Below are 61,008 nucleotides of genomic sequence, written 5' to 3'. Positions count from 1 at the left end.
ACTGAAACATTTTATAAAAAATACTTAAAATTTGACTTTGATGGCAAAAAATGTGTTCCAAACTGAATATTTACATTCACATCTCCTAAATGTAATACATGAACATGTGTAGAGTTCACATATGTCCAATATTCATATGTTCACATAAATAAATCCACATAATCACTAAAACTGTATTAACTAGATATCTGCTTATGAAATAAAAGGCAATAAGAGAGAAAGTGTGTTCTTAGATAGTTCTGCATAGAGAAGGGTTAAAAACATGATTATTGGTTGATATTATCCCTTCTCAAAATGTAGTAACATATAAAGTGAATATTTCCATTATCTGTGAGGTGCAGCAGCTCCTGTGTGCAGCAAACTCTGATGGCTAAGAATCTGGAGGGGGGCGCACGTCAGAGAGCTGTATCTCTGGCTCTGTGACACATAGAACCTCACTTCTTTTTTTCCTATGAAAGAAGAGAGTCTCCTCTTTTATATGAATCTAAATTTATGTTTCTAAATGTCAGGAAAACTGAGATATTAACTGTTAAACTGCCGTCTGGAGTAATTTTTATATATAAAAATGGCACCTGATATTCTCACTTTAAACCTGAATATCTTTGGATCCATGGCACCTAGAAACAAAATTCAAGAAGAGATTGTTTCCTTTTCTTTCCTTTGCCTACCCATAGCGCCGGCCCTGAGCTTCAGGATCGGGCTACCAGCAGTGCAGAGCTTGCTCAGGGATGGCAGCAGGCAGGTGTGAGTGCATCTGCACGCACTGTGAGGTGGCGACTCTTGGAGCAAGACCTGGTGTGAAGGAGGGCAGCAAAGAAGCCACTTCTCTCCAGAAAAACCATCAGGGACAGACTGATATTCTGCAAAAGGTACAGGGAGGGGACTGCTGAGGACTGGGGTAAAGTCATTTTCTCTGATGAATCCCCTTTGCGATTGTTTGGAACATCTGGAAAACAGCTTGTTCGGAGAGGACAAGGTGAGCGATACCACCAGTCTTGTCTCATGCCAACTGTAAAGCATCCTGCAACCATTCATGTGTTGGGCGGCTTCTCAGCCAAGGGAATCGTCTCTCACAGTCTTACCTAAAAAACACATCCATGAATAAAGAATGGGACAAGAATGTCCTCCAAGAGCAGTTTGGTGAACAACAATGCCTTTTCCAGCATGATGGAGCAGCTTGCCATAAAGCAAAGGTGATAACTAAATGGCTCAGGGAACAAAACATAGAGATTTGGGGTCCATGGCCTGGAAACTCCCCAGATCTTAATCCCATTGAGAACTTGTGATCAATCATCAAGAGACGGGTGGATAAACAAAAACCAACAAATTGTGACAAAATGCAAGTATTGATTGTGCAAGAATGGACGGCTATCAGTCAGGATTTGGTCCAGAAGTTGATTGAGAGCTGCCAGGGAGAATTTCAGAGGTCCTGAAGAAGAACACTGCAAATCAACACTGCAAATATTGACTTGCTGCAGTAACTCACTCTGTCAATAAAAGCTTTTGTTACTCACAATATGATTGCACTTGTATTTCTGTATGTGATAAAAACATCTGACAAACACATAAAAACCAGAGGGCAACAGATCATGTGAAAATGTAATGTTTGTGTCATTCTCAAAACTTATGGCCATGACTGTAGTCACCTCTGTAGCGAAGTGTATAGAATGGAGCTGCCTCCTCACTGGTGAATGGTCTAGAATGGAGTTGCTGGAGTAAGGACTTTGCTGTTATCAGGGCGCTCTCCATCTTGCCGGTGATAACGCTTCCCCCTCCTCCTCCTCTTCCTCAGTGGCTCGGGGCCGGGGCCGTGTCTTGGGGGGGCGGGTGTTTACACCACACGTGGGGGCAGCGCCTCCTCCTTCTCACTGTAGTGCTAGCGCTAGGAGCAGCAGCATGGCGGAGGAGGACAGAGCTGCCATCACCCCCCGCAGCACCTCGGTGTCCCGGCTCTCCAAGGCCTTGTCACACACCCACCTGGACCTGCTGGAGCAGGATGCCATGCTGGCATCACCCCCGCAGCCCCCGGCACTGCCCCCTCGGGTACCCGGACCCCCCAGCACCCGCAAGAGAAAGCTGTCCAAGAGCCAGAGCCTCTCCGGGTCCCTGGACAGCCTGACTGGCATCGTGAGCGAGGCCCGGGTGCTGGTGGTCAACACGGGGGGGACCATCGGCATGATGTACCAGAATGAAGGTATATTGGGGAGATGGGACACTACAACTCCCAGCATGCACTGGGAGTTCTCTGCAGGGGATGGTGGGGGTTGTAGTCTTGTAAGCTGATAAGAGACAGGCTGTACAGTGCATATTATGGGGTTAAGCCTTTCTGAAAATGATGAAATCCTTGTAAGGCTAACTTCAAACTTCTGCAGATTCCTTGTATTTCTTATCTTTTTTTCCCTGCTGTTAATAATGGACACCTAATTTAAAGCCTGACAGTATAATGGAAGCACAGATGCAGGTGTGAACTGCGCCTAACTTTCCAATATCTAGATCATATGTGTGAAAACTAATGTTTTATATTGTGAACGCAAAATATGACCAATGCTGTGCCAGTACAGATGCAATAGATGCAGATGTTATAGCAACTACTTCTTACTGATGCAATGGGTATTTTGGATTTCATCAGAAACCCCTACAGATCACAGCTGATCACTGGGGTCTTTCTGATCAGCTCATTGTCAAGGAGTAGGGATTGCCCATGGCTGAGAACTCCTCTAGATGTTTTGTGGCCATTGTTGGTGTCAGTGGGATATTTCCATCGGTTATATCTCATCACTGCATTACAATAGTATTTCCTATTGTGCGGTTGGTCCACAGGAAGACCTGAAATCCTGTTTATATCCATTGAGGTACACTGAACACCAGTGTAACGCTACTTACTGCTTTAGCCAGTTAAAAAAAACACAAGTGTATGGACCATCTATACTGTGTAATAGAAACCTTCTCATGTTCCTGGGGTGGTGTTGTCAATAAGGCAAACCTGGATGACTCCTCAATGTCCCTGACTCCACCAAAACTGTCACCGACTGACTCCACAGACCTGTTTTCCAGGTCACTCAATCAGTCCTCAGATGAGTAAATGACCGAGGGCCGAGAGGTAAGTACTTGGCAGCTGTACTGTACTGCTGCTCCACTCGGTGTCCTGACATTGGTTGAATGTGCTGGTGTCAGGAGCAGTAGAGGACCCAGGAGTGGTGAGTACTTGTCAGCTGTACTGTACTGCTCTCGGATCCTCTCCTGCTGCTCCACTCGGTGTCCTGACGTTGGTTGAATGTGCTTTTGTCAGGAGCAGTAGAGGACCCAGGAGTGGTGAGTACTTGTCAGCTGTACTGCTCCCGAGTCCTCTCCTGCTGCTCCACTCGGTGTCCTGACAATGGTTGAATGTGCTGGTGTCAGGAGCAGTAGAGGACTTAGGAGTGGTGAGTATTTGTCAGCTGTACTGCACTCTGCTCCTGGGTCCTCTCCTGCTGCTCCACTTTATGATCTGACATTGGGTGAATATGCTGGTTTCAGGAGCAGTAGAGGACCCAGGAGTGGTAAGTACTTGTCAGCTGTACAGTACTGCTCCCGGGTCCTCTCCTGCTGCTGGTACAGTTCTGCTCTGGGTCCTGATGCCAATGCATACAACCAGCATGGGACATAGAGAAGAGGCTGTAGTGTAATATATGGAGAAGAGGAGCCAGGTCAGGAGAGATTTTTTTTCCCCTCTTCTCTCTGCTCTGGGGTTCCACAGTATTATTGTTTGCTCTGGGGGTCTCCAATATAATTGCTGTAGGGTACTGGTTACTGAATAGTCCAGCGGTATGATCGGAGATGTTCCCCCGTACAGTGATGTATCTCTGCATCTGACTTCTGTGGTGTTGAGCCAAAACTGTGGTTAATCAGTATAAACTGTTATTGTAGAAGCGCTGGACTTGCCACGTTCTTATCGGTTTCGTGATAAGATTTTGCACAATGTTTGTATAGGTCTTGTATGTCGCCACCTCATGATTTTTATTTATTTTATTTTTTTTGGCATCACACGACTGAAATTAATTTGTTGTAGCTTCTGCCCAAAAAACACCAGGCACATTGTGCCTACTGATTTTATGTCTCTGTACCCAAACATGATGTACGGTAGAAGCTTGGTGTGAATACCACACAAGTAGTGTTAGGTTAGGCTTCCTCTGATTGGCAGATTATTTAGGCCCACTGTGCCGCTAGGCAAGAAACCTCGCCAATTTGGTGTGGAGGTGGTGAATGGTGGAAATAATTAAAATTTCTGGCAGTTTTCAAGGAATTGCTATTAATTTGGGGGTTGTACTACAAAAAAACTGGCTTATAAGTCCTGGTAAATGTTTCCCGTTGCCATTGAATTGCAGCATTTATTAGCAAACACATCAGAAGTGGTGATCATGAGGGCAGGCTCTAGTATCGGTGGTAGAGATATGGTAAGGCTTCCCACCCAGAAGCCAAAGCCCTGTGGTTAGCTTAGAAGTCCCCAATACCATGTCCTAACACGCATCTTGGGCTACTGGGGATAAAGTTTTCTTGTTGAGTCCTTTGTTTACAGTCAGATCAGTAACTGTGTTAGAATATAGCAAATACCGTATTTTCCGGGCCGTTAGGCGCACCGGACTATAAGGCGCATTAGTAGAAAACGCCTTATATATGGAAAAATTCCATATATAAGGCGCACCGGACTATAAGGCGCAGGGTGGCCGGGGGCGTGGCGAAGGTCCGGCAGCGTGACAGAAAACGGAGCGGAGGTGAGAGCGGCAAGAGGTGAGCGGTCTCCGGGGAAGGGGGTCCGTTCAGGTGGAGGAGGGCAGCGAACCCTACTTACATAGATCCCCTCTACCGGAGACAGCAGATCTCCAGTGGGAACTGCAGACCGACGCGGCAGAAGTTGTTCGTGCCGCGTGGTCTGCAGTTCCCGCTGGAGATCTGCTGTCTCCGGTAGCGGGGACCTATGTAAGTAGGGTCCGCTGCCCTCCTCCATACATAGGGCGCACCGGACTATAAGGCGCACTTTGGATTTCTAAGGAAATCCTAGGCTTTTATGTGCGCCTTATAGTCCGGAAAATACGGTATATTTCCTATACATAATATGCTAGAATATAGCTAGACATAAACTTGTCACCCAACTTTCTTACAAACAGAATTATGAGGACTTAGGGGCACAAGGGTTTGTGCTTTCTATGTATGTGCAGTCACGTTTCTCCAGTCCAGTTTATGACCGGATTATACTGCAGTGTTTATATGACGGGTAGTGAAGGTTATGTGTGTGCACGCGCGGTCACAGTACAGTGTAACTCTATACATTACTGCTGTACCATGTGATCACTACACGGATTATGTAACACAACCTGGACACGAAACAAACAAAACCTGGAGCGCAGCACTGACATAGGAACCTGAAGCCAAATCTACAGTATCCAGGATTATCCACTTATGTGGTTTGGCAAAGAACATTGTACAAAATCAACAGCTTACAAGCTCCATCTATGTGTCATGTAACTTACTAGAACAACTAGTGCAGAGAAAATAGTATTCCCTATAGCAGTGGTGGCGATCCTTTTAGAGACCAAGTGCCCAAATTACAACCAAACCCACTTATTTAAATGCAAAGTGCCAACATGGCAGCTTTTAATTGTATCTGTGTCCTAAGGACACCAATACAGTTGAATGAAATAGGAGAAATTCCGATTATCATTGGAGCTTCCTTCCAGGGGCCCCTGAACAGTAAGAATTCGGGTGCTCAGAGAAGGAGCTCCAATAATAATGTAGCCTTGTCTGCACCTCCTTGCTCCTCCTATAGTCCCAGGCACCTAAGGATGTGTAGCTTTAAAATAGCATTGATCACAGCACATCCTGGGTGGCCAGGGACTGCAGGTGGAGGTTTTGAGACCTTGCAAACTCTGTGCTGGGGTGATGGTCTGGGTGCCCACAGTGAGTGCTCCGAGTGCCAGCTCTGGCACCCATGCCATAGGTTCGCCACCACTGCCCTATAGGCTACTTTCACACTACTATATGTTAGCCCAGGTTCGCACAGCTCATCCCTCCCCTCTCCGCGGTAGCCCGGGGCCAATGGCAATTGAAACCACCCAGCAAATTTTATAGTTAGAAGGGCTTTCACCATGAAATCTTTGTACATCTGCTCCTGCTCTCAATTCCCCTTTATACACAATAGCCAATTTGGGACCTTCAAAGGTCCTGAGACCCAGATTGAAAGCAGGCAGAAGGGACACATCCTCCTTTCCCCAAGCTTGATTCTAGTACCATATGGAGGCATTGAATTCCAGACATATTCTAAGGCAGTGATGGCGAACCTTTCAGATACCGAGTGCCCAAACTACAACCAAAATCTACTTATTTACCATGAAGTGCCAACATGGCCACCAATACAGTTGAAAGATGGTGGGTCATCATTGTAGCTTCTCTCCAGGAAGAATGGTGGGTCCAGCAGGATGACCTCCAAAGACAATGCAGTTCAGTCAACACCTTCTCACTTTTCCTGCAGTTTCAAACAGCCAGTGAAGTGTTGCTTTAAAGGGAACCTACCACCACGAATCTACCTATAAAGGTAGATCGGGTGGTAGGTGGATGTAAGGGACGTGAGGAGAGCTCTTTTTAGAGCTAATCCTCACGTCCCCGCTAACTTTTGGGAAACTTTATTAACCTAATATGTAAATTTAGTTATGCGGCTACTGGGGCGTGGAGTAGCCGGCACGAGGCTACACAGCGCGGCTACTCCACGCCCCAGTAGCCACATTACTCCTCCTACCCTGTTGTGTCCGGCGCACAGCTCCTCGTAGCTGCGCGCCCTCGTCCGATATGATGGCGTTCTGCGCATGCGCGGAACGCTGGCTGAGCAGTCCCAGCTCCGAGGCCGGAGCTACTGCGCATGCGTAGTAGCCGGCTTGTCAGACGAGGGCGCGCAGCTACGAGGAGCTGCGCGGCGGACACAACAGGGTAGGAGGAGTAATGTGGCTACTGGGGCGTGGAGTAGCCGCATAACTAAATTTACATATTAGGTTAATAAAGTTTCCCAAAAGTTAGCGGGGACGTGAGGATTAGCTCTAAAAAGAGCTCTCCTCACGTCCCTTACATCCACCTACCACCCGATCTACCTTTATAGGTAGCTTCGTGGTGGTAGGTTCTCTTTAAAATGGCACTGAGAGCAGCATCTCTTAAGTTGCTTAGGAATGCAGGAAGATTTGGTGGATGTGGTCCTGTTTGGTGAAATTGGGGCGATGGCCTGAGTGCCCACAGGATGGGCTGCGTGCCATAGGTTCGCCACCACTGTTCTAAGGGATATAATAATATTCATACAGCCCAGTCTTCGTCCGCCTCTGCCTATAATCAATTACATATCTGGCGCATCTTCTCCATCTTCTCGTCTGCACAAGTGTATGGGTCCTTACGGTACATTCCCCTTTAATACCTTCCATGGAGGATAAGTTGGGAAAGGGCCAGAGTATGCGTTGGAATTTCCAGCATAATATATAATAATCTTTCTTTATATAGCACCATCCTATTCTGCAGCGGTTTGCAGATCATCGGTCACATAGATAAAAAAAATTCTTGTATGATCATGATCACATAAAACAGTAGGAGTGAGAGCTCACAGTCTGTAAAATGAAGTGTTTTGGCTGTGTGATCTGATGCAATGTGTCTGCAAGGTTTTTTAGTAGGACATATTACTCACTGCCCTGAATGAGTAGAGGGTGACACATTCAGCTGCAGAGTACAGCAGGGAAGGTTGTGAAGAATGAATACGTTTTCTCATTCACTTTGAAGGGTCCCTAAGAAGATGTATTTTATTGTATGTGCTGTCCTGTTTGTGTGAATTGTTATGTTTTGGGGAAGACGATCATTTACTATTCTAGCAGGATCAGGAGAGGTGCCTGCTTCTTTTTTAAATTATTCTCTACTTTGGTTTTTCAGAATTATTAAAATATAAAAATATATTGGTGATATATCCAACTGCAGAGAACCCCTAGCAATCATCTGTATTGTCCTTTTGCGTACATGTCCCCCACAAAAGGAAAAAAACACACAATTTGCCTGTCTGATTTACTAATAGAATTAGTAGTTATTGTGCTGGAATTAGATTGTAATAAAGTGAAGACTGGGATATCTGGGACAGGACAACCTACCGTCTCCAGCCCCCAATAAATAGATTGTGGGGGGGTTGTAATTCTACTTTATGCAAAGTGAATGTAAATAAAGTTATTGAATTCAAAAGAAGTAAACAATGACATGGTAATTCTTGGATTGCTTGGAGCAGATAAACCTGTTAATGATTTTTTTTTTCTTATTTGCATTTCTGTCCCTTTAGTGTTGGCTCCTCAGGCAAATGCATTTGCCAAGGCTCTGAAAAAGCTCCCAATCCTACACGATGAGCAGTATGCCCAGCAAACCAAGCTCTACGACTTCCACGATTTCCCTGAAAACACTCTGGTTCTCCCGTAAGTGTTCATGTATCACTCATTTTATATTGGCCTAACTTTAACATAAAGTTAGGCCTGATATAATGACATTCATCTTTATATATAATGTATATGTTAGTGCGGCAGTGTTCATCCCATAGGAGTGACAAACGTGCTTGGCACACAGGCAGATGGTTTGTAGATTGTGCAAATATGTTTTCCAGGATTGGACAAGGAGGCCATGGATAACAAATATAAGCTGATTACTGTAGTCAAAGTTCTTGGACCTATGAGTAAGGGTTTCTGGTTTATTCTGCTGATGGTAGATTACTTATAAGGCAGCTCCCTTAAAGGAAATCAAAAGGCACACTCTGGTCAGACTACTTCCGCCCCCCTGGCGTGCCCACCAGTCCACTCCTGCCGCGCCTAATAAGCAGGGAAACTAATGCTGTATCAGGTGGGCAGAAGTGGTCGGACTGGAGCACTTCCCTCTGTAAACAAACAACAAACAGCACTGATGGGTGGCAGTGCGGGTTCGCTGGACAAGGTTTTTTTTCTTTCCACAGCTGGACAACCCCTTTTAAGTAAGTGTTGGGGTCCTCCTCTGGGAAGGCTTTTTTAAAAAATTTGGAGAGGATCCGACTTGAATTATGTGTGGAAGGAAGGAAGAGTGTAAAGGGGCACTGTTATTGTACGTTAGATGGATGGTCATATATATGTCCCAGATGAGGGACTGGGCTGGAACTGGGTCTGCAGTAGTTCTACTACCTCTGCATTCTGTAACCATTGTCCACTGCCCCATAAGGCTCTTCTCACACTGGAGTGTTGAAGGGAGGGATAATATAGTACTTTACCTGGAGTACTGAACCTGGAGCAGCATGTACCACCAGATACATTTTTCTTTTCGGTGCTTTGTGCCTTATTTATACTTATCCCATAGGTTTAGTTACATTGCTTGTCCATAATTTCCTAAAACAAGCAGACCACATTATATTAAAATATTAGAAAAAATCATGCAATTCGAAAGGGCTCACTTTATCTTACAACTATATGCAGGAACAGGAGAGGCATGTCTCTTAACGGTGAATCTTATAGTCTTCCATATATAGAAACCTCACTCCTATGGGGCTTGTGCCATTCAGGGTCTCCCCTGTTATTTTTAGCGTGTGGCACCTGGCAGCCACAAACTGCCTACATGGGTTTGTAGCAAAAATCGCCATATATATTGGTACCCGCTGCACGATGTTGCAGTAAAACAGCATTTCTGACTGTGCGACCTTCCCTCTAGCTATTGGAGTTTGTCATTCAGAATCTGTTGCCTGATACAACAGTTACATTGAATAATTTAATAATATAGGGAACATGCCAGGGAGTCTGAAATGTTACATTTTGAGCATTTTTTCTGATCCCCTAAATAAAGTTAATAATAAATTATGTAAATAAATTGAGATTTGCATACAGGGACTGTATAAATTAATTCCATACCAAGGTTAATTTTGTCATTACATGAGCAGGAAGATAATTGTGTTTGCTCATAAAGGAATTATGGGAAGAGCAGCTCTTGGTCCTCAGACTTCGGGGGCCTGTTAATGATACAGCTGTGCCAAGCATCACCCGACCTCTGAGGGTTACACGAGGCCTCTCGACCTTGAAAGTCGGGGGAATGTATTCAGATGTGAAGCTCAATTAATTACTGGCAGATCTTGGGGGATGAAAGTGCGAGGATCGTTCAGATACCAATTGATGCGCTTCATTCAGAGGTGGTAATGATTCTGCTTAGAGGGATAACTCATTAGCATATGCCAATTAGTAAGCTTCCTTCATTATACATTGTGTTATTGTTTGGGAAGAAGGGAATACACTGTGGTTTCTTAAGGCTCACACCAAGTTTAGTGAATACTCTGTTATTGCTGCATTCTTTTGTACAGTATATTCTGTGTTTAACATCATTGAATAGATCATTAACCCCTTTCCGACGCGCACCGTACTAGTACGGCTCGCGCCGGGTCCCGTTGCATGGAGAGGGCTCGCGGGCCGAGCCCCCTTCATAGCCGGTAAGTCTTTGCTGCATATTGCAGCAAAGGCTTACTGGTAACGCGATCGGTGCTAGCGGGTGTTTTTACCTCGATCATGGGCGACGCCATCTTGCCGCGGATCGTCGCTCCCCGATGACGTCACGAGGAGCGGCGATCCGTCGTCATGGTAGCCTCGGGTGTTCCGAATACCCGGGGCTACTTCGTTTTAACCCATTCATGACAATGTGCTAATTGCACATTGTTATGAATGGGGAGTAAAATCCCCATATACTGCCATACTGTAGTATGTGAACTCACTATAGATATATGGTTCACGTTCTATGAATTAAATGATTTATCTGCCTAACTAGAACGTTTAAAAAACAAAACTTTATTATATAACAAAAGATATTAAAACCTGGGCTAAACTAAATAGCCGTGTAAATATACTGGACTTAGGCTAACCAGTGTGATACCCTTTAACCCTCTGTATGTAGTATGGTGCTAGATAGCCACCAGGGTTAGGGGATTCACACTAGACTGAAATATGCCGTCTCGGCCCTAAATCTGGCTGATTGGTGTCCAGAAATTGATAGCTGGTTGCAAGGTTCATGCATACCAGTGAATTGCCTATTCTTGTATTCCCTGCCTTACGCGTTTCAGCATTGGCCCTTATGACCAAAGCATCATCAGAGGCACCACAACATACAGGCACATTCACACATTTATATGCCGCAGAGCAGACGCCGTAACTACCACATGGTAGAGTTCAGGCAGTCACAGTCGTCTGTCTGCTTCTCCGGCACTGTAGCGGCCGTACGCGCCGCGCGACGCAGCCGGCTATTTATTTAAGAAGCCCCCCCTCCTGTGGGCGGTACTCCATCGGGTCCTCCAATCACAGCGCCCACCTTGCCTGTGACATAGACGGAGGCCCGATCACCTAGACCAATAGTATCGCTCCACCGAGGATCACATAATGCGCGAGAAACGCATCCCTTCAACTGCAGGGGTCACTCTTGCGGTTTTTTGATCTAGAAATTATACCCAATGGCTTTAGGCAAAGAAAAAAGATTCCCAAAAGAGAGCCTATAGAGTAAAGTATTCAATTAGATCACGGCATTGTAGATAAGGAAACTGTCACATAATCATTCCCCATTTCCCAGTACACGGGGTCCCTAGCACCTCTATATGGCATTATCAAGTGCTTATAGATCCACACAGAATCAGATACTCATAAATCCATTTAGAATCAATCAATAATCGCCATATAGCTACTAGGACTTATAAGAAGCAGGCATAGTTAATAGAGTCATTCAGACCCTGCGGCTTTTCGGTGTCCATCACACAGATCCAGCGGGACTCTCTTTGAGTGACCAAACGGTCAAAATCACCCCCTCTTATTGGCGGAGAAACCACCTCAATACCTTGAAATTTAATGCAGAGGGCATCACCCTCATGTTTGTCCCATACATGTCGGGATACAACTGTATCGTCTTTTCTTTCAATATTCCTAATGTGTTCCCTAATGCGTACACGGAACTCCCGTATGGTTTTACCCACATATTGGGATCCACAAATGCAGGTGAGTAAGTAGACGACCCCTCTGCTCCTGCAATTAATAAATTGTTGATTCATAAATACTTGTCCCGTGATCTTACTCACAAAGGTCCTACTCGGCAAGATGGATTGGCACGCCTTGCAGGAACCACATTTGAAAGTTCCGCATGGTGGTTTGGGAAGCCAGGTTTCCACAACATCAGGTTCCAGGTGGCTATGAACCAATTTATCTTTAAAATTCCTGCCCCTTCGATATGTTATCCTCGGAAATTCACCCACCAAATGGCCCACATCTGGGTCCATTTGTAGCAACCTCCAGAAAGTGGACAAGATTTCCTTAACCTGTCTGTGTTGCGCATCATAGGTTGCAATGATGCGTACATCTTCTGAAGATTCATCCCTACTCCGAGGGGTCAGGAGAGTTTCCCTTCTCTGGGATAGAGCATTTTGATGGGCATCTCTGAGGATGGCAGTCGGATAGCCCCTATCCTGAAATCTCTCCCTTAAGTCAGAGGCTGCTCTAATATATTCTGACATATCGGAACAATTCCTCCTAGCCCGGAGGTATTGTCCTTTTGGGATACCACGTTTGAGTGGCGTAGGATGCCAACTGTTCCATGCTAATAGGCTATTTGTAGCCGTTGGTTTCCTAAAGATCTTAGTTCTTAATCCTCCTGACAAGGTCTTCTCTATGGAGAGGTCAAGGAATGAGATCCTATCCTCATGAATCTCTGAGGTCAGAAAAAGTCCTATAGTGTTTGTATTCAAGACCTTCACAAATTCCTTGAATTCCTCTACTGTGCCATTCCACAGGATCAGCACATCATCTATAAAACGTAACCAAATCATTATGTGAGATGTAAAAAGTTCCAACTGGTCATTAAAGACCAGTTCTTTCTCCCACCAGCCCAGGAAGAGATTAGCATATGTGGGAGCACAGGGGCTCCCCATAGCCACTCCCCTGAGCTGGTGGAAGAACTTGCCATTGAATGTAAAAACATTATGTTCCAATACAAATCGTAAGAGGGAGATTACCAATTCATTATGTTTCATGAATTGCATGCCTCTAGATTGTAAAAAATAGGCGACAGCATTGCAACCAGCATCATGAGGTATCGAATTATATAAGGCTTCCACATCCAGACTGGCTAGGAAGGTGCCCTGATCTATTTGAACTCCTTCCAGCCTCTTTAAAACATCCATCGTATCTCTCACATACGATGGAAGCGTCTGGACGAAAGATCGGAGAACCTGGTCCACATACAGGCTTACATTCTGGGTGACACTATCGATCCCTGATACAATAGGGCGACCCTTAAGGGGAGTTGTCCCCTTATGGATTTTGGGGAGACTGTAAAAAGTGGCCACCCTGGGAAATTTGGGTATCAGGAATTCAGATTCAGCTAAACTGATCAATTTGTCAGAGAGTGCTTGGAGTATAATCTCCTTCAAAGTCTCCCTGAACCGTGTAGTGGGATTCTGATCCAAGGCCCTGTAACAGTCCCTATCTCTCAGGATGTTACGGCACATCAGGATGTATTGATCCCTATCCATAATGACCAAGTTCCCCCCTTTGTCAGAGGGCTTGATCACTATGGATTTGTCATCCTCCAGGTTTCTGATACATTGCCTCTCTGCTCTAGTGATATTGTATTGCACTGTTCCCGGATTAGCTTGTAGGTTTCTCAATTCATCGGTGACAAGACTTAAAAATATATCTAGTGATGTATCACTGTTGGTTGGTGGAAATTTCCTAGAGGGGGGCTTGAGTTTAGTAAAAGGGCCCTCCCCCTCCTGCTGTTGCGTTTCATCCACCAGACCCATCATTGCTTCAAAGCACTCCAGGTCTGTATCATCTAGACCTAATTCCTCACACTGTCTCCTACTGTGTTGTTTGAAAAATTTTTTCCATTTTAATTTTCTAATAAATAACTGTAAATCTTTGACCCATGTAAACATATCGAAAGGGGGTGTTGGTACAAATGATAGCCCCTTACTTAAGGTTTGTCTTTCCAAGTCTGTTATTAGTCGTTTAGAGAGGTTTATGATCTGCATCTGGTTTTTAATAGAACTAAATTTCATTTCTGTTTCCTCCTCACCATATAATCGGTGATTGGTGCTTCTCTGGCTAAAAACCCCCCCCGTTGTTTTCTCTGCGGGGCCCCTCTACCTCTATTCCCTCCTCTGGAGCTAGTGCTTTCCACACCCCCCTGGAATTGATAGGGTCTATTCGACTGTTTTCGGGGTGTATTATTTGTTCTCCGCAAGGACTCACTATCAGACAATTCACACTCTGAAGATGACGGTTCAGCTTCTGATATGCCCTCAGTTTTATCAGAGTGTGGAATATTAAAGATGTTTCCCTCTTTAAAGTCTTGTGTGTCGCGACAAAATTGATAGTGTTTACGTTCTTTTATTTGAATTGTAAATCGCTCCACAGTACGTTGTAATATTCCTTCTTTTTTCTCGAACTCACTATTGGATGAGAATTTTTTAGCACCTTCAATATGCTCTTTCAGCTTAAGTGATGTTACTTCTAGCCTGGTTTTCTCCTCCTCCAAGAGGAGTCTCATAAATCTGAGTGAAGAGTCAATTGACTCTTTCTCCCATTTTTTCAAAAAATCAGCTGATCTGATCCTAGCTGCGGGCTGGAGATGTATCCTCAGGCCCCTGGGGACAATATTATTTTTGAGATATGTCTCCAGAGACTGGGTCTCCCACCACCCCCGAATATGATCCTTGTATATCTGGGTAAGATTTTTAAAAGCTGCTGAAATGCTTATACTCTGTGAATCTACTGCCAGCTCCTTTCCGGAAAAAACCTCTCTCGCTTCATCCAGCCATTTATCAGTATTTAAATCACTAGCTAGGAAACCTGCCATCCCCTGTTCTTTTTGTATAGTCTACAATCAAGAAATATGAACTCACTATAGATATATGGTTCACGTTCTATGAATTAAATGATTTATCTGCCTAACTAGAACGTTTAAAAAACAAAACTTTATTATATAACAAAAGATATTAAAACCTGGGCTAAACTAAATAGCCGTGTAAATATACTGGACTTAGGCTAACCAGTGTGATACCCTTTAACCCTCTGTATGTAGTATGGTGCTAGATAGCCACCAGGGTTAGGGGATTCACACTAGACTGAAATATGCCGTCTCGGCCCTAAATCTGGCTGATTGGTGTCCAGAAATTGATAGCTGGTTGCAAGGTTCATGCATACCAGTGAATTGCCTATTCTTGTATTCCCTGCCTTACGCGTTTCAGCATTGGCCCTTATGACCAAAGCATCATCAGAGGCACCACAACATACAGGCACATTCACACATTTATATGCCGCAGAGCAGACGCCGTAACTACCACATGGTAGAGTTCAGGCAGTCACAGTCGTCTGTCTGCTTCTCCGGCACTGTAGCGGCCGTACGCGCCGCGCGACGCAGCCGGCTATTTATTTAAGAAGCCCCCCCTCCTGTGGGCGGTACTCCATCGGGTCCTCCAATCACAGCGCCCATACTGTAGTATGGCAGTATATGATAGGATCGATCAGACAAACTAGGGTTAGAGTACCCTAGGGAGTCTGAAAAATAGTAAAAGTTAAAAAAAAAAAAAAATTATAATAAAAAAAACCCTAAAAATTCAAATCACCCCCCTTTCCCTAGAACTGATATAAATAAACAGTAAAAATCATAAACACATTAGGTATCGCCGCGTCTGAAAATGTCCGTTCTATCAGAATATAATAACGTTTTTTCACTGCGTTTAATCCTGTAACTGAAAATAGCCTCCAAAGTCGAAAATGGCATTTTTGTGCCATTTTGAAAAATATAAAAAAATTAATAAAAAGTCATCAAAAGGTCGCACAGTCCCAAAAATTATAGCAATGAAAAGGCCATCAAAATTCGCAAAAAATGACACCACCCACAGCTCCGTACCCCAAAGTATGAAAAAGTTATTGGAGCCAGAATATGGCAAAATCCCCCAAAAAATGTTGTATTTTTTTAAATGTATGAAAACATTATAAAACCTATACAAATTTGATATCCAGGTGATCCGACCGACCCAAAGAATAAAGTAGGCCTGTCATTTGGGGCGCACAGTGAAAGCTGTAAAATCCAAGCCCACAAGAAAACATCACAAATGTGTTTTTTCACCATTTTCACTGCATTTGGAATTTTTTTTCCCGCTTCCCAGTGCACGCCATGGAATATTAAATACCGTCACTATGAAGTGCAATTTGTTACGCAGAAAATAGAGCTCAAGTAACTGACACCCTTCTTTTACCCTTACATCCCTATAAATTAACTTTGTTATATTACCTGGCATCAGAGGGGGGGGGGGGGGGGTGTCCTGCTTGGCTGTCCCCTCCCATCTACTCCTCCCCATGCCCCTTCTCAGCATGTCAGGAGACCAGTGTGATGTCATCTAAGGTCTAATGCCCTTTACATTTGCAAAATGCACCCTGTGTATGTATCTGATCACATGAAATCACAGCAGTCTCCATGAACTTCTACTCCTGCCCATCCTCCATGGAGACTGCTGTGTATTTTAGACTGTAGATAGCAGGGCCAGGTATTGCGCACAGGAGTGTCGTATTAGGAATCTTCTATTTCTATTCTATTCTGTTTTGTGTTGTAGATTTACCTAATGATTTTTCATGTATTTTTTCCTTCTTTTATAGCCTTTCCAAGCAGAATAAGCGGATTGTGTACACTGTACTGGAGTATTCCCCTCTTCTTGACTCCTGCAATATGACCACTTACGACTGGGCCAAAATTGCCACGGACATCAAGGTATAATGTGTAAATGTTCCGCTGAAAATTCTTATATATAGCCTTTCCACCTCTGTGCGCAACATATGAAAGCTTTTTAGATGAACTTGTTAATAATCAGAAAGTCTCTTTCCCCCATGGATTCTAGGATTAGTATTACAAGTAATTGTACCTTACCCTCAAAAGCTGGGATAACCAATGATCTATTGTCCACATTGGCCCTTCTGTATCCATACCTGCAGTGTCTTAACGTGGACACTAGAGGGAGCTGTGGTAGCACAGGATTTGGGGATAGTAGCAGTAGTCTAGAATGATTTCTCTGTACAAGAAGACTGGAACATGTCTATATATAGATCTCCAGCAGCAGTAGATATACATCCTGATATCTGTATTACTTGTATGTAGAGGGTCGGACTTGCTGTCTTTTTTATCCCATATTTATGTTTTTAATTTAACCCTTCTCTTCCTTCTGTTTTATCCGGAGGTTCCTAAGGGAAACTTGTAATGTCAAGGATAAAATAATAACAATTTTTCCAGACAGTTGTGACTTTTGTATTGATTTTCAGTGTGGCCTTATAACAAGGGTCTGGGGATTGTACCATTATTTGAGTACAGAAGTGTCATTCTTTCCTTTCTTTTTGTTGTCTACAGAAAAACTATGAGCATTACGATGGCTTTGTCGTTTTACATGGGACAGACACAATGGCCTACACTGCATCTGCTTTGTCCTTTATGTGTGAGAACTTGGGGAAAACCATTGTGCTGACCGGATCCCAGGTAGGTCAGAATGTTGTATTGACTTGACATCGTTGTGTATGGATCCTCCTGTTTCCAGAAGGATTGATTTGAAAGTTGGGTCCTTCAGATGCTGCCAGACATATGTATTGCAGTAGCATGCAGGTTACTCCGAGGAGTATGCGCATATTGATGTCTTGCATCTACAAGTCTTCACCTTCTGTCAATGTAATAAAGATCCAATGCCGCTGTTACATCTGCTCCAGGGAACCTGGATGATAAAGCAATATTACTCTTACTGAGCGTCTAGAGTTTAAAGGACATCAACCACCAGGATGAAAGACTGTGTATGCAAATTAACACTTGTGGAGCCTGGAGCCCCTCGGGTACATTTACATACTGTCTTTCATCCTGGTGGTAGATGCCCTTTAATGTACAACCTTTTCTCCTGTGAGGCTGGAAAGGTTGCATATTTACCATTTAGGATCCTTGAAATGGGGAGATGTAATGCTGGTCATATTGTCCTGGCCAGTGCATTACCCTAAAGTAGTGATGGGGAACCTTTTAGAGGCTGATTCCCCAAACAACAACCAAAACCCACGTATTTATTACAAAGTGCCAACACTGCAACACATGCAATAATTTATTGTTCATTGCTCTGCCGCATTTTTCAATCGCATTGGTATCCTGAGAGTATCGGTATGGTTGAAATAGGGATGGGAAATTCGGATAATCATTATAGCATCCCTTCAGAACAAGAAGAATTGCGGTGCCTGCAACAGGAGCTCCAGAGAAAATCTAGCCCAGAATGTGTCATTTTAAAATAGCACTGAGCTTGGCACATACTGTATCGTAGGGGAATGTAGGTGGATGCCTTGTTTTCTGTCAGGTGAACTATGTGCTGGAACAATGGCCTGAGTGGAAAAAAATAGTAGGGTGCTCTTACTATGAAGGGAAAAAATTGCAAGAAGTGAAGAAGGTGCAAAGAAATCAGGTTTGAGTAAGATTGACATTCACTTGTAGGAAATCTACCCTCAAAATCAAGCATGATACGCCAGTGATACTAACTCATAGATCTAGTTACTCTTATATTTGTTATCCATGGTCTCTTTCCTTCTAAAATCAACTTTTCAAATTATGCTCAGGAACCAGAATGGCTTTTTGGGTGTTACCAGAGCCTCTCTGTACTGCAGATTCACAGGCAATAACCGTGTGCAAGGAGCACCTGTGTGCTGAAACTTCATCTGCTGCAATGAGATTACATCAGGCTGTCTCAGAGGGGGAGGATGACACAGTGTAACAGCCTGTGAAGATGTAGCATGGAGGGGCTCTCATAATGGCCCCCAGAACCCTTCTGGCTCATTAGCAAAATTTTAAATTAATTTTAGATAGAAGGAGGCCATGGATAACAAATATAAGAAGATTACCACAGTCACGGTGCTAGGATCTATGAGCACGTGTCCCTGGTTTATCCTGATGGATTTTGATATTCGATGTCCTTAAAGGAAATGTCTATTAAAATCCTGACTAAAGTGAATGAACTACCATAACGTTGAAAATGGAAATTGTACATTATTTTTCTTCCAGGTTCCGATCTATGAGATGCGAAATGATGGTCGAGATAATCTGTTGGGGGCACTGATGATCGCAGGCCAGTTTGTCATTCCAGAGGTCAGATTTTTTATATTTATTTTTTAAAATTTAAATGTATTTTATTTTAACTTTTCCAATAAATGGTATCAGAGCATTTTTAGTCCTAATAGTTTGGCATCTGGCTGTGAAGGCCCTATGCCTCTCTGCGACCATGTGTTTGTACATCCCTAGTGACTTGGTAGGAGAGTCCAGGGTACAAAACATATGTAGTTAGCATGTCCCACAATTTATTTCCCATTAGTCAACAAAAAGGAAAAAAAACGCACATGTAGCTCTGTAGATAATAGGACCACAAATCCAAAACAAAAAAAAAAATTGCACTAGTTTGCTTACAAAACATTCCACTAATGGCTCCCGTGGCTCAGTATTACTGATGCGCTGCCTAGGGATGTTATGGAAGCTTCTTCTTGACTCATTAAATTAGCAAGCAGCTATTCATTTGCACTGGGGCCCCGTCCCAGTGGAATGCCATTTAGTGGATGGAGTAGAGATGTTGTCTTCCCTGTATGGAGAAGCGTTCATTTAAAGGAAACCTACCAGTTAGAATGGCAGGGGTAAGCAGTAAGTACCGAGGTTTTAACACTTTTTAAACTTTAGAGCAGAAGAGGCTTCGGTGCTGCGCGCAACATCTTCCGGCATTTCCTATGTAGGCGCGCGCACAATGCTCTAAAGGTTAAAAATTGTTAAAACCGCGATACAGCGTTTAATAACACTAACGAAAGTAAGTACCGGCACCAGCTCACCCTGAGCTGGTGCTCGGTACTTACTGCTTACCCCTGCCATTCTAACTGGTAGGTTTCCTTTTAATAAGAAATTAATTTCCATCTCTGAACACTAGAGGGCAGTTTACTCTTCAGTTTGTATCTTCCTGTGATGAGGCTCTAGGTCAGTGATGGCGAACCTTTTAGAGACCGAGTGCCCAAACTACAACCAAGACCTGCTTATTTATCGCAAAGTGCCAACACAGAAATTTCATTTGTGATTTATACTCCCTTCTCTGTCACAGTTTTCATTGATATCAGCCCCTGAGGACACCAATAAAGCAGAAAATAGAAGAAATTTGGATGATCATTGTAGCTTCCCTCCAGGGTCCCATAAACAGGAAGAATTGTCCGGGCCGGAGCAGTAGCTACAATGATAATCCAGATCTGTCCACACCTTCCCATTCCTCCAGTAGTCCCAGGTAGAGCTGTCACTTTAAAATATCGCTGTGCACAGCAAGTCCTGGACTGTCTGGGACTGCAGGAAGATACCTGGAGTTATCTCTGGTGAGGGCCTGAGTGCCCACAGAAAGGGCTCTGAGTGCCACCTCTGGCACGAGTGCCATAGGTTAGCCACCACTGCTCTAGGAGAGACGTACTACGTTAAGGAAGGGGCTATGTAGATCCAGGGGTCTCCACTTGCCGTTTATATATTCTGTAATACTATGGCTTAGTTCCTTACTTAGAAGATAAGTTTGAGGTGAGTGACAGATGCTTTCCCTGTCTGTAGTATATGTGAGTTGTATGATACATGACACAGACAAAAGCAGCCCCTAGAATGACCTCTGTTTGGTGGTTCTCCTTTTTGAATATCATGGTACTCATTGCTATGATTTTCATGCAGAGGCTGCCGGGTACAAAACATAAGCTGTAGGTTATACTTTTTTTTTTTTTTTTGTGTATTGCTTTAGTGTATCTATCTGATTTTGAAAGAATTGAATCTAGGAATTACTAGACATGTATTTAGTGGATTTGTTGAAAAGTTGTTTCCCAGAGTATTAGAAAGTTATACTATATTAAGATTTATTCTTATTCTTATTATAGTGTTGGTACTTTCTGCCTCTCCTTGCACCCTGAAGACCATCATCCAACACTTTATACTTCCCCTACATAGTATTTTATCTGTAAATCTAGCTTATTTTAGCGTCATTGTAGGGTCATACATAGGAATGAGCAGACCCCAACTTTAGGCATCTCCACCTAACCCGGACATGTTACAGAGAAGCCATCAGGAAACTTTATGCTCCAAGCAACTAAGCATGACTGTGATTGGCCAGGAGGACACCTGGTGGACAACCACAGACATGCCTAGTTGCAAGGGTAGTAAAGCTGCCTGATTAAGCAACCTGTCCAGGTTATGTGACGGACAGAAGACGTCAAACCTAAAGTTGGCTACGCTCATCTCTACCCATGTGTGTGTGTGTGTGTGTATATATGTATTTATTATACAGTATGCTATTTGATATAAGTAAAAATGGCAGCACTTTAAGAATGTTTTGTTATGTTTGTGGGTTTTTTTACCGATAAAATGGTAGCTTCACCTGAAAAACCCCCATAAACAATCCAAAATTGTCAGTCTGTGATAAAACCACATGCCGGAGAGATTTTTATCTGCATTATTGCATTATTGAAAGTAACTGGAGGTAAATATACAATATTGAATGCTTTTTATAGTATGAGAAAAAAAAAACAAGATAAAGGACATCTGTTTTACTGCCGGTAGATGTCCAGCACTTATGTGCCGGTTTCTTTATACAATAAGTGGAACTGGTTTTTTTGTGCATAATGAAACTAAGAAAAAAAATGTAAATTAGCCGTAAACGCTCAGGCTGACGTCACTTGGGAGGCTTTTGGCATTGCCGGTTTTACTGTAATTTATGTACGCCCCAGCTCTTCCGATGTCACCTGCCGGCAACTACCTCCTCGGGCAGGAGCAGGCGGTATTGTTACAGTGCTATGTGTACATTAAGAGCAAACGTTGCTCCGGTGACGCTTTTTTAAAAACACTTTTTCTTCGTAAATGTGCCATTTCTAGATGTTCTACACAAAACGGCTCCAGTGCATAAAGAAATGGTAGGTAGACAAGGGAATTGATCAAATATCATTTGCTGCTATGACATCAACATTAAAATGGTCATCAGCTTCTTAGACTAGGGCTGGTGGATTGTCTTTGTGTATCTGCACACCTTGTATTACGTGCATGTTTGCCGCGCTGCATCCCTAGATGGTAAATCCGAAATGTAATAATGTAGTATTGTGGTGTATGGACTGTGACAACCCCAGACACACACTTGGATGTATAGCTTGTCCCTCAATTCAAGGGACCGATCCCATTGGAAAGAACTAACCTTTGATCATTCCTTCCCATTTACTTGTGATTGTGTGGAGGAGTCGCACTGTGGAGGAGATGTAATGAATGCTTCGGATAGAATATCCTGTAGTTAAATGTTGCACGTACGTTGTGTTTGTTCCCTGTTAATGTGTGTACAGTATTTATATGGATTAGAGTCATAAGCAGCATTAAACGCTGTACACACAGATACAGACAAAGCCCGTCCTCTCCCGCTGCGCTCCGTATGTAAATGTCACCCTCGCTCCACAACACACGGCCTGTGATAATTGTGCTCTATGTGTACAGGCCAGCCACTGACAACCTGCCCTGTTATACCGGGAGATGGATCGCATATTGTTATGTGCCGTTTAACTTTGTCATTCTGGAATCGACGCCATCGTACAAAGAGCCATTTGTGTGAATTATCTATGTGAGATTATTTCATTTTTTTAAATGTAAAGCATTATTGATGTCAGAGTAACATTTAGAATCTATAATTGGTTTAAAGCGAGTAGAATTCAGCCCATATAGAGATGTGCAGTGCACCAGAGAAAGAATAAAACGTCACATTTACAATGGCCTCAGATTAAAAAGTGTAATCTATGTGAGGGATTACAGTTTCAGCCTTGTAGGGCCTTTCTTAAGACAGGAATAAAAGCGCTGCATATAACACAGATACAAGATTATTAAACGTTTTGGATATGTAAAAGGCCACAAAAACAGTGTATACCAAGTGTCCAGGTAAGCCGAACCAAAATTATTCATATACAGTAAGAGAAAACAGTTTTAATATATCCAGGAACACGTCCTAAGGACAATTTATATGATAAGAGCTGTTTGACAAGACTTCTAGCAACTGTCTGTATGTAAAGATATTTGCGTGCCTGCAGTCCCACCCAAGATGAAAAGAAAGGGAACATGTCACAAGATTTTATCCCACTAAACTGCTAGCACCTTCATGTAGGGGGTGAAATATCCATTCTAGAATTCTCTCTTTTATATGAAAGATCAACCATTTACCTGAAAAAATGATCGGAAAAGAGTCACTTTTAGAGGCTGGAGAGGTAGTGCCATTTCAGCTCTTATCTCTGCTTCGAAACATGTTTTTGATGTCATATTAAATACAAGAATCTAATTTTTCTTACAAATCAAGCTACAGAACCAGAGATACAGGCAGGTAAATTCTTAGCTGGAAATGCAAGCTGCAGATAAAGATCCAGTTCCGCGTTTTCAAATGCCTATTCATATACAGAATCGGAGAGCTGATTCTAGGTACTGTACGTAGGGGCGCCTGAAGTGACACTCCCCTTGCAACCTGAAACAAAATATGACTCTTCTCAGCACATTTGTAAGTGAGTTTAGAGGTGATATATATATATTTTTTTTAATAGGGAAATGGCTGAGAGGAAATTCTAGGTAGGACATTTTTACTCAGAGGGGCTAGTAGTTTACTGAGGTAAAATTTGGTCATGGAATCCCTTTAAGCCCATTCAAATCGGCCAGTTCACTGTGTATTGCAGGACCTGACAGGTTCTCCAAAGCCAGTTTTGCTCTCTATAAGGGTATGTTCATACAGTGGTACCAGGCATAGCCTCATTTTGCTACTTCTGGACAACCGCTTTTAATGTTGGTTTGGGAATTCTGAGTACAGTATTATCTACCTAGACATGAGATTTGGGAGCAGTTCTGAAATGGTGAATCGCTTGCATCAGTTATGGGTCCCGATTGTTCTTGTTTCCATCTGTCACTGTAATCTATGGGGCCTCCTGGGGTATCTATTACTATGGGCTCCTCCTGATTCCCCATATTACAGGGCAGGTCTGTCATGTCTGAACACTGGTTTTGTTCTTCTGACTTGTTTCTTTGCTCATTTTCTCAGGTGTGTCTGTATTTTCATCACAAGCTCTACAGGGGAAACCGGGTGACTAAGGTGGATGCTGGAAGTTTCAATGCGTTCACATCTCCCAACTTGCCTCCACTTGCCAACGCTGAAGTTGATATTACAGGTAAGCTGCGCAGCCATTTAATCCCTGTAATTTATCCCACATGTGAGAGTCTCTCTGTGAGCGGAAGTTGAGCAAAGTCATAAAAACTGGACAAGCCCTCTACAACACAGACCCTCTTTTTATTGATTTTACTCTTATGATAGAGGGAATTCCCTGTTCCAGAGCCCACACTGGGAATATTCATATTCTGGAACTTTTTCAAACATCAGAGGCTAATGTATTTTGGTTACTATATAAACTCTCTGTACTATCCTTGCTAGTTTTTTTTTTTTAGATATTTAGCCTCTCATTCACCTGGGACAGATATTCTGCAACAGATTGCGTAAAGGGGACCTGTCAGGGCGATTTGAGACAATACATCGCCCAAAGATCCTTATGGACCGGTGGTTTATGGTCTAAAATCGTCCCTCTGTGCCCACTATTTAAAAAAACAAACAACTAAACCCTTTATACTTGCCCGTGTGCCTCATCTGTGTTGCTTCCCGTGTTTGCACTATACCCTGGCTTCATTGCACAAACGCTGTACCAATGGCACACGTTTGGTGAAGACGGGGTGTCGTATTCACTGTGTGACTGTGCACAGACACGGGGAGCTCCAGACTGAGGTAAGGGACCACCTTATGAATTCATTGGTTTAGGTTCCCACTGGCTGGGGCTCTGGTATCTCAGCCTCCAAACTCCTATAAAGGGAAGCTGTTGGAATGATTTGGAACAATAAAGCACCCACTACTCCTTATGGACCTGTGGTTTGGTGTCATATATATATATATATATATATATATATATATATACCTTCCTCAGTCTGTAGCTCTCAGTGATTCAGTAGTACACCCCTGTTGCACTCTGCCGCATGCGCATTGAAGTTTGGGGGTACTTGACTTTTCATCCAGGCTTTAACAACACCAAAGATGAGGCTGATGCACCATATCAGACTTATTTCTTGGGAAATATAAATGTTTAAAGGAAATCTAACAAATGTTTTTATGCATTGTGAACCAAACATACCTTGAGAATGCTGTAGCTACACTGATGGAGAAACATATCCGAGTGGTTTTGCTCAAAAAACAATTATAAAATTCAGGAACTTAGGAAAACTGGGTGCCTACATAAAAGCATTACACATGGAGCTTTCTGAACTGTCCAGACACGACTAATCAACCTGAGCTGGATCCCTCATACACAGTAGCTGGGGATTGGGTGGTGGTGCAGCAATTGATTACTTCTGCCTGTCAGGGACAACAGTGATGGCGTATTCTCTGCTTATGCTGGGCAGGACAGGGCTGAAGCAGTGCATAATTCGAGTGAGGAGAGCGCTGGGGCAGCTACAGGAGCGGCAGACTCTTTATCATAATTTTATAATGTTTTTTTTCAGCAAAACCTCTCGGTTCAGGGATTAAACAAAATATGTTTCTGCATCAGTGTAGCTGCAGCATTCTTAAGGTATGTTTGGTTCACAATGCATTAAAACAAATGGTAGATTTCCTTTAAATTCAGAACCCTAGAGCGTAATGGTAGGAGGTCCCTAATCTTTAGAATATGACTGCACAGCATACTTTGGACAACGCTTTGCTAATCTAAGACATTGATATGAGACACAAGCTTCATGAAAACACCTATTGTAAAGGAGCAAAAATCATATTTTTACAAAACTTCTATGATAAACAATGAAATACTGAAGATTACCCTGTATGCTCCGGCCTGAAAATGTGAGAAGAATTCCATCAGAAGTGGAAATGCTGGTTCTGCATAGTGGATCGGCAACATGCATGTACTAAGGGCATTGCTGAGAAAGATTACAACATGGTCACAGATCCCTGCAGTATTGGGGTGTGATGTTACCCCCATACACATGAATGTGTTTATTATGGGGATAGGAAAATATGCTTCCCAAAAACAATGGCAGAGGCTTTACCTATCGAAAAGAAAAATAATTGGCCTTTGTTAAATAAAACAGCCCAATCCGTAACTGGACAAAGAATAAGTAGGTACCCATACACATTAGAAAGGGGCCTGGTCCCACAAAACAATGTTGATTGGGGCAACTAGTCTCTAGTCTACGTTAAATCTAGATCCTCATACCTCTTCTGCAAGGATCTTCTGCAATCTTGTATTCAAGTCATTGTTCCTGAAATCATTAAAGGGAAGCTGTCACCAGATTTGACCCTATTACCCTACCAGAGGGTACTCCTAGTAAAAAGATGTCTTTTTAGAATTTCCTTTTTCTTAATGTGAAAGCGTGCCAAGGTAACTTTAAAAAATAAATTCCACTACAATCTATGCAAATGAGCGTAAGAGTAATATTTGGCCAGAGATCAATCACTTTAAGAGGTTGCAGGAGGACACCTGTGTCTTTTGGTTCCATGATTCCTAGAATCATGCATTTCATGTCATATTAAAGATAAGTACTTTATCGGGTATGTTAAATAAAAGGTGGTAAATGGATCTTTATCTGTAGGTCTAATTTCGTTAACTGTTAATCTCCAGTTCAACTCCCAGAACCAAAAGCTTAAGGTGTTCTGAAAGATGAAATTCTTATCTTTAATATAACAACAACTGTGGGTACTATAGAACAATATATTAGGGCGTTTAATGTGACGCTTCCCCCTACACTCTAAAAGTGACACATCTCACGCAATAGCGAGGTAAATATGAGAGAGAGCATTGAAACATAAGTTTCAATGCTAGAAAAGATATTTCATATCCTACGTGGGAATAAGCTAGTGATGGTGTCCCTTTAAACCTGTTTTTTTTTGTGTCCTGCTTGCTTGGCCTATGATGAGCTGTCATTTAAAAGCCACCGATCTAGTCTGATTTCATAACTGAGTGGATGCGCCACTCCTTAGGGAGTTGTTATTTTAAGAATTCTTCTAACGCTGCGCAGATGAGACTTTCCTGTGGAAATATTTTTGGCTGGAAAGTGTGTCCATTAACTCCAGGTTGCGAAAAGTAACTAAAGCAATGAACAGATGCAAAACAATATGGATCCTGCTTATAAAACATTGTAAGGAGAGCAGAACGTTCTGCTTGTAAACTGCTTTAATAGATGCATTTTATCCATCAAAGCCTCTGACTGTATCCATCACCTAGGCTGAAGCTGAGCTGTAAGCGTAGGAGGGTTTGATGTTTTGGTAATATATGTGGGCGATGGTAATTTTGCTTTTTTATAATGGATTCCATCTTCTAGGGAGTAACTGTGACAGCCTATAGGGAGTGTAACTGAGATATGCACATAAGCCGTATCAGGTTACATGTTGTATGTCATTAGACGAAAATGATAAAGATGTAGCAGAGCTGAGATTGTTTGTTGGTGATTGGAAAAAATCTAAAACCCACTGCCTTTGCTTTGTTTTTTGCAACATCTAATTTTTGTATCTACTATTATTTTCTTTTCACATTCCAGTTTATACTGTTTCTTACGATTTATGACATGACATCTTATTTTACCCATAATAGCAATCAATATGGGCCCTATATTTCACATCATGGTGGATGTGTACAGCTCTGTCATGTACATAACGAGACATTAAAACCTGTAAAGCTTTCCCTTTTTAGTATGGTTATATAATAGCGTTGTACTTCTACGACCAGTTAGGCCTCTTGCATATCACGCAGCTCTTTGTACTATGTATAGTTGTGTCTATTGTACTTTGGGTAAGTATATGAGCAGCTGGCTAGAACACAAAGGCTGGGATCTCTGTGTTCGTCATGTTCCACCTTTCTTGTATTCATCTCTACTCATGCAATCTGGTTTTGTGGTTATTTAAAGGCAGTGCATGTTCTCATTGAAAGCAGAGAAATAAGAACAGCTACAAGAAAGTCTTCTTACTGCTATAAGGCCAGGCTCACACCTTGTTTTTATATTACGTAAAAAAAGTTAAATCTCTACATTTGATTAATTTACAAATAAACACCCCATACAGTTACTCTTCACTAACAGAGGTATGAGAGCCGCTGTTCACACCATGCATTCAGCAGCAGAGTTCCCCTGCCTTCAGATGCTGTTGCTTTTTTCTTGATGCTCCAACATTATTACCTGACAGTGTCAGCATCTGGAGGAGCGCCAATCGCCTGCTGAGAGTGACACGAATGGCGGCCATCTTAACTCCGCCAGTCTAGGCAGAGAAGTCGGAGCTCCCACCTGCAATAGATTTATTGCGGACTTGCACCCAGACAGCTGGGAGCACTATAACTGTGTCCCACTGTTGCCCTGTCAGTGGCAGATGGCTGAACCAAGGTCAATTCCACTGACTACAGAGGGGTAGGAGACTGATCTCAGGCGTGTGTGGTCCTTGCACCCTGTCCTTTATCTTAAAGCAGCTACCAAAATCTCACCCTGCCATCAGTGTACCCACCACAGTTACCGCTCATCAATACCGAGAGAAGAGAACTTAATAACTGTTATTAGAGCAACAAGTATCACAGAATTTTGGATTTTTCTAGAAGTGACACATCAAGGCCATAGCTGTAGTATATCTTAGACTCCATTATGGGTCTTTGGGGGTCTCTTGGTGCTCGACAATTTCATGGAGCGACAAGGGGTCAGACTGAGGTAACTGGGATCCCATTGGACCCTCATCACTGAGACCCCCACCGATCAAGGCAAGTTAGGCCCTATCTTTTGATTCGTGGGAAAACCCCTTTAAAGTGTAATTAAACTGTTTACAAAATTGTATAAATCAGTAGTGCAGATAATAGGAAATGTTATATTATACTTTATTCAAGAAATCTGTACCGTTCTGTATCTGTATCTGCATCTTTTTCTCCTGCCTTTCTTCCTTTTTTTTGTGTGAATCAACTTTCTGTTCTGTATACCACTGACATCTTAGAAAGGAACTGGATAATGGTCCTCATTACTTTACAGACAGTCCCTGGATAGAAATATATAAAATGAGTAATTCATTAGCCTCCTGTCTTTATATCTCTTTGGTATATAGACGAGCTCACTACAGAAGAAAGGAGGAGCAAAAAAAAAGGCATAGAGAGCCTGTTTAAATTATTTAAGTTATTCACAAAGTGTTCAATTATCACCTGCTCTATTCATTCATGTGAATAAAAAGTAGCTTCAAAGGTTTAATTCCACTTACAAAAAAAAAATCTTACTTCTCCACAGAATGTGGTGTAAACCTAGCCTCCTAGTTCTAAAGTTATAGACTGAGAGATTCCGATCTCTATGTCCTCTTTTGTTTTGTTTCAAATGCCATTTTGTCAATGAGAAAAATCAGCAAACGCATCAGTATATGTATCTTCTCTTACTTGACAGTTTTTTTTTTTAGGTGTATGTGTGTATAGATTTAGATAGATATAGATATTTCAATCGATGTATATATTGATAAAATGCACAAAGTCGTCAAAATTAACATTGTGATGCAGAAAAAATGCTCTTATTATTAATATTATTATACTAATGCGTCTGGCATTGGTCAAATAATCATATCTCTGTTGTTCATGTTGTTTTCTGCATAGCAAATCCCTTTTTTAAGCATCTTGAGGTAGTCTATGAATAGAAAAGTGACCCTTTTGTGAGCTCTGTCTTGCTTGGACTGAATGTTGAGTGTTCTTATTTATCTAGTTAATTGGGAGACCGTCTGGAGAGCAAACACTACAAAGAAGTTCCACGTGCACACAGACATGAACAGAAATGTAGGCCTGCTCCGAATATTCCCAGGGATCACAGCTGCCACCGTATGTATCCTACTCTATTGGAAGAGTGGAAGTAAATGAATTTTTATACAATAATAATAAAGTGCACCCACTGTAAATTTTTGGTCAAGGCATAATAAAAATAATTTGATCTTTTTGAGCTCCTAGTATTAGGTAAATACAACCTATGATTGAACAAGAAAAAATATAGAAATGTCATTGTTTTGTGATTTATCTCTATATAAAGCTAAATTGCAGAAGCAGTGTGATAAAAACCTAAGCACATGATTACTGTTAAATAGGAACTAAGAAGGCAAATGCTCTTGATTGATCATCAGCAAGTATGACCACCACTATGAATGCTGAAGTTTTTTTTTAGTTTGCTGTTTTGCAGCATTGAGGAATGTGTTGACACAATAGCAAGGAGAGAAGATAACCGCAGTGATCTTTACAAAAGCAATTGTTAGACTTCAAAACACACAAACCTGCTTGGTCCTTGAATCTAAATGTACTGTCATTCATTGTACAGGTGAAGGCATTTCTTCAGCCCCCCATGGAGGGCATCGTGCTTGAGACCTATGGCACAGGCAATGCCCCAGATTGCCGGGTTGACTTGCTGCAAGAACTGAAGGCAGCCACGGACCGTGGTGTGGCAATTATTAACTGCACGCAATGTTTACGGGGCTCTGTCTCTGAATCTTATGCAACTGGAAAGGTATGTATATGTCACAAATTCTACTTTTTTGCGTGTGTGTGTGTGCGGGGGAGGGGGGGGGGGTCAAATGCATTTATGTGTTGCATACAAATACACTAAGAAAGCAACATTTGCCTTATCTGTGGAAGATTGCTATAGAGCAGGAGGAGCGAAGAAGATTGTACAGTCTGTCCATCTCCTTATGCTCTGTATATGCTGCACGCAGATCAGATACCACGTACACAGTGTCTTATCTGCAGACAACATGTTATAGAGCAGGAGGTGCTGAGCAGATTGTAGCAGAATGTGTTGACATAGCGGGGAAAAGATTCGGTATAACCAATTCAATTCTCTCTTCTTTCTGTTGTCACAGTTCCAGTGGATGACCCTGGTTCTGGTGATCAACATTCTGCCCAGTATAATTGCATTAAGTTAGATATCACTTAAAGGGGTTTCTCACGAAGGCAAGTTATCCTGTGGATAGGGCCTAACTTCCCTTTGTGGGAAAGCCCCTTTAATAGAACTCTTTAAGTCTAAAAAACAGCAGAATTTTTGTGACCAAACATTCATTTTCTTGAATCTGCTCCTCTCCCCCTGTAATATAGTGGGCTACCACCAGATAGAACTGTATGAACAAAGGGAATGGTTCTCTTTATTTTTGGCACCATGATACTGTAGCCCACAATTAAAGGAGACACCTCTAGGTAGACTATTTTAAGGAGCTATTATTTTTCATCAATGTGACTGGATACTTTCCTCTCTGAGTGATAGAATCTTAAATGTTTTTTGCTCTGTGTTTTTAATTACTGGTTGTTTCCATTACAATGAAGTTTGTGGCAGCAACAGGCGGCACAGTCCTGGCTAAACACCCTTTAATTATAACGATGTTTCCAGGTTGTTGCTGTGTGACAAGGCAAACATGCAGCAGGACTTCAAGGGGGTTTTCAGGTAGCTGTAATGAAAGCTTTAAGGGTAGCTCCTTTCAGGAAACCTCTGAAATGTCACATACTTTGATAGGTCAAGTGCCTAAACACCCCCAACAGATTACTTCCACCCCTTCATTTTAGTTGTGATCATCTCTCCATCTAGATAAATATGTCCTCATAGACTTGCGTCTCCTAGAGAGTCACAGTGCTCAGCCGCCAGATCCCCATGTACATGTATGTAGAAGGCTCACAGGGGAATGTCTCATAGGGACCTCACAGTGAAAGCCTTAAAATACAATCTGTAAGGAAAGTTCACACCTTTTGTTTAACTTACCACATTTTGGATTTTTTATTTTCCAGCTTCTGAATGTATTGCATCAAATAATAAAGTGTGCCCCTACAAAGTACAATTCACCCCAACTTCATATCTTTTGTTCTAGCAACCAGGTTACTAATACTTTTCCTGTTCTTCCTATGCAGGCTCTTACTGTGGTCGGAGTGATACCAGGATGCGATTTGACTCCAGAGGCCGCACTAGCAAAATTGTCCTATGTTCTGGGCAAAACTCATCTCACACAAGAGCAGAAAAAACAGGTACGTGTTACCCACAGACTGTGCCTTCCACGATGTCACATCCTCAGGTCAGTTCTGAATAATGTATCACTGATTTGTATTAGAAATGAGTAAAGCTTGCACCCTGTGTGCCCAATTTCTAGCATCTGTGTGATGAATTTGGTGCATCTTTTGACTTTTGCAGGGTGAAACTTTACGCTGTCTCATAGATGCTATTAGTAAAATATTGTTTCTATTCCATAAAGCCCTTTCAGGTATCTTTGAACAAAACGTCATAATATCAAATGTGCCCCCATCCTGCTTATTTCCGAATGTATGACAGGCTAAAAATCCTGCTCAAGGTTTTATTGTAGCGGTGACTGTCTTTCTGCAAAAAGTTGTTCCTATTTTTTCTATTTAATAATGTGGTTCTCTCCATAAATCACCCATCTTCATAAAAGCCTATACATATTTTATTGTGTTTTTTTTTTAATACAATTTTTCTTTATTAAAGAGTGCTGGTATCAGATTTCTCAGACTTTATTGCTGTTTTGTTCATGAAATGAATTTGTATGCTTAAGCCTTGAAGAGAACATAACGTACAATATATGAGTGGGCAGAAAGTAGCAATTCTACGGAATGGAGCTGCCAGTTCTGGATCCCTTTTTGTCAGAAGGGATTACTACGGTATATTATGTTGGTGGGATCCTCATTGATCAGCTGTAATCTGTAAAGAGGAACCTGGCAACAAGTGTCTAATTCATGGATGAGGGTCACAACAAGAGAAATGCAGCATTACTCATATTTGTGGGCTGTCATGGTAATGCATATACTTGTTCGGTAACATAAGATGGAACCAAAACAAATGTTATTTTAACTTTTCTGACTTCCAGAAAGTTACTGATCTTCATGGGTATTGGAAACAGTTTCTAGGATTTGCCTCTACTTGACATTTCTCCACCATACCTTTCCATTAGAAACTATTATTTTTGCCCATTATTTCTATTTATAAAAGGTCTATTAAAAATGTACATAATACATACACATGGCATACAGAAACTATTAATATCATTCATACATTCCCAACTGGACTAAGAGATAATGATCTAGTTTTTCAGGTGTTGCCTTGCACTTAAGCTGGATGGGGAGTGTAGGGATTTATGTAGAGAGGATGTGGCTTTAGGTGGGGTTCCTAGTTTTATATGGGAACTGAGAGGCAATAGACCTACACTGGGGGATTGACTAATCATATCTAAGATTTAGAAACATTAGAAATGTGTTGTCCAAACCTGATGATTTTGACCTGTAATCATGTGAACATGTGGCGATCAGCGTTCTCTTCTTGGGTACATGTCCTCTATAAAGGGGTATTTTAGGGCCAGATAATGATAACTAAGCCTAAGGATAGGTCATCAGTATCACATTGATGGGGGTTGCCTTTAAATTGGAGAATCAAGCAAAAAGCAGACGGCTTTGCGCTAAGTGTTGTGGCGGAGCCGAGTTACTGCAGCCTTAATTGAATAGGAGGTGATCTGCAGTAACCTGGTCTGACAACTACCTGGGGATAACTTCCGTACTTACTGGACCCCCACCAATGTGTCCTATTTAGGATGTATTTGATGAATATATTAGCAATATTTTTAGCCCATGTACGTTGCAGGGTATTACAAGTGATGGGGTTTAGGATGCTGTTCCCTATACCCGCTGCTGAATACAAATCACCACCGTGCTGATAAAATGGTGAAGTCTCAGCCACCACCATGAGAAAAGGATATCTGCCATACGCCAGTAATCTTATATGAGCCATGTTTATTGCAGATGCTGTTTGAGAACCTCAGGGGTGAGATGACTGTGAGTGCAACAGGAGCAAAGATCTCCCTGAGAGACAGCAAGTTCATTCAAGTCGTTGCCAAGTCTGTTGGTGTGAGCTGCAAGGAGGTACAGTCTCGTCGGAAAGTCAAGTTACATTTTTATAATACCTTCTCATATGTAAGTAAGTTTCCTTTCTCCATATTATCAGTGGCACCAGCGGAGAAATCCATGTCTGGACTACAAGTAATTGTGTGCACAAGGGGATGTATTCATTGTACTGTACACTGGAGTCACCAGCGATGTCTCCTCCTGTGCCCCTCCAAGGCTGCCGCTCTCATGGCAAGCTGCTGCTACCATGTTTCTCTGAAAATTAGACCTAGTTTTAGGTTAGGACTTATGTTGTGGGGAAGGGAAGATTGTTCGTTTTTCCTATGAACAAAAATCCACATTTACTTTTAAACCACAAAATCAACATTTCTTCAAATATAACAGTGTCATTATCCTCTGCAACTCTCCAAAGCCTGAATCCCATTGTGATTTTTTTGTGACTCTATTACTTTTATATTCATTGTCCTAATGTCTTATGTCCAGCAATTGAACCTTCCTTGAATGAAAATTACATTTTTTTTTTGTTTGGTTTTCTTTTTTTTTAGATACTCAATATTGTCACATTTGAAGTTGTAGTATATCAAGGCCATTGGTTATCTTTTTTCTCCTGCAGGAATTGGAGGCAGTGAGAGATGCGCTCACCCCTGCCCTGGCGTGCGCTGCTGCTAAAACTGGAGATATTAATGCCCTGGAAGCAATAAGGGACATGGTAATGATCACTTATTTACACTAACGTATAGGAAGGTTTTGTTTGTTGCAAATGCCGATAAATGATTATTTTCCTGTAACCACCATATACATAGTTTCAGCAGGCAGCATCCTATGCACCAAATATCTAATGGGGACTTATTGGACAATCGCTTTATCTATATAGCTTGCAACTTTTTGCTATATAAACTGGTGGCATGCCGCTTACTACCAGCAGCTCTTGGTTTAAAAGCGTGTTAAATGGATAGCCATTGGCGGTACTTTGCTTCACTGCTCCCAGTATCAATTATGCTATGATTTACATCCGCTCCTTTGAATAGGGGCTACTGGGTGTAAAAATGTTATATGCAAGAGTAATGGCTATGAAGAGCATGTACACACAAAGTTTTTTTTTTTTTTTTAATGTTATCTTCTCTATTGGGATTTGAAAATCCGTGGTATCTTCAGCTTTTTTTTTTATATTGCTTCTTTATTTCATCCAGGGAGCCAACCTAAGCAGTGAGGACTATGATGGTAGGACACCATTACACGTGGCTTGCTGTGAGGGACACTACCAGGTGGTTCAGTATCTGCTGAATAATGGGGCTACCGTCTATGCCAAGGACCGTTATGGGGACACCCCACTGATGAATGCAGTAAAGTTCAGGTAATTGTCAGGATCTACACAAGATGTCTTGCTAGTGTAGGTTTAATTTGTTTCGGACAAGGCCTAATGGGGGGAGTACCGCAATGTAGAACGTTCCTTGACTTTTAGGCCGTGTTCACACAATGGTTTTGAAATGTGTTTAGAACTAAACTATTGTACATGATTTGTCTGTTAACAAGGTTCAAGGACCATCCAGAGTCGTCTAAAAGTTGAAGAACTTACATTACCTCATGAATGGGGAACTATCGGGTACTTTTCCTGCCCGGAAACCCGGAAATGTAATTACGTAGGGGTATTACTGCTATGTCATTATTATTGGTCTAAAAGAAAGTGAGCTAGGAGTATAAATAAAGTTTATTTTGTTGGGTTTTGTAATGGGCAAGTACAGACACATGATGCTTAAAGGTGGAACCACCTTAGTAATGAACCTGCTGTCGGCACAGTGCAGAAACACTTGATGCTTTCTGTAGCAATCATTGGCTTCTTTGCTACATATAATTACTATCGACTTATGTGTGTGAGGCTGATTCTCAGGACAATTTTTTTTTTCTTGTACAGATTATATTACCTATATACCTGTGGATTTCCAGTGCGGCATTTCCGTGTGGTAAATCCGCAGCGTTATACAGTAGCAGTGTAATGTATGGGATTTGTGACAATCCCATACACACATTGCTGAACAGGAGGAAACAGCTCACCTCAGAGGAGCTTATGTATCTGAAGTGAAGACTGATTCCCCTTCTATTTGGCATTGGCAGTAAAAAGGTTAAACTTGATTTTCTGTGTAAGAGTTGAACTTTACTAATGTGAGAAAGTAGGCCTCTGGTGCCACACCCAGCCAGCGCCTCAGGTCCTTCTGGAAGTTATCAGTACCACTCCTGTTCTGGGGCAGGATACCATACAACGCTGCTGTCATTACCTATTCCAAGATGAGATGTTAGGACAGGATCCTGCATGGGCTTGTTGTGTGAAATGATATAATTCAGGGGCTGGTTGTTTTTCCTCTCAGGATTTTCTTTCCTAAGAGAACTCTAAATGTATTTAGTGTCTCATGTGAATAGTGATGCAGGAACATGATCAAAAACAAAAAGGATCAAATGCTCAGCAAGATACTCCAAACTGTCCTAGGACAGCACAAAATTGTTCATATCCAAGCATTATTAAAACTTAACTTTTAATAATCATGTAGTTAAAACACACGGGTCGTGTTTATAAATGGGACTCAAGAGTCACTCTTGTATTTGTAGCAAGTGGGGTAAGTATATTTATTATATTTGGGGACGTGTATATATTGTTTGGAGCTCCAGTTAGACAACAACATCAATACCCATACTGTATATACTGATAAGTGATTTTGAGACAACCAAAACAAATTGCCTCAAAATAAAGGATGAAAAGGTGAATAGAGTGATGTTACACAGCTAATATCTTATGCATAGGACCATAGTTTTATTATAATTAATATTCGCCTCAAAAAAGGGCCAATAGAGTCTATATAACATCTCTATAGGCTACGTTTGCTTGCAGGGTATCATAGAAAAATCTATGGCTGGTTGCTAGCCGTTGTTTCCACATATCACCAGTGGATGAGAGGACTCCACATGCACATGATGACTACGGGTCTGTTGTTTGCGGCTCGAGTACACACACGTTCCTGGGCAGAAAGAACATCTACACAGTATAAGGCTCCATGCACATGTCCGCAAATGGCAGCCATGAACTAGTCGTCCTATTCCTGCCCAGCTTTGCAGACACTCGGCTCCCTAAGGAGAGGGGAAGATTGAGGAGCGCTTACCCCCTCCATCACCCGGCTTGTGGCACAAGTCCACTCACATGGATGTGTGCATAGAGCCTAAGACTCTGTTTTTAGCTTACAAATGCTGATGAATAATACTAAGCAGAATAGTGCTACGTAAAAGGGGCTTTTTACAGCAAAATTGACTTGAATGAGAGTTTCTTAATCTTCCGTACATATGGCATAATAGCAGACTCAAACGCATGGGCAAGGATGGGCACAGTGTGTGATCTTACTTTACACAAGATCTCCAGCGCAGCCACTATATTCTCTGCCTGCTGAGGCATTGAAAAGCAGATTTGCTCTACCATTGGATAGTACATTATATTAGACAATGAAGAGCCCTGTATTCTGTTAGAACAAAGAAGCGGAATATTATTGGAATTCTTTTTTTACAAGTGTAATTGCTTCTTAATTTGGTTTTATATCATAGACCATTGAATTGACTCTGAATCTAATCCTAAAGTCTGATAAACTGTACCGTATTAACACAGCGCCACTGATCATAATGTCAAACAAACTAGTACACAGCACTGTGAGCTCCGTAGTATTGAGCACGAGGCCAAACACTAGGCCAAATACTACATATTTTGGCTAATGATCTTTACTAGTAGAGGAGAACCTGTCACTGCCAGACATTTCTGTGGGTCGCTTAATCTTTACCAGAAATAAAATCCTCATGTTCCCCATCATCTGCTGTTGGGAACAAGTCTAGTGACCCCTATACCCCATCTGATAGTCCAATGGTTGAGGCAACAATTATCTCACTGATTGATGGATATGATGAATTCTAGATACATGTGAGAAGAAACCAAATAACGGGGGTAGAGCTCTAGATTGTGCTTGCGGTCTGATGCTCATTTCGAATGGGAGGGTCAGAAATTACTGAACACAGTGATCTGGTATCTCCGGAAAGCTCACTGTCCTGTGACACAACTTCAATGCTTTCCCAAGCTGACACTTCTTTGCTGGTGGATAACCTCCTTTGTGGATGTGTCACAGGTTATAGTAGAGGGTCTTAAATTGCACCAGAAGTATCCAATGCTTAATGATAAATCTTGTTCATCTCTTATTAGTTGGCTCAATTCAAGACAGAAAAAAAAGGCAAAATGTTGTTGTATTTGTATAATTTTCGATGCACTCCCTGTGAAGCCTTGCTGTTTTTCCAGCACTGGTTGTAAAAGTATCTTCAAACTTAAAACTCCTAATTTAATGCCTTGTTCTACATTTAACAATTTATTTGCTGCAGATTAAGCCAGATTTTTGTTGTGATTGATAGCTCTGGCACAATGTATACATTTTTCTTTTTAGGTTTACAAAAAAGTTTTTATTTTTGTTTTCTAAACAGCTGTGTCCTAGTAGTAGATCTTATTGCTGAACTTGAAGAATTCTATTCTGTGCAGAAGAACAATGCGCCTTGTGTCAATAAGAGACTCCATTGTTACAGCCGGAGTTCATTGCTTGTGATCATGAGCTGTGCAGTAATGGAAGGGTTATTTTCTTGTGTTTTTTTAGACAAATCGAGGTGATCAAGCTGTTACGTCAGACCGGTGCTCATCTTTCCTGGGAAGAGCTGGAGCACAGTGGCACTGAGCTTTGCAGGTAAAAATAGTGATATAGAGGTTTCCTACTGCATTTTATGTTTGCACATCACCAGGATATTCCAATGCTTCTAAAATGTTTACCCCATTGGCCAAATCTTGCAGCACATAACAGATGGGAATGGGGCCTTTCCAAATCCATCATGATAAACCAGTGGCACTTACTAATAGATCCAGTCATCAAATCTTATATTTGTTATCTGTGGTCTTCTTCCTTTTAAAATCAACTTTTATAATTATAGTAATGAGCCAGAAGGGCTCTGGCAAAATATGTTACCAGAGCCCATCTGCTGGAGAGCTCTTACTTCCAGATCCTAGTCACAAGCCTCTCACCCATCCAAACCAGTTCCCTACGCTGCACTGAGGAGACCCAATTGGGTTGAAACAGCGCTGTCTACAGTTGGGAGTCTGTTCCTTCTGGAATAGATATACTTGTTTGGTTTTAATCTTACATCATGTCATAAGGCCTCTTGTAGGTCACGCTTGATGTCAAGGGAGCTGCCCTACAAGGTGTCTAAAAGAGGCGTGATTTTCCCTGAAAACTTTGCATATTTTCCCAGCATCTTCACAGGAGCATTCCCCCCACTCCTACTGTGTGCTGAAACTTGCGCTGAAGCTGTGAGATTACAGGAAGTGCCAGTTACCAGGGGGAAATATGAGAGTGTAACAGCCGGGGAAGCTACAGCACGAAGGGGCTCTGGTTAAAACCCTGCTGACTCATTAGCATAATTTTAAAGGTTTATTTTAGAAGGAAGGAGGCCATGAATAACAAATATTAGAAAATGACCACAGTCCCGGTGCCTGGATCTATGAGTAAGTGTCCCTTGTTTATCATGATGGATTTTTATGGTATATTTCCTGTAAGAGCACTTCTGACCATCTTGCCACCATTGGTAATTTTTCCCCATAACCTATTTCTTGAGTGATCATAAGGACTAATAAATGACTTGGAAAGCGATCCCAGAAAGGGCTCACAGAATAAGCCTCTAGGGGGCCAAAATTGCCGACTTGTTCATCAAGAAATTCATAATTTCCTTACCCATCTACCTGGTGGTTGTTATAGTGACAATTCAAAGTCATTGTTCAGTACTCTTCATTGTACACCTAGATGAAAAGTTTGTTTCAGTGAATGAGTCGGAAGTCCGTTTCTCTATAAAGATGACCCAGTCATTCAGATGAATGGTACTTTTTTTTTACTCTCTTTTTAGGTAACCTGATGACTGCTTTTCACACCCCTGGTCTTGTAAATGCAGTCAGTGCCCTAGATAGGCAAGTGCGCTGATCCATTGAAGGGCTGTCAATACTGAGGATTAGAAAAAGTTACTGTGCATTCCAGGCCGGGTCACTAATGATAATATTCATGTGCTCAGACCTTGCACTCCTTCTGCTGCATTCCCTGCAGTGTCTATGGGGAGAGGCTCACATTTGGCATTCCTTTACACACGCTCTATCCACGCCTTTATGCTCCGCTCATCCTGTGGAACTGGTTTACTCAGTCTGATGTCCTGGCAAGGAAGGAATTTACTCACACAAGTCAGAGAGTACTATGTGTAGTACTGTGTCCGGCTAGGGAAACAAATCTGAAAGTCACCAAACTTGTTTCCATTTTGGGCACAGGACAGCTATACTATTTACTGCATTGATGTGCTCAAGATGTGAACACATTTGACAAGGGTCTAATTTTTTAAAATTTCTTTTTAAACTTAAGATAAAGCATTGAAGCAACGCTTGCGTATATCTATTTAGTTTTAAAGGAAGCATTTGCCATATGAAAATTAATCCTTTCTTCATTTAGCTGTTAAGGGCTTATTTTTTTTGTGAAATAGGACTTTTAAGTATATGAAAATTGGCCTCAGGGACTCCTTTTGTACGTCACAGAAGCCCCTTCTGGCTCCATCGGCTGTCATCGGTTCTCTGGCAGGTGAAGGGAAGTGTGAATGATTAGCAGCCAACAACACCGTTTACACAGGAGCCCTTTAGGCTCATTTGCATATTTTTAAAAGTCATTTTTCGCAATAAATCAGCCATTAAATGCTAAACAAAGGACAGATCCTGTTTCATGGGGCACATACCAGTGTGTACGTGTGCCTGGGTTAAAAACGCTAAATCTGTGTGATTGATTTCCTTTAAAGTGAATCTGTCGCCTATCCTAGATGTCCTAGTCTGCTATAAATATAGTATTCCTTTCTTTGCATACGTCCTGCAGGACTAGATGTTTAAGTCTTTGCTTCTCAAGAATAAATTAAAAATGGCTAAACGCAGAATTGAATCCCTGAGTTGTCGTTTTGTGTGACCTCCTCGATTCTGACAATGTTTAAAAATATAATCTAGTGTACTGCATTATATACCGGACACAAACTTGCTGAGGTCTCTGACGTCCTTGCCAGATCTCATGAAATTGATCCGATCCTTCTGCTTCCTGCAGATAAGTCGCCTTTGCAATGACACTTTCTCTAATTTCCTCTTTCTTTGTCACAGTGATTGGCTGATACCCCGTTTGTTATTGTGGTAGTATCTCTAGATCTTAGAATAACATGTTACTTACACCTTGACAGCTTCTCCTCACAGCCAATGTATTACCATTACCAGGAGCGGCCAATACACTTCTCACTTGTAGGGTGAGCAAAAGTGCAGGATTTCAGAGAGAGTAAAATTGGTCGCTCCCCACCCCCATTTATCTGCTTAATGTTATAATTTTAATTGAACTATTTTTTGTAGCATGCATAAAAGGTTCCCAACCTTAAGGGGGTTTTCTTGGGACATATATTTTGGACACCTACCACCCCTAATGATCAGCTATGCTGTAGCCCAGAATAGTGCTGCAGCACACCCCCATTGATATTATCAGATGGGCGGCTGTACCATTCTGAATTGCTGCACACCAGCAGACGGAGCTGGTATGGTCATTTATTACAATGGATCGGTTGGGGTTTTAAGAGGTTTTTTCCCCCTACCTAATTGATATTGATTGGGAAGTGTATAGGTAAACAATATAAAAGGCAAACCGATTAAAATAAACTTTCTTGCCTTCACGTTGTGGCAGCTCCGTGATCTCTTTAGTACTGGCTGCTATTTTCTTATCTACTGTTGCAAAACTTCATCTGTAGTCGTACAATGGGAGTTGGAGTCACAGAACAGATGGTGTGCAATAAGTTAACATTTATAACAATAAAAAGCTTTAATAACTTACAATAAATGTTCCAGCAAGTTTAGCCAATGGACATCGCCAAAGCAACTTTTTAACCCTTCTAAAGTGCATAAACCGCACATGTATTGTATCAACTATTGAGTAAATTCGGATAGGTGTCATGTTTTGTTACTGGTTAGACCATTAACTTGGATTGCTTTTCTTCGTAAACCCATCATTTCTGCCTGGAATGATATCTCATAGATTCTCTCTGTAGTGAATAACTGGTTATCGTTGCTCTTACAGCCTTGCTGCCATCGGAGATGTTGAAGGATTGACGGCTTGGGAGCTGGCTGGAGTTGATATGGAACAAGCTGGTTATGATGGGCAGACTCCATATCAAGTAGTAAGTCACTCAATGTTCGTGTTCTAGGATTAGAGATTATGTATCTTTAATTAATTTATGTTTTCATCCATGTGCTATCTGTTTTCCTTAATGATATCACACTGGCACATAACTTTCATTGGACCCATGCACATGAACACGTTTTTAACGGATGCCAGTGGAGGCTGTGAAATAGTAGGAGTAGGGTCCTATTGCTGCCCATGGTCCCATCCCCCAGTCTATGGAAATGGCAAAAGGTTGTTTTCCTATGCGTGGATTGGTTTATAGGTAACACAAACATGTGACCCCTTAATAGTTTGGGACAAACTAGTTATATAATTTGCCTTTCATATCCGCAAAAACAGATGACACACAGACCGTTTTTAGACATCTCCACAATAGATTACACACCGCTCTACTGCTTTCAGCCCCAGAAAAGTGTGGGTTTGGGTGGGTAGCCTAAGAGTGAAGCAAAAATTTCCCCTCACTGTTTGGTCTACTTGTAGTAACCAAACAAGGCTCGCCCCACCCTGATGAAGTAGTTGTAGTTGATAGAAGTTTATTAGTTTAATACTACCTATTTTTGGCAACAAAAAGTTGTGATTCTTTTAGCACGATCCTTTTTTGGCGCAAACATTTTTGCCTTTTACACTGCTGAGATTTTTTAAATTAAAAGGGGCTGGGCCCTCCCGCAGCTTGACAGATTTACTACAATTTACTATGCCAGGAAAAAAAAATTTATAGAGTAGATGTATGCCAGCTCAGTGCCTGGCACACTGGCTGCCAAAGAGGCTCCTGTGAATAAATTAGGCACATCTTGCGTTATGTGACCAGTGTAGTCCCTAATAAATCTCCCATGTGATGTACCAGTGTGTGTGATCTGTGCTCATGTATGCATTCACTTACAGGCTGAAGCTGTGGGGAACGAAGAAGTTATGGAATTTTTTCATCAAAAAAGAGCTCAGGTGAGATGTCAGGAGTTCAATGTGTTATAATAAGTGTAGGAAGTCTGTAAATGGATTTGTTTCTGTGTGACTTGGAGGGTCATGGCTGCTGCAGAACCTCTCCTTTGGAAGAAACTTGTGGAATTTTCCTAACTACCACTGAGTTATGAGACAACCATCTCCGTAATGGGACAATACAATGCAGCTGCTGAAGAACCTCTTTTTACTTGCCAGTCAATCATTGCTTGACCCAGAAGAAGGAATCGTCCTAGCTGCCTGAAGAAAAGCTCCTATCCAGTTCTGATTTTACAATGTGGTATTTCTACAACACTTAGAAAGCCATTAAACTTCATATTATGCCTGGTAACAATTGGTGATGATCGGTGGGGCCTATACTTCTCTGGTCAGAATCTCTGCATACTGTGATTTATCATCTCCCTCTGTACTTGTACTTCCATAGGTGAGACTATGTTCTGCATCATTACTTTCCCATTATTCTGTCTCTCACCCCCTGCTCTGTCCAGACATGTCCTCACCAAAGACAAGTTCAGCTCAATCTTCACTCCCATAGATATTAATTCTACATCACAATCGAGCCTCTATCCAGAGGGCTTATCAGCGGCCTCCACCCCTGTGCCTTGTTATTCTTTCTTCTTCGCTTATACCTAGGATGCAATATAATGAACGCTGATACCTAGGATGCATTATAATCTTTAGGGAGGAGGGGGATCAATCCAGAAAGGCGACAGTCACAAACCTCACTACAGCGCTGCAAAGAAGAGCTGTACCAATGTGCCAAAAGAAGTCATGGATTAGGCTCTGAGGAACAATGTAACTGTTCTGTTGCCCCTCTACTAAACCCAGTCCACTACTAATTGCTCTGTGCAAATTCTGCAACACTATCACCTGCCTCCTGCAGAATATGTTTCTATGTTCAGGTTTTCTGTGGCTTTTTGGAGCTTAAAAGCTGCATAAGAAAAACTGAACATGAGAACTCAGGCTTTGGAGGGAGCTACATGGCGGCATCTTGCTTCATGTGGATACACCAGTTCAGGATGTCCCCTGTCAGGGTCAGCTCCAGGTATTGTTAGGCCCCTGGGGGACAGCGCCTCAGTGGGCCCCTTTGCAGTGAACTCAAGTGGTGGCATTAAAAATGCAGAAACTAAGAGTCTCCTGTTAACTTATGTACTCCCCCCGCCCCCCAACACTTGCCCAGGTATGCCCAGTGCTTGCATTGGCCCTGAACCCTGTATAGCATCAGCTTAATGTATGTCCTTATGGATTCAACAAGGATGAGACATAGTTGGTAAAGCAAAGATATGGATGAGATTGTACCATGTAAATAAACTGTACACAATCTGCTACAAAAATCCTAAAAATGAAAAAAATACAATGTACAAATTTGACTAATCCAGTTTGATCAGACATTTTTTTGACTTGTGTAAACTGTCCTGTACTCAAATCGTTCTAAACAGGACGGCAGAGCCATTGTACGGCCAGGATATATGGTCTCATTGACCATTCATTACCTTAAAGGGACACTGTATCCAGTTTAGACCCATCAAACTACTAGACTCCTCAGGTTGGGTATGACATTTCCTTCTTGGAGCTCTTTTCTATGTGAAATCTCTCCCATTTACCCCTAAAAAAGATTACCCCCATAGTCGTATGCAAATTACGTCTCTACTGATTTGCACGTGACTTTGAAATAGTAATTGTAACAGGTGTGTAAACAAGTGGAATTTCACAAAAGGGAATTCTAGAAAAGACATTTTGTACCCTACCGGAGGGGGCTAGTAGTTTAGTAGAGTAAATTTTGATGATGGGTTTCCTTTTAGATTGTATTTTTTTTTTATATTTCTATTGAAAAAGTGTTGTTTTTCCACATGCTGACATTATCTAATGTTATCATTACTTTTTACCGTTCCAGGTTTTCCTCAATGGCAGCACAAGTGATAAAGAAAGCTACTTGAGTAACTGAAGCATTATACATTCTGTAATGGCCGATTGTATTCCTACTCCAAAGCACAAACTCCTCTTGTAGGGCTTTTATATCGCTACTCCGTCCATTTTATTTTCTTGTTTCTGGTTCTAGGTCTGAATATGTGTTTATGGGGCTGTCTCGATAAAGGGACCTAAAACTATGAACAATAGAGGCTCTGTCCAAAATGTATTAAGATAAAAACATTTATTTTTAATTTATTCTATATGGAAAAGTGGGTCTTAAAGGGTCTACAAGGTCTCTTAGTTTTCCAGATGTGACGTCACTCATATACACAGGCCAAGTCTGGTATTACATCATCCCCTATCCTCTACTATAACACCAGGTTAGGGCTGCGAATGTGTTAACGCTGTCTATTTTCTGGAAAACCCCTTTAATACATTCTAACTGCCCAACTTCAGAGTCAATGGTTCCTTGTGCTGAAGACCTGAATAATCTTGAGACAGAATGGGAAACGCTGCTTGATGACCCTGTTTGGTTATCTCAGCGGCCCTGCCTGTCTGTGACTGCTGCTAATCTTAATGTTTGGTTGTCACTGAGGGGTAACACGGGCTGGTGCTAGTCCGGGGACCCCTCTTTAAGGACCAGGTAGCAATGGTCTTCCATTTCCTGTAGGTTTAGTATCTTGTACTTGTTGTGTTGTGGTGTGTGTGACGGCGGCAGTATGTGTGCTTGTGTATCGTGTGTAATGGCCAGTGAAGTACTTGCTCGTGAGGAGGAGTTAGAAATATTTTTGTATTACATTTTAACATTTCAGTGAGGCGTGTGTTTTAATCTGTGGCAACTGAATGAGATGGGTGTGTCGGGTTGCTGTGCACATTTTAGTTAAATTATGCTGCAATGGCTGGTATTGTTTATGAGCAGGAGGTTTTGGTCTCAGGGCAGGGAGGAGCACAAGATGGACTTCTGAGAATAGCAGCAATCCAGCTATAGATGTGTCCGTAACAAAGCACCTTGTAGAAATGCAATATTATCTGTATTATTCTGTCAAAAAGGTTTCTTGAATGTTGATGGTCAATCATGGAGATAATAATTTTGGTGTCAATCAGTATTAGCAATAAAGTTATATCAAATCAAATGTGTCGCTTTCTTTCAACCCCCCCTCCCGACCCAATGTTTTATCACTTAGCCCAATCATCAGGGGCGTAACTAAGGGCGTTGTGAACCCTATAACAAGTTTCTGCATGGGGCCCCCATGCCCTTAGGAGCCCTATTTTTGGCTTTCCCATAGAGAATAGTGTACACATTGCCAAAGAGTTTTTATAGTAAAACTGTCTTTTTCCAGAAAAAAAGTTAGAACAAAGTGTACAGTTTTTGTATGAAGAGTGGCGTCCCTAATCCCATGGGGGTGGCCAGTGGGATGGACATGTATGATGTCATAAGGGGCGGAAGCGACATGGGGGGGGGTGCAGGGAGGAGATATGGGAGTTCTCACTGGCCACTCCCAGAGGACTAGGGACATAGTTCTGCATACAGAAAGCTTAACTTTCATCTAACCTATTTTTTCTTCTGAAAAACACTGTACACCATTCTCTATGGGGGGGGGGGGGGCATGATGCGGGTTCCCTTCAAAATAACATGCATACATTTCTATACTCTTATATATACATTTATGCACTCCCAATGTATGATCACTTGATTTTTTTTTCCAGAAATAATTTATTCTCCATTGATCAACATCGGATGTAAAAAAAAATTCCACTAGAACAGAGTTTTATAAAAAATTACCAAAGTATATCAACATAAAACCATTATTTTGCAAACCTTGTATTTATAATCTTTCTCTGTGCTACTGATCACATCTTCTGAAGGTTCCACCAGTCAACAATCAGTAAGATGCGCACAGGACTTTGCTATGAATATCTTCAGCACCTCTGCGACATCACTAGTCTCACACTGCTCTGGTGGGATTTTGGGAAACTCTTCTTCCAGTCTCTTCCACAGTTCTGTGACTGTTGCGAGTTTCTTGGCCATAATTTTGTCACCAAGGATTTTCCTGAAGATTTCTGTTGGGTTAAGATCAGGACCACTTTAATGTTTACATTTTTGGTTTTAAGTAACTGCTTTACACGTTTTTCTGTGTGACAAGGGGCATTTTCCTTTATGAATTGATTATTGATTGAAGAACGCAAGGAAGGAACCACATGTTTAAGAATGTTCTAATACACACTCATATTCACCCATGCCATGTAGCTATATGGGAGGTCCATATCCTGTTGCAGAAAACATTCCCCAAACCATGACACTTCCTCCTCCACCACCTTTCACAGACTTCTTTACACACTTTGGGTTCAGTCTTTTCCCAGTTTGTCAATGAACATAATGGGGCTCATTTACTAAGGGTCCCTGGGCCGCTATTCCGTCGGGTTTCCCGAATATTTCCATTTTGCGCCAGGTTTTTGGTGCATGCGATCGGATTGTGGTGCATCGGCGCTGGCTTGCATGCGACATAAATCGGGGGGCGTGCTGTCGGACAACCTGGCGGATTCGGACAAACCGTGGAATTTAAAAACGGAATTGTGTTGCAAAATCAAGCACTCACATACACCGGGAAGAAGGTGAACTTTGGCGAACTCTCAGCTTGGAAGCGACACATGCAGGAAATTGGTCGCACGACCTTAGTGAATCGTGGCAGACCCGAATCGACGTCGGACCACACACCTCGGGGATCGCGACAGGACCGGGTAAGTAAATCTGCCCCAATGTTTCTCATCAGATACAAATAAATTTAAACTTGCTTTCATCATTAAATAAACTGTGGAGCACTTCTTCTCTGTCCACAGAACATTTTCCTCAGTGTAAGTCCAGCCTTTTGATTCTTTCTGCTAACAAAAGGTTTGGTCACTGCAGAGCGGGCACCTATGTTAGATGCATCTACCACTGGATCTATCTTAAAGAGGACCTGTCTAAATTTTCAGCACTAGGAGCTTCTTACTAAAGTAAGCAGCGCCTAGTACTTGATCAAACGCCGCAGTGTTGTAGTGATAGCGTTACCGGAAACCTCCGGTAATGCTATCAAACACTGTGGCGGGGTATAGTGTAATCATAGGACAGCTTGCAAAGCTGCCCGATGTATTCATGAGGGGGCGGTCCGAGGCGCTGCCTCTTCCCCGGACCGCCCCGCTAGCTCCAAAGGCCGGCAGTGACTTCCGCGCGCTAGGCGGCAGTCAACGCCCCTAGTCATGCCCCAACTCGGCCCCTCATGAATACGTCGGACAGCTTTGCGAGCTGTCAGACAATTACATCCTACCCCGCCGCAGTGTTTGATAGCGTTACCGGAGGTTTCCGGTAACGGTATCACTCTAACACTGGGGCGTTTGATCGAGCACTAGGAGCTGCTTACTTTAGTAAGCAGCTCCTAGTGCCGATAAATTGGGTGACAGGTCCTCTTTAATAGGTAGTTCCGCAGTGGTAGGTTTCATTTGAACGTCCATTCAAATCAATGGACATTTTAATTTTATGTTAATGGATAGAAAATAAAAAAAGAACAAAAAAACGCCTCGGCATTAACATGGAAAACAAGATAAAGGGTTAGACCCTTAAATGTAAGTTTGCAAACAATTGCACAAACACTACAATAGTAGAAAAGAAAAATAGAAGTAGCACTACCTTCTGCTGCCTTCCTCCTTGGGTACTTATTCAGACATCACAGCACTGGATTTTTAGAGGGGCAACAATCCCGCAGCACAACCAGTATTCATGAAAATAGAAAAAACACTGACATCTCCTGATCCAAAGAATCTTTATTTTTGTGGCAACATCAAACACACGGACACACAAGCACAAACGTACTCACACTTTCTATTTTTATGGGAGTCAGTCCGGGGAGAAAGTTTAGCTTTTTCATTTCGAGTATAGCTTGTACTTCCAATGGACAGGCCTCGAGCTGCTCTACAAACATTTATGTATTGGTCTTCATAAACGAAAGAATAACGATGCGGTGCTCCACGTAAAACCTTTTCTTCTTTATTTCAACCAAGATGAGACAAAATAAGATAAAATTAGACAGCAGCCATATGAGGTAGAGGTACAAGCAGAGGATCACGGTCTCCAGTCTTTGAAGTTTTGCATTGTATCTATTACTGATAAGAGCTGAGCACCACCACTTTCTTGTCTCTTTACCGTCCCATATCTCCACATTGGACAGAAGTGACGAGATGTTAGTGCCCCTTTGCACTGTAATACCTATGTATTAATATTGTTGATGCATTTTCCTCGTAGTTTTGATTTCATCAACACCTGATTTATTGACTACAATATATACTGAAGTACCTTATTATAATGTATTACACTACAGCTCTGCCTGATAATAGACAGTCTGAATGTGGCTGCCTTCCCCAACAACAGCCGCAACTTAAAAAGAATCCACATCTGACAAACACTTTTTCATTTTCCACGGATCAGGGTTCATCCTCTCCCTTATCTGCGATATTCTGGCTCCACTCAGTCTTGGTGTGATACCGGGAGCCCAGGATATTGCTTGTCACTCTATTTATGGTCCAATAAATAAGACAAGGTGTAACAATATCTACATTTACATAACGGATACCAGATAGTATGGCCACAGAGAAAGCGGGAATCGGGAACATTTATTTTTAACCCCTGAATTCCCCCCTTGTCACCTCTGTACAATGCAAGGCAATATATGTGATTAATTGTAGAGTGATCATGGCTGCCATCAAGGGAATGTGATTTATTTCATCACAGGATAGTAAATTAAAAGCCTCATCATCTCCTAAATGGCAGATTCATCATGAATTGATTGTCATTTGCAAGACAATAATTAAAAGACATTTTTCATTCTATAGAGGACTAAAGAACAAGCAGATGTACAACAGTGTGCAGCAACCTGGGGCTCTCCAGCTGCTGTGTCACTACAACTCCCAGCAAGTCCTGGCTGTTATATGTTTTAATTAAGGGTGCTAAATCTTTTTAATAAATTGTAACATTTTGGTTGCCACTAGGGGGAGCTCATTATTAATTATTTTAAGACCCAGCAGTTAGCAAGTTCCCTAAAGTGATGATGCTTATACCTATTCTCTATTCATTACAATGGGGCAGCAGGACATAGTTGTTCCATAGAAGTGAATTGAACGTAGATTGTGCTATTTAGAGCGTAGGACATGTAGGGATTCATCCTTGTGACCAATGAGGGCGCAATAGGTTGGAACAATGAGACACTTGCACCCTGTTTTATGGGTTAAGGATAATTGTCTTTAGTGGTAAAATCCCTTTTGACTGATATTCCAATAAGAAAAAATACTTATCAAATCCTGCAACTGCAAACAATTGATCTGTGGTCCATTTTTGCGATGTATAATCTGTTGCCAAGCCATATGTCTGCAAAAACAGTCTGTGTGTCATCCATATGTCATTCATTTGGGTGGATCTGCCCCCAAAAATGGTAGCCTGGCAAATGTCAGTAGCTTATCTCAACCTCTTCAAGGGTCACATGATAGAGTTACCTCAAACTAAACTGATCCGCAAATATGGGTGGGACACGGATGACACCTGGTTGGGTGGAAATAGCACGTGTCTCTACTCGGATCTGTGAAAAACGATTACTTTATGTGCATTGAATTTAATGGGTGGGATTTATTAATGCGCTTGCACCACAATTCTGGTAGTTTTGAACCAAAATCAGTGTTTAAAATGCCTTTTACCGCAGTTATCAAGGCTTTTAGACAGTTTTTTTTTTTGGCACTTTCCCGACTTGTCCGATTAAGGGGTCGATACGTAGCCTCACGAGAAAGGGGTGTGGCTTGGGGGAAATTGTCCGTGCGCCCAAAATTCTGTGCACAGTTTATACTCAATAAAAGTAGGTCTAAAGTAGGAACTGACCGTCTTATCATAGCACCAGAATTCATTATTACAGCGATAAATCTGACGCTAAGAAAGACAAGTGTTTTTCAGCTAGAAACTGGCGGAACCTGAGGCACATTGTTGAATCCACCCAAATGTGTAAGTGTGCCATCAGTTTATAGAGCAGATCACAAATGGACAAAAACAATATTCACGGGCATGGAGCCCAAGGGTGTGGTCATATGTACCGCTTTGATTCGATTTAGATATAATATCTGAGCGCACAGGGGCGTGCTACAGAAATGCATGAGTATCCAGCACTCGGTGTCTTGTATTGTTTAAATGCAAGACACTTAGTGCTTGTTACCGATCGCATACGTTTCCATAGAAAGCATGAGATCATCAATGTGTGACCGGGCCCATAGACACCCGATAAAAATCTGTTGGGAAAGCATGAACCGTAAAGTCCTCAACCACAGCTTGTCCTGCGCAAAGGGGGATATTTGAGCAAATCTACCTAAAAGTTTGAATTCCTATACAGGTTGTTGGCAGAACTGGGAGTGGGATTGAAATGCTCAGCTTCCAAAGACAAAGAGATCATCAAAGTGTTAGTATCTTGGGTTATTTATAAATCCTTGACAAATCTGTCTCTGTAAAGTCACATAATGGCTGCTGTACAGATTTTGCCATGATAATACTACTACTATTACAACTACTAGTTTATGTCATAAAGCCTGCAGTTACGACGCAATTTGCAATTTACACACCCCAAAATAGACCCTCATGACACCCATGTGAATGAGAACGTAAAAACCAGCACTACATTGGCCGGCCAGTGCCTTAGTATCCTAAAATCTACTGAATGACCATTTTGTGTAATCTCATGGCTAAATAAACATGTATGTAACACTGTCACTGTATATTATAGTGACCTTTTAGTGGATAGACATTTTCATGCCCATCTGTATTAAACCGTAGAAGAGTTGTGTCTTTTATGGAAGCTGATAAAATAGTTTCAACCTTAACTTTACTATCTCCTGTTTTGAAGATTTACTCGCCATCAATATTATTTTCATAACCTTTTTTCTGTCGAAGAAGTTGACTCTGTCTTTACTTTGTTCAATAGTCTTCATTTTGGTCTAATTTCACCAGAGTTTTTGTGAAATACAACAGTCAAAAACCTTCAGCATTGAGGGTATTCCCAGCATTTCTTGTTCAAGGTGAAAACCCTACAGGTTACTTGAGGACACAATTTTGCATAATGCACCAAAAACCATATTAAAACACATGTGGTGTAGTTTCCATGCAAGTCTCTTGTGAATGTCATCACTGTCTTCCCCCATGGACCTAGTGCGGAGGCTGAAGCAAACAACTTTCATGAGAAGGTACTAAATTGTATGATACAACTTTTTCACATTTCATACAATGTTTTCCAATTTTTTTTGTCCATGGACTGTTCAGTATATCAGCTCAGATCCAATAAAGTGAGTCTAAATATGCTAAATTACAAGATTTTGCCTGAAAACATTATACAAAGATCGACCAACCTCAACAATTTTGGTGAGAACGGTTGATCTAAGGGGTATAGAATTTTCTGGTAGCGAGGGTGAAAATCCAGTATTAGAGGTGCCTAGAAGCAGGGCTGGCACCTACAAGCATACCCGGGGGCCCAGAGCTGCTAGGGGGGCCCAAATTATTTGCATAAGGAATCCATGGGGGTGAGGGGGTTGTATCTGAACCGAAGTGAATGAAGTCTTATATAAAATAACCATGAAGGGGCTGTATACAGGCGGTCCCCTACTTAAGGACACCCGACTTACAGACAACCCATAGTTACAGATGGACCCCTTTTCCCACTGTGACCTCTGGGGAAGCTCTCTGAATGCTTTACTATAGTCCCAGACTGCAATGATCAGCTGTAAGGTGTCTGTAATGAAGCTTTATTGATAATCCTTGGTCCAATTACAGCAAAAATTTTGAAGCTCCAAATGTCACTGGAACAAAAGAAAAAAAAATTTTCTGCAACTTTAATTATAAAATATACAGGTTCGACTTACATACAAATTCAACTTAAGAACAAACCTCCGGACCTTATCTTGTATGTAACCCGGGGACTGCCTGTATAAGATAAACATGAGGGGACTGTTTGGTACAATAAACTAGGGAATATTTGGGGAAGATAAACTAGGATACAGTTTTAGTTTCTGAATTCTTAATGCTAAGGGGCCCACAGCAACCTGGAGCCAACCCTGCCTACAAGCCACACATCTGTTCTTGACATTGTCTATTCTAATACAAAATACCTCTTTGATCTATGGAATCCATACCCTGAACAAAGAATATTAGCTACATCTTAAATAATTTGCTAACTCAAAGTTTTGGTACCACAGGAATCCATAATAAACTTACAGAAACTAGTTCAGGTTTTTGTTCCCTCTGACATGAGGCCCATCTATGGGTGGGGATACATGGAGATAACCACGTCCTCAGTGGTTAAGGGTTTTGAATGCTTAGACTGTTTCATCATGTAACCTAGGCGTGTGAGCATTAACCTAGGGTGTGTTTGCAATACACCCACTAAGGCATCCTGAGTTTCATATGCATAAACATTTTACATTCATAGGAGACATCTCCCAAAATGATTTGTGACCTGTGCAATGTAAGTTCCAAAAATTCAGGTTGTTATACTATGACCTGAAGGACTTGTGCAGCTGTGATTTACTAGTATGATTTTAACATATTTTAACATATCATTGTCCATTGCCTCACCTTACAATGATTCTTCAATGTATGACATTTGCCCCCTATCCATAGCTGAACTTCTTGTGCCTCTAACCTGTCCTTTATCATGGACTTCCGTCATTAGGTTCCCATAAGGCAGTGATGGCGAACCTTTTAGCGGCCGAGTGCCCAAACTACAACCCAAAACCCCCCTTATTTATCGCAAGGTGCCAACCAAAAATGAAAGCAGTAATCTATTGCTCCCTGTTCAACAACTTTCAATCATATTGGCCTCCTGAGGACAGCAACACAGTAGAAAGATGGAACATTTTCATCATTTTAGCTTCTTTCCAGTGTCCCTCTGTACACAGAGAAAATTGTGGGGCCAGCAGGAGGTCCTCCAAAGATAATTCGGCCCTGTCTACTCATTCTCCCTCTTCCTACAGTCCCAAGTAGCGAAGTAAGTATCAAAATATGACTGAAAGCTGCAACTTTTAAGTTGCTTAGAACTGCAGGAAGATTCTTTGAGTCCTGTCTGGTGTGCTGGGGTGATGGCCCCGGTGCCCACAGAAAGAGCTCTGAGTGCAGCCTCTGGCACCCGTGTCATAGGTTCGCCACCGCTGCCATAAGGCATACCAAAAGTCCAATAACAATAAATGCAGCGTCCTGCAGCTACATTGATTTCAATGGGACATCAGCCACAGCTTAGCCTAAAGCACTGATGGCGAACCTTTTAGCAGCAGAGTGCCCAAAAAAATCAACCCAAACCCCCCTTATTTATCGCGAGGTGCCAACCAAAAATTAAAGCATTGACTTATTGCTCCCTGTTCTTCAACAACTTTCAATCATATTGGCCTCCTGAGGACAGCAACACAGTAGAAAGATGGAACATTTGCATCATTTTAGCTGCTTTCTAGTGTCCCTCTGTGCACAGTGAATTGTGTGGCCGGAAGAAGGTCCTCCAAAGATAATTTGGCCCTGTCTACTCATTCTCCCTCTTGCTACAGTCCCAAGTAGCGAAGTAAGTATGAAAATATGACCGAAAGCAGAATCTTTTAAGTTGCTTGGAACTTCAGGAAGATTCTTTGAGTCTTGTCTGGTGTGCTGGGGCAATGGCCCCGGTGCCCACAGAAAGATCTCTGAGTGCCGCCTCTGGTACCAGTGCCATAGGTTCGCCACCACTGGCCTAAAGGATCAGCTGATCCTGGGAGTTTGAAATAGGGGCAGCTCTCAGGTCTTGTGGTCCCCTATTTTACTGACCGTCGAGGGTCCTGGAATACCTCTGATTAAAGTGAGGTCTTCAGGCAGATAAAGGCTTGTTGCCCAGAAACCGAGTGTCAAATCATACAATTTTAGTCATTGAAAATCATCCAAGTTTGGTCCAATTAGTGTCAGATTTTCACATCCGATTTTACAGCTCTAAGCAGCTTCCTTGACGTCCGTAAAAAACTGACCGCTCCAAGAGTTCCGTACTTATTTTTCATGCACCCAATGACATCAACTTGGATCAGAGTAGTGCATACTGCGATCTTCTCTGATAGAATCAGATCACATCAACAGACCGTGAAAACCATCTGACATGTGCTTAGCACAATAGACTATCAATTAGTCTAGTTCTGTCACATGTAGACTTAGGCAGCACTAAAATCGTTTGATACACTTTCAAACAGTGCCTAGTTGTCTTCTACTAGGCATCCTGTAACCATCACACATCCTCTTTGTCCTTTCCAGTTTATTTCATGGTCACTCATGCCACTAAATACCACCCTTCACCCTTTGAATGCATGAAAATGTGAACTGTGTTTTATACATGTATCCCCTATTCTGTGAATAGAAAACTACATTGTTATCAATGGGAAATTTATTTTACTACAATCGCACAATTTAATGTAGTACATGATCATAGTAAGTCCTTAAAGGACATCTCCCACCAGGATGAAGGATTGTAAACCAAGCACACTGATATGCTGCTATGGGCTCCCTTTGTCAGGATCCACTCTTCTTTTAGCTCCTTTTGCCTTTGATTTTAAGGAAAAAAGGCTTTTAAAATAATGCAAATGAGCCTGAGGGGCTCATAGCTCCATAATAATAATAATTCTTTATTTATATAGCGCACACAGATTACGCAGCGCTGCACAAAGCATGTCAAATTGGTCCCTGTCCCCATGGGGCTCACAATCTAAACAACCTAACAGTATGTTTTGAAGTGTGGGAGGAAACCGGAGTACCCGGAGGAAACCCACGCAAACACGGAGAGAACATACAAACTCTTTGCAGATGTTGACCTGGGTGGGATTCGAACCCAGGACCCCAGTGCTGCAAGGCAGATGTGCTACTCACTCAGCCACCGTGCCGCCCAATTGGTGTTAATGGAGCCTGGAGCCCCTCAGGCTCATTTTCATAATTTCTATAGCCTTTTTTTTTTTTAAATCAAGAGGAGCTTATAAAAGAGCAGATCCTGCCAGAGGGGGCACACACCAGTATTTTAGTGTGCTTGGTTTACAATCCTTCATCCTGGTGGTAGATGTCCCAGTGCCATCTGGGACATGCATGTACTTCAATGAGACATATAAGCAAGGGTTGTCCTAAAATATTGCAACATTGGCTGTGTACCTATTTGTATTTCAGAGGCACATACTAAACGGATCCTCCAGGACTCTTAAATGCTTAGGAAAGAAAAGTTTAAATGAATACCATAAAAACTATAAATATGGAAACTTATTAGATTGGGGCTCCAGCTGCTTCCTCCAACAGATCTGATGTTTCACCACATGCAGTTACTAGATTCAAACCCTCATTATAAATTAGATTTTTTAGTTGTTTTGAAATAAACCGAGAACATGTGAAACTGCTCCACTACACTGATATAACAATGTTTTCTTCAAATTGTGGCACCTTTAATGGACACCCTCATGCTGTTTATGCACTACATAGCAAGAACCCAGCTTTTGGGGTGTTTGTGAAAGACTTTGGCCCATTGCTCTTGGGCAATGGTTTCTAGTTAGCTAATATGGTTTTATGCACTACAGCCACTACAGATACATAAATACATGTTCTACAGATTTTTAATGATTTTAAAATCCAACAACTGTTTCAGCTACCCCAGAACTTAGTAGGACGTCTTCTGAAATCAAGCCTTGGTAGACTTGGAAAGTCCAATAAGTCCATTCCTCATAAATTGCATGATCTTTCCTGAATCCATTGTTTATATGCTCCCAGGCCTCGGGCCGAGTTCACAATTATCAACTTTTAAACGGAAAACTGGCAGAAATTTCTTTTTTATGAAGTGTTGACACCACAATATTGTTGCTTTTTCGACACTTACAACTTGATCTTTTGGGTGCAAAATTGTGGCACTGCTTGTGAATCCGACACTTCTCCGGCACTTCTAATTTTTGTGACTTGTTTTGTGGTACATATTCAGGTAACATTACCTCAACATGTGATCACAGGGGAAGCCCTTGCATTGTGTCTCAAAGCACAAACAAAAGGCAACATGTGAACGTGGCCTGAGAGTGCTCCTTCCTTCTGATCAACAAAAATTCCATTTGTGTCTGGAGCCTAAAATAATGAATGGTAATCAACCCTTGGCCACTTGTGTTCCTTGCTCTTTTCATGACATTGAATATGGACCTCGGTCACTGCTGCAAAGAGTACAAGGAAATGTGTCACACCAATACCTTACACAGATTTGGTGTTATAAATGGAAGCAGGAATTTACTGTATACAAACTTCTAGAACTACAACCTTTGACCTTAGAACCAAATGATGGAACCTGTTAGTTGAGTCTATGTGAAGCCTGACACATTGGAATCCTATGAAGTTACTAATCTTCTTAAAACAGAGAAATTTTTACAGTTAAAATAAATATTTGGTAATTAAGAGAAAAGAAACAGGTGATTTGGAAATAACACAAGTGACTTTAGCGTCCACCGTCCCTTTTAGATCTCATTATGGTCACTTCTTTAGGAATCCCTTCAGTCCTGTTGTGTGGAAAGGAGTTTATATACTTCTGTCAGTCTGCCTTCTTACTTCCTGTTATTATAGTGAAATCTCCAATCCACCCAATATTGGCCAAGGTCCAAAGAGGTCCATTCTCAGAATGGAATATATTGTACCTGGTAATGTACCAACCTATTATAAAAAACTATGTGTAAAGTATATTTGTTGTCCACTGGTGAACAGGTGAATCCACCAGTAGGCTCCTAAGCTGAAGGGGCCCCAGGTTCTATGTAGTAAACTTCCCAGTTTATTCTTCTGTATTGCAAATGCATTGGGTGACGAAGATCTTCATCTTCAACTTTAGATGTCAGTACCTGCTCAAGATCAGCACAGTTGTACTAGCTCTAGGCTCCTGCCCTAGTCTACTCGCTCATCCCACCTGCTTTAGGCCACCCTTTCCTACTGTTCTTGACCTCAGAACCTTCTCCAAATACTCCATCTGCTCAAGATCTCAGCACCATCTGAGACTTTACTTGTGCTTCAATGACTTCTAAGAGGTTTTTGGGAACGCTCTCTTTTAACCATCCCCGGAGCCCCAAGTAAAGTAAAGAGAGTGATGGTTGAGCATAAGCGCCTGCACTCCGTTCTATATGGAGCACTTCCATATACTTTCGGTCCCCCATTCTCCCAATTGCTGAATATTCAGGTATCCATGTTTTATCACCTGCCTTGTGGATAAGGAATTGGCGTATATTATGAGGAACCCCTTTGATCCTCTCAAGTCTCTGCTTCCCTTGATGCAGAGCTGGTGCCAACACCAGGCATACCCGGGCAAGTGCCTAGGCCCAATGCTCCTGGGGGTGCTCACACGGCCGAATCTCAGTATATAATATAACCATGTGAGGCTGTTAATAATGGAAATCTGAGCGGCTTTATATAATACAACTAATAAGAGAGATGTATATAATAGAGCCATGTTGGGATGATAAACTAGGAAAAACATTTTGGAACTGGGGACTGTTTTAGTTTCTGTATTTTTAATGCCGCCATGTCAGTTCACTGCAAAGGGGCCTACTGAGGCTCTGTGGCCCAGGGGCCTGCTGATACCTGGAGCCAACCCTGACTTGATGGTAGTGATTAAGACATTTTTAAGGACCTTGATACATTGCTTATGCAGATATGTGACATTAGAGAGTGCAGTGTGATAACAGATGTCTAGAAGTAGCCCAGGACACAAGACAAGGGAAAGCCATGATCAAGCATTTGAAAATAAGGGCGTATGAAATGCATTGGAGATAACTACTGGACACCGCTGATCCCTGTAATATGCTTTTATGAATATGAACCTGTAATAAATTTTGAAGAATTTTATAAAGAAACTTCGGTCTCCGGTTCTGGATGGTTGGTTTTTTTGGTCACAAGACCCACTACCTGCTCAGGGTCACCCATCAGTTGTATAACCTGGAATTGGTGGAGTGACTTTCCTACAATAACTTTAGTTACTGATCTCCTTTCCAGCGTCACTCTCTTAGGTGTTCCCAGTAATTCTCCTGAGGACAGTGCTGTCACCTATAGCTATTATGATGTGATTCATTGATAACACGGCCCTGCCTGCACCACATCGAGCCATCATCTCTGAGCCTTACATAATAATCATAGCTCCTTTACTGCGGCGTTAATAGCTGCGGAGAGGGTTACACCTGGGTGGAGTTTCTTCCTCCCATCTCAAGCCACCTCCAGCTTCTTCACTAAACCTGTCAAGCAATTTCTATTTCTAAGGGAAGAAAGTCCATGAGTTGCTGGGAACAGGTTCGACCGTGTCTGCTGACGTTTGGCTCAGTCTTCAGATAGTTGTTAAACACCCTGAAAAAAAAATAGCCTGGAAAAACTGGTAATGTCAGGTGAGGTTGGCATTCCTGTGTGATTGTATAGGTATGGCTTGGTAGCCGAGGCTTGTATATATAAGGAGTGCCCTTGTTGTTGAGAAGCTCAGAAGATCTCATTGTGCACTGGAGAAGCCTGGCACTCAGGTGAGTCAGGAAGAAGCTCACACTCACCTGTCTCTGTATGACCTTGACAGCGGAGACTGTAGCAAATCCCTAGCATCTGACCACCAGGGTCACAGGGAGAGATTAGGAAGTTACAGCCTACTTTAAGTTTGGGCAACTCTACAATGTACCTATTTTATGTAGCATCAATGGTGCGGGAGGTGTTTGTTACTTCTAGTTTATCAGGTGCTTCCTATTTTACAGACAAATCTTACACACTTACTGGTTACCAGGTAAACTTTGCAAGCACACATTTGCCTCTGCTACATATGTACAATGGAGATTTATTTGGTTTTAGTCACATGAATAAGTTACGACATGTGGGGCCTGTAAAATGTAGAGGACAGATGTAGCTGAACCTGTGTCTCTATTACTTTGTGGAATGTATTGTTTGTGCACTGCAATGATATGGAGGATTACCTGCTATCACTTACACGGCTCTGCTACATAAATGTACATGGATGTATTTGTCTTTCTGTCTATCTGCAGTACATGTGTATATCATGTTACTGTTCATACTCTTGTGTGGGGTATGCCAGGCCATATTATACATGTTGCACCTGTTCCAGCTCTAGACAGGATAACATGTGTGTCTACAACAGTATGTGGGGAATTTATTGCACCTACAAGGAGTCTTCTTACAGATTCTTCCTTGTGGCCGCGAAATTCTAGTAACTTCCCTGTTTTCTCATTAGAGAAGATGCAGCTGATGTCTTATCTATCTTACACAAATCTTAGAAGAGATGTAGCAGTGCGGAGTTTGTTCTTTGGCACTGCCCAATAAGATATTACATTCAGTTTTTTGGTAACATAGGATGTTTACTTGACTTGCAGCCCCTCGAAACACATGACAAATCTAACTACATCTAGGCATCCGGGGGGGATTAGGCGTATGTAGACTGGCGAGCGGGTGCAGATGGGACTTGTCTGCTGTGTAATTAATTCCGTGTTTATTGCTAACATGATCTATTCTGTCCTAGGTGTGTCTGGCGTGTGAATGCTGCTCATCCACATTACAGCCGCCTCCGCCTCCTCCCCCTGGAACGTGCGCTCCTGCCTGGCAGTCCACCTGGCTCAGTGGTTCTTAACAGTTCAACAGTTCTCTATCGAAATTGTGAAATGTTTAGGACCACTTGACCAGGTGGATACTCACTTCACACTGTGGACACAACTGCGCAGCAGCATCTGGATTTACAGCTGAAAAATATCTGTGAGTAGGGATGTATGTAAACTGATTTCTTGCCAATTTCATGGAAATGAATGATAAACAAATATATATTATTCTACTGATAGTGTATTAGACT

General features: G+C 41.9%; 1 protein-coding gene and 1 long non-coding RNA gene across 2 annotated transcripts in view; both read left to right on the top strand.

The window, feature by feature from the left end:
- Nucleotides 1–1,809: 1,809 nt before the first annotated feature.
- On the top strand, nucleotides 1,810–46,269 carry ASPG (asparaginase). Its single transcript, XM_072115913.1, has 16 exons — nucleotides 1,810–2,194; nucleotides 8,327–8,456; nucleotides 16,674–16,785; nucleotides 17,416–17,541; nucleotides 19,087–19,170; nucleotides 24,125–24,251; nucleotides 29,821–29,933; nucleotides 30,421–30,606; nucleotides 31,992–32,105; nucleotides 33,882–34,001; nucleotides 34,597–34,692; nucleotides 35,174–35,337; nucleotides 38,648–38,734; nucleotides 42,167–42,266; nucleotides 43,154–43,210; nucleotides 45,120–46,269. The coding sequence occupies exons 1-16, from the start codon at nucleotides 1,897–1,899 to the stop codon at nucleotides 45,168–45,170; spliced, it is 1,965 nt and encodes a 654-aa protein (XP_071972014.1). The 5' UTR covers nucleotides 1,810–1,896; the 3' UTR covers nucleotides 45,171–46,269.
- Nucleotides 46,270–59,651: 13,382 nt separating this feature from the next.
- LOC140068771 (uncharacterized) overlaps nucleotides 59,652–61,008 on the top strand; it is a 2,542-nt gene continuing 1,185 nt past the window's right edge. Inside the window, exons 1-2 of the long non-coding RNA XR_011848553.1 lie at nucleotides 59,652–59,686; nucleotides 60,685–61,008. The exon at nucleotides 60,685–61,008 is cut by the window's right edge and continues 1,185 nt beyond it. This is a non-coding gene — a long non-coding RNA (uncharacterized lncRNA). The remainder of the gene's footprint in view (nucleotides 59,687–60,684) is intronic.

This window comes from Engystomops pustulosus, chromosome 7 (assembly GCF_040894005.1).
Source record: "Engystomops pustulosus chromosome 7, aEngPut4.maternal, whole genome shotgun sequence".
Lineage (NCBI taxonomy): Eukaryota > Metazoa > Chordata > Amphibia > Anura > Leptodactylidae > Engystomops > Engystomops pustulosus.
The sequence above is the reverse complement of the archived record's forward strand: the minus strand, read 5'-3'. Positions and strand labels throughout refer to the sequence as shown.

What these genes read in the sequence shown, in the direction of transcription:
- ASPG (XM_072115913.1), top strand. Translation starts at nt 1,897, where the DNA reads ATGGCGGAGGAGGACAGAGCTGCCATCACCCCCCGCAGCACCTCGGTG. An exon ending in TTGTGCTGACCGGATCCCAG is followed by an intron (nt 17,542 to 19,086) that starts GTAGGTCAGAAT and finishes TTTTTCTTCCAG; the next exon opens with GTTCCGATCTATGAGATGCG. An exon ending in AATCTTATGCAACTGGAAAG is followed by an intron (nt 30,607 to 31,991) that starts GTATGTATATGT and finishes CTTCCTATGCAG; the next exon opens with GCTCTTACTGTGGTCGGAGT.